Below are 72089 nucleotides of genomic sequence, written 5' to 3' on the forward strand. Positions count from 1 at the left end.
TATGTCATGTCAATACAAAACATGTACTTGCATACCCATGACACCATAATCATAACCATCGATGTACCTACACTCAACTATCACCCGCATGAAACTCCAAGTCTCAAACCACGTCCAACCATGTCCTCAAACCGAGAACTTGTGTACCTATCACCATTAAAGTCCAACTCCGAAAAACACCTGTAAACTCATACCAAGAAGCACCAAATCTAATAATCAACTATAGCATCATAAATATCTCATAAAAACATGTCGGGTTAGTGCAAGATCATGGGGGGCCAAAAAGTGACGATGTAAAAAAAATAGTCTTCTCCATTCGCCTAAAAACGCAAAAATCTATGTTGACTTTTTGCTTGGTTTGGGTGTCAGTACATCTTAGCATGATAAACACCTAAGCAAATTGGATATCGGATAAAATCGGATATTCGATTTTTATAGGTAATTTTAAATTAAAAAATAAAATTTATAATATATAATGTAATATAATAATATATTATATATTACATATTATATAATGCATAATATATAATATTATTAGATTATAAAATATTATATTATATTATATAATATAATAATATATTATTGTATACACCTAAAAATGGTCTAAAGATAGTTAATTAAATACGCAGTTATTTGATTAATTCCCCTCCCCAATTAATTGAATTCACAAGCAATTTAATTAATTTCTCTATTCATCTACTAGTAAATAAATCTACATGATTTATTTATATAGTTCATTTCATATCCCCCTTTGATTAATTAATTCTAAATTAATTAATGTCCCCCCATATAAATCAATTCTTCTAATCCCTAATTAAGATTAACAAACTCAAGTTTGTTAAGATTAATTACCATTTTCCAATTATTTGAATTTCTAAATTCAAATGAGCATATGGCTCCTAACTTTTAACCACCTAACCTAACCATCCCCTAACCTAACCTATTCCACCTAATCCTGGGTCTAACTAACCCTATCCTATCTTTCACATTCTAACCTCCTTATCCTAACCTCCCATGGTGTGGATATTCTCTCTTTGAGACACATGGCGCTTTTGCCACGTCTCCTCCCTTGGACACTTTCCCTCTCATGAGAAAGGCTCCTTGACACTTGTCACCATAGAGATGACAAGTGTCCCTTCCTCCAACCTCTTCTCCAACTTCCTCAATCTTGGCCCTTGATATCTTTAGATCAAATCTGGACCGTTGATTCCTGCCACCTCAGCTTTGGCCTTGGAATTCCTATAAATATCCCCTATTTTGGAGCAATAAGGATCCCATCTCATATCAATTTAGGCATTGTTACTATAGGCATATCCATCCCTTGCATTCATAGCTTTAGCATCATTACTATAGGCAATTTTCATTTCAATCATCTAGTAATTAGCATTTTGGATTAATCATAACATGTTAATCTAGTTTCTTAAATCATGCATTTCATATCATCTCCATAGTCAATCATGATCAAATAGCTACTCAACTCTTGAGTTGTCACTTTGGAGGTCATTGCTCTGCTGAGAGTCCATCAATCCAACACCTTCAAGGTCCTCAAGAATAGAGGAAAATGGGACATTTCAAGGAAGGCTTATAGTTTGCATCTTAAATGTAGTTTTCAATTAAGCTTTCCATTATGTTTTTATTGTCTCATTATATGTGTATACCTTCTATCATTTACCACATTTTTAGCATCACATTAATTATATTATATATTATATTATATATTATATTATTATATTATATTATAATATAATATAATATAATATTATATTATATATTATATAATACATATTATATAATATATTATTATATTATATATTATTATATTGTATATTATATATAATATATAATATATAATATAATAATATATTATATAATATAATGTTATTTTAAAATAATTTAAGTATAAAAATCAGATATCCAATTTTCTGAGACAATATAATTAGATTGTGACAACCCGTGAGTTATTTTTAACCCATAGGCTGCGCAATATTTTTGGAATCCGATATCCGGTTATTAGACCCAAATTTGCTAAAAAATACATTCAAAGGTAGGATTTTTATTGTTTTCAATCATTTTCATTCAATTTTTGTATTTTTTTTAATGTTTATTTGTTTTTCATTGAAAATATGGTTTTTTTCCATGAAAACTAGGTTTTTTAAAATCAAATACAAAATTTGTTCAAATTTGTTAACTAAATTTAATTGTTTACATTCAATTAGTTTTAAAATGGGGGATAATAGTGAAAACATTGATCAACCACAACTGCAACAACCAAACCCTCCTTTGCCAAACCCCCCCTCAATTCAGGATTTAATTGCACAAAATTTGAACTAATTGAGGGGGATTGTAGATGTCTATCATTTGATCCCCTCACGTCGATCATAAAGAGTATGGAAACCATCACTGAGGAGCACAATGCCGCTCTTTTGTGGCGAGATTCTATAAGGGAACAATATGTGAATGGCTTGTCCTATAAGGAGATCAAGGATCTCGAGATATCCAAAGCCTCTATCGCCGTATTGTTTGTGAATCCCCGCACTGGTCAACCCGTAGACCCCCAAAAAAAAAAACTTTCTATTAAATGGTGCACAAATGATGGTATTGTGAAAAAAATTTGGGATCTCTGGTGGATGGTTTTCGACAAACCACCCAACAAGAATCTTGATGTCCCCTTCTACTTCATAAAAAAATTGTATGCTGAGTTTGTTTTAGGAAACCATGTGAACTACTTTGACATCCAACCTTTCTAGGGTGTGGGTTTAGGTATGCCCCAAAATAGACCTCAGGCAATCAAAGTAGTCCAGAGCCCATATGTCCCCCCTCCTCCTGTTGATCCCCCACCTCCAGTGTAGCATCTAGATATCATTTGTGAGGTGGCATCATGGACCATATCGGCTATTCACTCTTTGAGTAGCCTTTTGGTTTCTCAGGCTGGGTCAGTAGCTCAGCCTACTTTTGATGGTAGCAGTGCATCCGGTGGTGTTGACACGTCCTCCTCGACTCCACACATTTGCGTGCCCCATAGTTGTGTCATGTGTGGGCATGTATGCTTGGGTCCAGTTGGAAAACCTATTGATCCTCCTGCACATAGTGTAGATTATGAGGTGCATGAGATGCACGATACACCATATGTTATGACACAGACTGGAGGATACCCTGGGGAGTCCTTGCATGCTAGAGGTGAGGAGGCACCTTCATCATACATTGATGATATAGTGGTAATATTTGTATTTTCATAGTTGATTCTATATTTTAAATGAATATTTATAATCTAGATAATATTAAGTACTAATTTTTATTTACATGGTCTATTTAACAGTTGATGACCAAGGAGGAGATGACACAGATCCAGGAGGGTACCTTGATGATCATTTCATTTGGCCTTGATAGCTTGATAGTACATATATTATTGCACCTAGTCGTTTGTATTTTATTGTACATACATGCTCATCATTTATATTGGTATTAATTAGATTATGTAGTAACTTGCATGTATATATTATTTTACTCTTGTAGGGCACAAGCAACATGAGTGTGGGGCTGTGTGATTTAGGATCTGGTAGTGCAGTTGGAGACAAGGGAAAGGTAATTGAATGCAAATATGATTGAATGAATAGTTTAAATAACTTATAGTGATTATACACGTCTGGACATAGATTGATAGTTTCATATACTTGTTGTGTATATGTACAAAGAATTCTTGGCTTCACATCCTTGTTGACTACACCCAGTATACCTAAAGATGATGAAGAAGAAGAGATGCCTCGAGTACATGCATGTTTATTTTATTTTGTGTTTAGTAGATATAATTTGTTATTACTAGTGACAATTATATGCTAACTTGTATTAATGTCATGTTCATGAACATATGTAGGTTGTGTATGAAAATATTGAAAACATACCTCCTTCAACGAAGACATACATCAAGAGTCCTACAAAGATGAAGAGAAAATGTGGAGATGAGGTAAACAAGAATAGTTCAATTATAGTTCATTTTTATGTTAACTTTTTGAATGTGTTATATAATATAACTAATCTTAATCGTGGTTTGTTTTTCTTGTTTAGGATCCTTCTAAGTCAAGTAGTGTGGTGAAGAGGATCGATTTTGATGATCCATCAGCAACTTAGGATGTTATAGATAGTTTTAGGATGCTTACATGTCTAGTTGGCATGCATATTTTGTATATGGACATACATTCATGTATATAGACATACATTTTGTTTGAGTTGGCGTTTATGCCATATTTGTGTATGGACATACACTTGTAATCATTTGACATTTTCATATATATATAATTTGATATTTGATCATATAAATTGTTGCTCATCTATTCATGGTGTTATCATGGAAATATTTAATCTTCATTTCAATAATTATCAATGGTTAATAATGGTTATTTAATGAACAATACAATTCATTTCATTTCATTGTAAGTGTTGTTTGTATAATGAACAATACAATTCATTATTACCCTATGCATGCTTCTATTCCCCCCCCCCAACTCCGTCGAACGCTCGGGGTCATACCCTACTAGCGTCATCCCTTGAGTACCCTAAGTGCTAAAAATTGTCAAATGTTGATGGGCCCTAACTTAGAATATGTGGCACCTGCAAATGATCTGTTTGAATCTACGGGGCCATGAGAGGGGTTCCTACAAAAGCCTATCTCAATTTTTCAAGTTTCCCTACAGTTTTATTAGGGCAGCATTTTTTCGGTTGGCAAAAAAATCATCAGTCTCATTCAATCGAATGTTGTCGCGTGGGCAATTTCTTGTTCTGCTTGTTGTGATAACGAACCGTTGGCTTTGACATGTCCAATTAGGCATTATTACCCTATGTATGCTCCTATTTTCCCCCCCACTTGGTCAAATGCTCAGGGTCATACCCTACCGGTGTTGTCCCTTGAGCACCCTAAATGCTAAAAATTGTCAAACTTTGACGGGCCCTAACTCGGAAAGTTTGATGACCACCTTGACTAGTAGGTGTTGATGTTGAAGGCCCAACATTAACCTATTCAACATCTAATATGAGCTATAATATTACCATTCACATAAGGTTAAACTACTCACATGTATTATATTTATAATTTCTTTACTAGTTACAAACTTGTGGATTTGACATCATCGTGCAATCAAAAGGCGGAGGGCCACTAGACTGAGGGTGAACACTCTGACCCTGAAATTTTATTATAATCACTCTAATAAGTTAGTTAATATTAGATTTCAAAATAAAATAATTCTAGTAATTTACTTAATATTATGTTTCAAAATAAAATTTAATAAATTGAATTTGAACTTGTTCAAATTTACCTAACTATCAATGTCAAATGTTTGATTCAATAGATCATTTGTCATGAAAATTTGATCTGCTGCAGATGTATCCTGGCCATGTGCATTTGAATCATCTTCATGATCATAACACAATGAGACCTACAATTTCGACATAAGTGAGTTGAACTCGATTCCCAGAAGACTCAACCACATCACCCTGTGCTAGAGGCCTAGTGTGATATATAACACTTTGAGTCAGTGAGCTAATAGACTCTAAGGTCTCTACCTCAACACCCTCCTTTACAATAGAAGGGATAGTGACATGTGCAATCTTTGGTTTACCTAGGGGTCTTGGTGCCAAATTTTGAGTACGTTGTGCCCCTACTCTATCATGTACGGAGCCCCCACCTCTACCCTGGAACTCAGACCCTATGTCAAAGTAATTAAGGATTTCATTGAGAACGAATTCGCAATAGAGTTTCCTCAAAAAGTATTGCGGGACCTCATTGTTACTACATGGAGGATATTTAAAAACCATCCACCACCTATCCCAAAAATTATCCCTTATCCCTTGGTGATGGCACCAATGGATAGATAACCTCCTGGAAGCACCTTGTAGGGGTTGATTGGTTCTTGGGTCAATAAACAGTGCATACAAATATGATTTCAATTTTTTTTTTGTTCACCCATGATTATCGACAGAAAACATAATGTGAAGATTGTGGGTCATTGGAATCCACAAAGTGGCCCACAAGGCTCTTTTTTATTTACAAAAATCAGATACCTAATTAAATAGGATATCGGATATCTGATTTTAATGTATAAATTTGTGGTCCCAATTTTTTTGCTCGTTGCCACCTTATTTTTTACTGTTGCCACATTAATGGCAATGAAAGAAATTAGATATCCGATAAAATATGATATCTGATTTTATTACTCATATTTTAAAGAGAGAGAGAGAGAGAGAGAGAGAGACCATAAGGGGTCGTATGTTGTCCTTAGGAGTCATATGGTGTTCCATGACCCCTTAGGACACCATATGACCCATAACGACACAATTTGGAGTCTTAAGGGTTCATATGGTGTCCTAAGGGGTCGTAGGACACAATATGACCCCTTAGGACACCATAGGACTGATAACAACCCAATATGGTGTCTTAAGGGGTCATATGGTGTCCTAAGGGGTCGTAGGACACAATATGACCCATATGGACACCATAGGACCCATAACAACCCAATGTGGTGTCATAAGAGGTCATATGTTGACCTTAGGGGTCATATGGTGCCCCATGACCTCTTAGGACACAATATGATCCATAATGACACAATTTGGTGTCTCAAGGGGTCATATGGTGTCATAAGGGATTGTAGGACACAATATAACCCCTATGGACACCATATGACTCATAATGACCCAATATGGTTTCATAAGGGGTCATATGTTGTCCTTAGGGGTCATATGGTGTCCCATGACCCCTTAGGACACCATATGAACCATAACGACACAATTTGGCATCTTAAGGGGTCATATGGTCTCCTAAGGGGTCATAGGACACAATATGATTCCTTATGACAATATAGGACCCATAACAACCCAATATGGTGTTTTAAGGGGTCGTAGGACACAATATGACCCATAACGACCCGATATGGTGTCATAAGGGGTTGTATGTTGACCTTAGGGGTCATATGGTGTCCCACAACCCCTTGGGACACAATATGACCCATAATGACACAATTTGGTGTCTTAAGGGGTCATATGGTGTCCTACGACCCCTTATGACACAATATGACCCATAACAACACAATTTGGTGTCTTAAGGGGTCATATGGTGTCCTAAGGGGTCGTAGGACACAATATGACCCCTATGGACACCATATGACTCATAACAACCCAATATAGTGTAATAAGGGGTCGTATGTTGTCCTTAGGGGTCATATGGTGTCCCATGACCCCTTAGGACACCATATGACCCATAACGACACAATTTAGAGTCTTAAGGGGTCATATGGTGTCCTAAAGAGTCGTAGGACACAATATGATCCCTTAAGACACTATAGGACCCATAATGATCCAATATTGTGTCTTAAGGGTTCATATGGTGTCCTAAGGGGTAGTAAGACACAATATGACCCCTTAGGACACCATATGACTCATAACAATGCAATATGGTGTCATAAGGGTTGTATGTTGTCCTTAGGGGTCATATGGTGTCCCATGATCCCTTAGGACACCATATGACCCATAACAACACAATTTGGTGTCTTAAGGGATCATATGGTGTCTTAAGGGGTTGTAGGACACAATATGACCCCTTAGGACACCATATGACCCATAACGACCCAATATGGTGTCTTAAGGGGTCATATGGTGTCCTAAGGGGTCATAGGACATAATATGACCCCTTAGGACACCATACGACCCATAAAGATCTAATATGGTGTCATAATGGGTCGTATGCTAACCTTAGGGATCATATGATGTCTCATGACCCCTTAGGAAACATTATGACCCATAACGACACAATTTGGCATCTTAAGGGGTCATATGGTGTTCTAAGTGGTCACAGGACACAATATGACCCTTATGGACACCATATGACTCATAACGACCCAATATGGTGTCATAAGGGGTAATATGTTGTCCTTAGGGGTCATATGGTGTCCCATGACCCCTTAGGACACCATATGACTGATAACGACACAATTTGGTGTCTTAAGGGGTCATATGGTGTCCTAAGGGGTTGTACGACATAATATGACCCCTTAGGACACCATAAGACCCATAATGGTCAAATATGGTGTCTTAAGGGGTCATATGGTGTCCTCAGGGGCCGTAGGACACAATATAACCCCTATGGACATTATATGACTCATAACAACCCAATATGGTGTCATAAGGGGTTGTATGTTGTCCGCAGGGGTCATATGGTTTCCCATGACCCCTTAGGACACAATATGAACCATAACGACACAATTTGGTGTCCTAAGGGGTCATATGGTGTCCTAACGGGTTGTACGACACAATATGACCCCTATAGACACCATATGACTCATAATGACCCAATATGGTGTCATAAGGGGTCATATGTTCTCCTTAGGGGTCATATGGTGTCCCATGACCCCTTAGCACACTATATGACCCATAAAGACACAATCTGGTGTCTTAAGGGGTCATATGGTGTCCTAAAGGGTCATAGGACACAATATGATCCCTTAGGACACAATATGACCAATAACGGTCCAATATGGTGTCTTAAGGGGTCATGTGGTGTCCTAAGGGGTTGTAGGACACAATATGACCCCTTGGGACACCATAGGAGCCATAATGAGTGTGCATGGTGTCATAAGGGGTTCTATGTTGACCTTAATGGTCATATGATGTCCCATGACCCCTTAGGACAAAATTTGACACATAACAAAACAATTTGGTGTCTTAAGGGGTCATATGGTGTCCTAAGGGATCGCAGGACACAATATGACCCGTTAAGACACCATAGATCCCATAACAACCCAATATGGTGTCTTAAGGGTTCATATGGTGTCCTAAGGAGTCGTAGGACATTATGATCCCTTAGGACACCATATGACCTATAACTACCCAATATGGTGTCATAAGGGGTCATATGTGTTGGCATTTCAATAGAAAGGAGACTGAGAAGGTTGTTGGAGATTATTTGATATAACTGAAGAAGGATGATAACAATCTTTATAATATTATTTTTTCATTGATGTCAAGAAATTGATTTTTTGATTCAATATGATGTTTCCATATCTTGAGAAGATTGATTTGAAGAGAATTAAGATGTCGGTAAAAGACACAGAAAGAATGTGATGAATAAGGGGAGAAATAAGTTATTCAATGGGCAACTATTACCTAGTTAGACAATGATGAGATCATGATGTTTATATTGTTTTGATATCCTACATATGTTGTTGATTGTAAGGTTAATACTATACTATGTCACCGAGCAAGGAACCTAGTCGGTAAACCCTAAGGAACCAAGTCGGTAAACCCTAAGGTTATCGATATCGGTTAATGAAGGAGGAATGTCTATGGAGTAAAGTTTAGTATTTACCAAATTTCAACTGAGTTATGACAGATCACATTGGATGGATAAAAGCATTATTTTATGAAGTATGCTGATGAGCTAGAGATGAATAAATGATTGATATGTCGCGCATGAAGTTTGTTAAGGATCTATAGCAATGGAAAATCAAGAGGAAGATCTACAACACAGATTGAACTGCAATAACCTAGCACAAGTTCCTAGGAAGGTATGCAAGTTCCAAGGTGAGGTAAAACGTTTTCAGATCTAAGGATACATTGAACCTAGACAAGATTGAAGATTTGATGGCTATGATTGATCATGGGAAATGTGATCAAGGAGATTAAGCGGTTAGCAAATTGTTTATAAATAAGGAATTATTGATGAACAATGAATGCAGGCAAGTGTAAGCACAAGGATGCTACATAGTGATTACCAAGCATAGAAGCTTGAAGACCTGTTTGAATAATAGAGTAGGGAGCCTAGTAGACGGACAGGATAAGTCCTATGAAAAGATTGTTCTGAGCAAATAGAATCTGCTTTAGCATTTAAGATGTGAAGTTGCAGATATATTTTTATTACTGTTATTTTGTAAGTGACAAAAAATCTCTTAACCGAGTGGACTTAACAGTCTTATTTGTAAACCTTCTAGCAAGGTAACATTCTAAATGAGTGTTTGAAATCCTTTGACAAGGTCACTTATAACAAAGTGAAGATCCTAATAGATCTGAGGGAAATCCCTTAACTGGGTCACATCTAGCAATGTGTTTGTAATCTTTAACAGGATTTGCTTTTAACCGAGCATACTCTAGAAGAGTATATTTCTTAGTGGGTCCGAAATCCCACAGTGGTTTTTCCCTATTTGGATTTCCATGTTAAATCTAGTGTTATATGTGTTATGATGATTATGTGTTCATGAGTTAGCATGTTTAGCAGTTTTTTTTTATATTGCTGAAGTATGAGTTGTCGAGGTTGAATCTGTTGATTTTATGGAAGATTAAGTTTGCATGATTCAACCCTTCCCTCTCATCTTGTTAGCTATTGACATTAGAACTTTACAATTGGTATTAGAGCTTTGAACTCCAGAAGAAAAGTTTTAAGGTACTTGAGGCAAAGATCTGAAGATGTATAAAAGGGATGCACCAAAGTTGAACAAGTCAAGTTTCTCCACATGGCAGAAAAGGATGAAGCTGCATTTATCAGGAATTGGAGAATATGCAACATATTATTTGGAGAATGATTACATACCACCAAGCACCAACCCGATGACCTTGGAAGAGATAAAGGCAAAGCAAGAACATATTCAAGCTATGATTGAAATAACATCAGCATTGACAGACTCAGAGTTTAATGATCTAGAAGGTTGTAATGATGCAAAAACAATGTGGACCAAGCTCATATCTATATATGGTGGTGATGAACATGTTCAAAGAGAAAAAGTAGATAGTCTAACAAGGACAACTTGAATCCATGAGAATGAATGAAGGTGAGAACATAACCCAATATAGTACAAGGTTAAAGGAGACTGTCAATCAAATTAAAGAAGCAGGAGGAACAATTGAAAAAAATGATGTAACAAGTAAGTTGCTTATAAAACTTCTACCTGTTTATGCCATTCGAGTCTTTGCAATCAATGAACTAAGGTCTGTACCAAATATGTCAGTTTATTTGGATGCTACTATTGGTAAGCTACATGCATTTGAGTTAAGTAATTTTGATAACAGTGGGTCTTCGGTAAATAAAGTAGAATCTGCATTTAGTTCTTTTCATATTGGTGAATTTGATGATTACAATGATAGAATGAGTAAGTACTCTGAAGGGAATCATAGTGGAGCAAGTGAAAGATTTCATAAAAACATGCAAGAAGTGCACAAACTGTATGAGGAAATCAAAAAGCAAGAAGAGTTTGAAGCATTATTAGCCAGAAGGTTACCAAGAGGAAAAGGTAAGTATAAAGGAAAGCTACCTTTAAAATGTTTCAAATGTGATAAAATAGGACATATGGCTTCTAACTGCCCTGACAAAGAATCTAATGAAAAAAGAGAATACCGAGATAACAGGCAGAAAGACAACCAATACAGAGGACACCAAGACTTCAGAAGGAGAGACAGAAAGACATGCCTACTAGCTGATGAGGAATCCAACGATGATAAATCCAATGAAACAAATATAGAGGAAGTTGTTTATGTGGCTATTAAAGATGGATCACATGAAGAAAGGTATGAAGAAAAAGCCTTAATATCTCACGTAAATAATAATGATTCTTGATCATAGACAGTGGATGCTCACATCACATGACAGGTGATAAACACAAGTTTGTTAAATTAGAAGACTATGATGGAGGCTATGTAAGATTTGGTAATGATGCACCATGTTCGGTGAAAGGTAAAGGATCTATAACACTTCTTGAAAATGCTAAATGTGATGATGTATACTGGGTTGAAGGTTTGAAATACAATTTGTTGAGTGTAGCACAACTAAACAACACAGGTTACCAAATAGAATTTCAGAAAGGAATTGTCAAAGTTCATGACAAACATGGAAAGTTGGCTACTACCGGGACACAAACAAAGGGTAATACATTTCATCTTGACTCAACTCGGAACAAGTATCTTTATGCAAAGATAGATGATACTTGGTTATGGCATAAAAGGTTTTGTCATGTAAATTTTGATAATCTGATAAAAATAAGTAAGAAGCACCGAGTAAGAGGTCTACCGAGTCTAGAAAAACCTGTGAATGCTATGTGCCGAGGATTCCAGATGGGTAAGATGACAAGATCAAGCTTTACAAGTAAGTCCTACACCTCTAAAGGAATTTTAGATCTTGTGCACACTAATCTATGTGGTCCCATGAAAGTTCAAAGTTATTATGGTGACAAATATTTCATATTATTTGTGGATGATTACTCAAAGATGATGTCAATAATGTTTTTAAAAGAAAAATCAGAAGCTTTTCAAATATTTAAATGGTACAAGGCAAGAGTTGAAAATGAAACAAGAAGACAACTGAAATGTCTTAGATCTAATAGAGGAGGAGAGTTCACTTCTGATGAATTTAACTTATTCTGCAATGATCATGGTATAACAAGGCAAGTGTCTGCATCGAGAACACCTCAGCAAAATGGGATAGCTGAGAGAAGAAATAGATCAATTGTAGATTGTGCTAGAACCTTGCTGATAGAAAAGAGGGTACCTCAAACATTTTGGAAAGAAACAATCAGTACTGCAGTTTACACCCTGAATCGAGTACAATTGAAAAAAGGAACTATGAAGACACCATATGAGATCTGGTATGACAAGAAACCTAATGTAAGTTATTTTAAAATATTTGGAAGTAGATGCTGTGTTCACAAAGATGACAAAAATGGAAAGTTTGATCAGAAAAGTGAAGAAAGAACATTTCTTGGTTATTCTTCTAGAAGTAAAGCATTTAAATGTCTGATCAAATCATCTAACAAAATAGCAGAAAGTGCAAATGTGAAAATTGATGAATGTGTAGAAAGAAATGATGAAGGAAATTCCAAAGAACCAGAAAATTGTGAAGAATTTGTTTATGTTCAACCGAGAAACCCTACTGAGAAAGTTGCTGAAGAAAATGAAGATAATGTCCAGTTACCGAGTGATGAAGAAGATCATACAGAACCTATCGAGCCTATATTAGCCAAATATGTCAGAAGACATCATGCATCAATTTAGATTATAGGAGATAAGGATGATCTATTGATGACAAGGAACAAACTGAGACAAAACACATGTCTGATATCTGAATTTGAACCAAGAATAGTAAAAGAGACATTTAACAGTGAAGATTGGGTAAATACTATGACAGAAGAGATTGATCAAATCAAGAAGAATGACACATGGACACTGATCCCAAGATCGAAGGACAAAAATGTAATCGGTACAAAGTGGATTTTTAGAAACAAGCTAAATGAAAAAGGTGAGGTCATTCGCAACAAAGCAAGACTAGTTTGCAAAGGTTATGCTCGAGAAGAAGGAATAGATTATGGTGAGACTTTTGCACCCATGGCTAGACTTGAGGGAGTAAGAACATTGTTGGCATATGTTGCTTTCAAAAATTTCAAGGTATATCAAATGGATGTTAAATCTGCATTTTTGAATGGTATACTAGAAGAAGAAGTTTATATTGAACAACCTGAAGGATTTGTTGAAGACAAGAGTAAAGATCAGGTATGTAAATTAAACAAAGCTTTATATGGTCTGAAACAAGCACCTAGAGCATAGTATGAAAGATTGCACTCTTATTTGATCAAGATTGGTTTTATAAGGACAAGTTAAAACAACAATATGTACATGAAGAATGATAAGGACAATGGAATACTGATCTCAGCCATATTTGTTGATGATATTATTTTTTGTGATAATGACTCCTTATGCAAGAACTTTGGAAATGAAATGTGCAAAGAATTTGAGATGTCATTAATCGGTGAGATAAAGTATTTTATAGGTTTACAGATACTGCAAATAAAAGATGAGATTTTCATCACTCAATCTAAGTACATAAAGGAAATCTTGAAGAAATTTGGAATGGAGGATTCTAAACCTGTAAGTACTCCTATGACTACTAACTATAAACTATCAAAGAATGGTGAATCTGCATCTGTTGATGAGACACCTTACTGATCTATGATTGGAAAGTTACAATATGTTATGCACAGTAGACCGGATATAGCACATGTAGTAGGTATTGTTGCAATATTTTCTGCAGATCCTAAAGAAACCCATATGAAAGCAATTAAGAGAATTTTCAGATACCTGAGAGGCACTAAAGATTATGGCTTAGTATATGAAAAGAGAAATAATTTTGATTTAAAAGTTTATACTGATGCTGATTGGGCAAGCAACATTGATGACAGGAAAAGCACAAGTGGTGGAGCTTTCTTTTTTGGAGAAAGGCTAGTGAGTTGGCTTAGCAAGAAACAAGGATGTATTTCACAGTCAATAGCTGAAGCTGAATATGTTGCAGCAGCATTGAATTGTACCAATACAGCATGGATCAAGCAACTATTGGAAGGTATAAATGAGAAAGCTACTTAGCCAGTAACTATATTCTGTGATAATACGAGTGCCATTAACATTTGAAATAATTTGGTAATGCACTCTAAGACAGAACATATCTCTATAAAGTATCATTATCTCAGAGAAGAAGCTCAAGATAAAGTTGTGCTGGAATATATCAATTCAAATGAGCAAATAGCAAACAGCTTCACAAAGCCACTACCAAGGGACACTTTTGAGTATCTCAGAAGCAAGTTAGGGGTCCTACTCCTATCTTTTACTCACTGACAGAGCTCGGTGAAAGCATCAATTTGATGAATCTATCAAATATTATTTGTGTATTGATGCTGTTTTACGCACTTTAGAAGGTTTTCTAAAGATGTGCAGGAAATAGTGAATAGAGACAAGTTGCTCTGACCGAGACTGAAATGATACATGTGTTACACAACAAAAGAAAGCAACTTACAGTAGAAGAGTTCATGAATTAGTTTTTAATTTTTGGCATTGTTGTCAAAGGGGGAGAAGACTAAATGCAAGACAACAGCTCAAAAGACTAATGACAGGAGGAGAAGATTACTGAAAAAGGGAGAAGACTTCAGAAGATTTTAATAGCTCAAGGATAACATGAGAAGTCTAACAACAATCTGAATCCGAATTAATTTGAATATCAAGTTGGTATTGCCATTTAATTGTTGGTTTTGCCATCAATATCAAAGGGGGAGATTGTTGGCATTTCAATAGAAAGGAGATTGTTGACATTTCAATAGAAAGTAGATTGTTGGTATTTCATAAGGATATTGAGAAGGTTGTTGGAGATTATTTGATATAACTGAAGAAGGATGATAACTATCTTTATAATATTATTTTGTCATTGATGTCAAGAAATTGATTTTCTGATTCAGTATGATGTTGCCATATCTTGAGAAGATTGATTTGAAGAGAATTAAGATGTCAGTAAAAGACACAGAAAGAATGTGATGAATAAGGGGAGAAATAAGTTTCTTCAATGGGCAACTATTACCGAGTTAGACAATGATGAGATCATGATGTTTAGATTGTTTTGATATCCTACATATGTTGTTGATTATAAGGTTAATACTATACTATGTCACCAAGCAAGGAACCTAGTCGGTAAACCCTAAGGAACCAAGTCAGTAAACCCTAAGGTTATCGATATCAGTTAATGAAGGCGGAATGTCTACTGAGTAAAGTTTAGTATTTACCGAGTTTCAACCGAGTTATGACATATTGCAGTGGATGGATAAAAGCATTATTTAATGAAGGATGCTGATGAGCTGGAGATGAATAAATGATTGATATGTCATGCATGAAGTTTGTTAAGTATCCACGGCAATGGAAAATCAAGAGGAATATCTACAACACAGATTGAACCGCAATAACCTAGCACAAGTGCCTAGGAAGGTATGCAAGTTCCAAGGCAAGATAAAATGTTTTTAGATCTAATGATACATTGAACCTAGACAAGATTGAAGATCTGATGGCTATGATTGATTATGGGAAATGTGATCAAGGAGATCAAGCGGTTACCAAATTGTTTATAAATAAGGAATTATTGATGAACAATGAATGCGGGCAAGTGTAAGCACAGGGATGCTACATAGTGATTACCGAGCACAAAAGCTTGAAGACCTATTTGAATAATAGAGTAGGGAGCCCAGTAGAGGGACAAGATAAGTCCTATGAAAAGATTGTTTTGAGCAAATAGAATCTGCTTTAGCATTTTAGATGTGAAGTTGCAGATATATTTTTATTACTGTTTTTTGTTAAGTGACAGAAAATCTCTTAACCGAGTGGACTTAATAGTCTTATTTGTAAACCCTCTAACAAAGTAACATTCTAAATAAGTGTTTGAAATCCTTTGACAAGGTCACTTCTAACAAAGTGAAGATCTTAAGAGATCTGAGGGAAATCCCTTAACCGGGTCACATCTAGCAATGTGTTTGTAATCTTTAATAGGATTTGCTTTTAACCGAGCATACTCTAGAAGAGTATATTTCTTAGTGGGTCCAAAATCCCACAGTGGTTTTTCCCTATTTGGGTTTCCACGTTAAATCTGGTGTTATATGGGTTATGATGATTATGTGTTCATGAGTTAGCATGTTTAGCAGTTTTTGTTTATATTGTTGAAGTATGAGTTATCGAGGTTGAATCTGTTGATTTTATGGAAGATTAAGTTTGCATGATTCACCCCCCCCTCTCATCTTGTTAGCTATTGGCATTATAACTTTACAATTGGTATCAGAGCTTTGGACTCTAGAAGAAAAGTTTTAAGGTACTTGAGGCAAAGATCTGAAGATGTATAAAAGGGATGCACCAAAGCTGAACAAGTCAAGTTTCTCCACATGGCAGAAAAGGATGAAGCTGCATTTATCAAGAATTGGAGAATATGCTTTGGAGAATGATTACATACCACTAAGCACCAACTCAGTGACCTTGGAAGAGATAAAGGCAAAGCAAGAACATATTCAAGCTATGATTGAAATAACATCAGCATTGACCGACTCAGAGTTTAATGGTCTAGATGTTTGTAATGATGCAAAAGTAATGTTGACCAAGCTCATATCTGTGTATGGCGGTGATGAACATGTTCAAAGAGAAAAAGTAGATAGTCTAAGAGGAAAAATTGAATCCATGAGAATGAATGAAGGTGAGAACATCATCAAATACAGTATAAGGTTAAAGGAGATTGTCAATCAAATTAAAGGAGCAGGAGGAAGTATTGAAGAAAAGGATGTAACAAGTAAGTTGCTTAGAACACTTCTAACTGCTTATGCCATTCAAGTTTTGCAATCAATGAACTAAGGTCTGTACCAAATATACTAGTTTCTTTGGATGCTACTATTGGTAAGCTACATGCATTTGAGTTAAGTAATTTTGATAACAGTGGGTCTTCGGTAAATAAAGTAGAATATGCATTCAGTTCTTTACATATTGGTGAATTTGATGATTACAATGATAGAATGAGTAAGTACTCTGAAGGGAATAACAGTGGAGCAAGTGAAAGATTTCATAAAAACATGGAAGAAGTGCACAAATTGTATGAAGAAATCAAAAAGCAAGAAGAGTTTGAAGCATTATTAGCCAGAAGGTTACTGACAGGAAAAGGTAAGTATAAAGGAAAGCTACCTTTAAAATGTTTCAATTGTGATAGAATAGGACATATGGCTTCTAACTACCCTGACAAAGAATCTAGTAAAAAGAGAGAATACTGAGATAATAGGCAAAAAGACAACCAATACAAAGGACACCGAGACTTCAGAAGGAGAGACAAAAAGACATGCCTAGTAGCTGATGAGGAATCCAACGATGATAAATCTAATGAAACAGATACATAGGAAGTTGTTTATGTGGCTATTAAAGATGGATCAGATGAAGAAAGGTATGAAGAAAAACCCCTAATATCTCAAATTAATAATAATGATTCTTGGATCATAGATAGTGAATGCTCACATCACATGACAGGTGATAAACACAAGTTTGTTAAATTAGAAGACTATGATAGAGGCTATGTAAGATTGGTAATGATGCACCATGTTCGGTGAAAGGTAAAGGATCTATAACACTTCTTGACAATGCTAAATGTGACGATGTATACTGGGTTGAAGGTTTGAAATACAATTTGTTGAGTGTAGCACAACTAAACAACACAGGTTACCGAATAGAATTTCAGAAAGGAATTGTCAAAGTTCATGACAAACATGGAAAGTTGGCTACTACCGGGACACAAACAAAAGGTAATACATTTCATCTTGACTCAACTCGGAACAAGTTTCTTTATGAAAAGATAGATGATACCTGGTTATGGCATAAAAGATTTTGTCATGTAAATTTTGATAATCTGATCAAAATAAGTAAGAAGCACCGAGTAAGAGGTCTACCGAGTCTAGAAAAACCTGTGAATTCTATGTGCCGAGGATGCCAGATGAGTAAGATGACAAGATCAAGCTTTACAAGTAAGTCCTACACCTCTAAAGGAATTTTAGATCTTGTGCACACTGATCTATGTGGTCCCATGAAAGTTCAAAGTTATTATGGTGACAAATATTTCATATTATTTGTGGATGATTACTCAAGGATGGTGTCAGTTATGTTTTTAAAAGAAAAATCAGAAGCTTTTCAAATATTTAAATGGTACAAGGAAAGAGTTGAAAATGAAATAGGAAGACAGCTGAAATGTCTTAGATCTAATAGAGGAGGAGAGTTCACTTTTGATGAATTTAACTTATTCTGCAATGATCATGGTATAAAAAGGCAAGTGTTTGCACTATGAACACCTCAACAAAATGAGATAGTTGAGAGAAGAAATAGATCAATTGTAGATTGTGCCAGAACCCTGATGATAGAAAAGAGGGTACCTCAAACATTTTGGAGAGAAGCAATCAACACTGTAGTTTACACCCTGAACCGAGTACAACTAAAAAAAGGAACTATGAAGACACCATATGAGATCTGGTATGACAAGAAACCTAATGTAAGTTATTTTAAAATCTTTGGAAGTAGATGCTATGCTCACAAAGATGACAAAAATGGAAAGTTTGATCAGAAAACTGAAGAAGGAACATTTCTTGGTTATTCTTCTAGAAGTAAAGCATTTAAAAGTCTGATCAAATCATCTAACAATATAGTAGAAAGTGTAAATGTGAAAATTGATGAATGTGCAGAAAGAAATGATGAAGGAAATTCCAAAGATCCAAAAAATTATGAAGAGTTTGTTTATGTTCAACCGAGAAAGCTGCTGAAGAAAATGAAGATAATGTCTAGTTATCGAGTGATGAAGAAGATCATACAAAACCTATCGAGCCTATATTAGCCAAATATGTTAGAAGACATCATGCATCAAATGATCCAGTGATGATAAGGAAAAAACTGAGACAAAACACATGTCTGATATCTGAATTTGAACCGAGAATAGTAAAAGAGGCATTTAACAGTGAAGATTGGGTAAATGCTATGACAAAAGAGATTGATCAAATCAAGAAGAATGACACATGGACACTGATCCCAAGACCGAAGGACAAAAATGTAATTGGTACAAAGTGGATTTTTAGAAACAAGCTAAATGAAAAAGGTGAGGTCATTCGCAACAAAGCAAGACTAGTTTGCAAAGGTTATGCTCAAGAAGAAGGAATAGATTATGGTGAGACTTTTGCACCTGTGGCTAGACTTGAGGGAGTAAGAACATTGTTGGCATATGTTGCTTTCAAAAATTTCAAGGTATATCAAATGGATGTTAAATCTGCATTTTTGAATGGTATACTAGAAGAAGAAGTTTATATTGAACAACGTGAAGGATTTTTTGAAGACAAGAGTAAAGATCAGGTATGTAAATTAAACAAAGCTTTATATGGTCTGAAACAAGCACCTAGAGCATGGTATGAAATACTGCACTCTTATTTGATCAAGATTGGTTTTATAAGGACAAGTGAAAACAACAATATGTACATGAAGAATGATGAGGACAATGGAATACTGATCTCAGCCATATTTGTTGATGATATTATTTTTTGTGGTAATGACTCCTTATGCAAGAACTTTGGAAATGAAATGTGCAAAGAATTTAAGATGTCATTAATCGGTGAGATAAACTATTTTATAGGTTTACAGATACTGTAAATGAAAGATGAGATTTTCATCACTCAATCCAAGTACATAAAGGAAATCTTGAAGAAATTTGGAATGGAGGATTCTAAACCTGTAAGTACTCCTATGACTACTAACTGTAAACTATCAAAGAATGATGAATTTGCATCTGTTGATGAGACACTTTAATGATCTATGATTGGAAAGTTACAATAAGTTGTGCACAGTAGACCGGATATAGCACATGCAGTAGGTATTGTTGCAAGATTTTCTGCAGATCCCAAAGAAACCCATATGACAGCAATTTAAGAGAATTTTCAGATACCTGAGAGGCAATGAAGATTATGGCTTAGTATATGAAAAGAGAAATAATTTTGATTTAAAAGTTTATACTGATGCTGATTGGGTAGGCCACATTGATGATAGGGAAAGCACAAGTGGTGGAGCTTTCTTTTTAGGAGAAAGACTAGTGAGTTGGCTTAGCAAGAAACAAGGATGTATTTCAAAGTCAACAGTTGAAGCTGAATATGTTGCTGCAGCATTGAATTGTACCAATATAGCATGGATCAAGCAACTATTAGAAGGTATAAATGAGACAGTTACCGAGCCAGTAACTATATTCTATGATAATACGAGTTCCATTAACATTTCAAAGAATCCGATAATGCACTCTAAGACAGAACATATCTCTATAAAGTAACATTATCTCAGAGAAGAAGTTCAAGAGAAGAAAGTTGTGCTGGAATATATCAGTTCAAAGGAGCAAATAGCAGACATCTTCACAAAGCCACTGCCAAGGGACACTTTTGAGTATCTCAGAAGCAAGTTAGGGGTCCTAACCCTATCTTCTACTCACTGACAGAGTTCGGTGAAAGTATCAATTCGATGAATCTATCGAATATTATTTGTGGATTGTTGCTTCTTTACGCACTTTAGAAGGTTTTCTAAAGGTGCAGGAAATAGTGAATAGAGACAAGTTGCTCTAACCGAGACTAAAATGATACATGTGTTACACAACAAAAGCAAGCACCTCATAGCAAAAGAGTTCATGAATTAGTTTTTACTTTTTGGCATTGTTGTCAAAGGGGGAGAAGACTAAATGCAAGACAACAGCTCAGAAGACTAATGACAAGGGAAGAAGATTACTGAAAAAAGGGAGAAGACTTCAGAAGATTTTAACAGCTCAAGGATAACATGAGAAGTCTAACGGCAATCTGAATCCGAATCAATTTGAATATCAAGTTGGTATTACCATTTAATTATTGGTTTTGCCATCAATGCCAAAGGGGGAGATTGTTGGCATTTCAATAGAAAGGAGATTGTTGGCATTTCATAAGGATATTGAGAAGGTTGTTGGAGATTATTTGATATAACTGAAGAAGGATGATAACTATCTTTATAATATTATTTTGTCATTGATGTCAAGAAATTAATTTTTTGATTCAGTATGATGTTGCCATATCTTGAGAAGATTGATTTGAAGAGAATTAAGATGTCGGTAAAAGACACAGAAAGAATGTGATGAATAAGGGGAGAAATAAGTTCTTCAATGGGCAACTATTACCGAGTCAGACAATGATGAGATCATGATGTTTAGATTGTTTTGATATCCTACATATGTTGTTGATTGTAAGGTTAATACTATACTATGTCACCGAGCAAGGAACCTAGTCGGTAAACCCTAAGGAACCAAGTCAGTAACCCTAAGGTTATCGACATCAGTTAATGAAGGTGGAATGTCTACCGAGTAAAGTTTAGTATTTACCGAGTTTCAACCGAGTTATGACATATTGCAGTGGATGGATAAAAGCATTATTTAATGAAGGATGCTGATGAGCTGGAGATGAATAAATGATTGATATGTCACGCATGAAGTTTGTTAAGTATCCATGGCAATGGAAAATCAAGAGGAAGATCTACAACACAGATTGAACTGCAATAACCTAGCACAAGTTCCTAGGAAGGTATGCAAGTTCCAAGGCGAGGTAAAATGTTTTTAGATTTAATGATACATTGAACCTAGACAAGATTGAAGATCTAATGGCTATGATTGATCATGGGAAATGTGATCAAGGAGATTAAGTGGTTAGCAAATTGTTTATAAATAAGGAATTATTGATGAACAATGAATGCGGGCAAGTGTAAGCACAGGGATGCTACATAGTGATTACCGAGCACAGAAGCTTGAAGACCTGTTTGAATAATAGAGTAGGGAGCCCAGTAGAGGGACAAGATAAGTCCTATGAAAAGATTGTTTTGAGCAAATAGAATCTGCTTTAGCATTTTAGATCTGAAGTTGCAGATATATTTTTATTACTATTATTTTGTAAGTGACAAAAAATCTCTTAACCGAGTGGACTTAATAGTCTTATTTGTAAACCCTCTATCAAGGTAACATTCTAAATGAGTGTTTGAAATCCTTTGACAAGGTCACTTCTAACAAAGTGAAGATCCTAACAGATCTGAGGGAATCCCTTAACCAGGTCACATCTAGCAATGTGTTTGTAATCTTTAACAGGATTTGCTTTTAACCGAGCATACTCTAGAAGAGTATATTTCTTAGTGGGTCAAAAATCTCATAGTGGTTTCTCCCTATTTGGGTTCCATGTTAAATCTGGTGTTATATGTGTTATGATTATTATGTGTTCATGAGTTAGCATGTTTAGCAGTTTTTGTTTATATTGCTGAATTATGAGTTACCGAGGTTGAATCTGTTGATTTTATGGAAGATTAAGTTTGCATGATTCACCCCCCCTCTCATCTTATTAGCTATTGGCATTATAACTTTATAGTATGTTGACCTTAGGGGTCATATAGTGTCCCATGACCCCTTAAGACATAATATGACCCATAACGATAGAATTTGGTGTCTTAATGGGTCATAGAGTGTCCTAATGGGTCGTAGGACACAATATGACCCGTATGGACACCATATGACTCATAACAACTCAATATGGTGTCATAATGGCTTGTATGTTATCCTTAGGGGTCATATGGTGTTGCATGACCCCTTAGGACACCATATGACCCATAATGACATAATTTGGTGTCTTAAGGGGTCATATGGTGTCCTAAGGGGTTGAGGGACATAATATGACCCCTTAGGACACCATATGACCCACAACAACCCAATATGGTGTCTTAAGGGGTCATATGGTGTATTAAGAGGTCGTAAGACACAATATGACACCTTAAGACACCACAGGATCCATAACGACCCAATATGGCGTCTTAAGGGTTCATATGGTGTCCTAAGGGGTCGTAGGATATAATATGACCCCTTAGGACACCATATGACTCATAACAACGCAATATGGTGTCATAAGGGGTCATATGTTGTCCTTAGGGGTCATATGATGTCCTAAGGGATGATCCCTTAGGACACCATATGACCCATAACGACATAGTTTGATGTCTTAAGGGGTCATATGGTGTCCTAAGGGGTAGTAGGACAAAATATGACCCCTTAGGACACCATATGACCCATAACGACCCAATATGGTGTCTTAAGGGCTCATATGGTGTCCTTAGGGGTTGTAGGACACAATATGACCCCTTAGGACACCATAAGACCCATAACGACTCAATATGGTGTCATAATGGGTCGTATGTTAACCTTAGGGGTCATATGGTGTCCCATGACCCCTTAGGACACAATATAACCCATAACAACACAATTTGGCGTTTTAAGGGGTCATATGGTGTCCTAAGGGGTCGTAGGACACAATATGACCCCTATGGACACCATATGACTCATAACGACTCAATATGGTGTCATAAGGGGTCATATGTTGTCCTTAGGGGTCATATGGTGTCCCATGACCCCTTAGGACACCATATGACCCATAATGACATAGGTTGGTGTCTTAAGGGGTCATATGGTGTCCTAAGGGGTCGTAGGATACAATATAATGCCTTAGGACACCATAGGACCCACAATGACCCAATTGATAAATAATGATGAACAAAAAATACCCTAACTGGTACTGAGAGGGGGGGGTGAATCATTATTTACAAAAACTTCTCTGCAACTTATCAAGTTAAAACAATGCTAACTGATTGTCTTCATTATTGAACTTAACCATGGCAATACTGGTTAAACATAGTAAGACTTCAAACAACATAAACCGATAAAACTGAACACTTCAAATACATTCAATACTTGATAACTACTTCACCCATAAACGTGTGCATGTGGTGTATCATCAATACCATAACCATTAGCTCTGCATGCATAATCACTCAAATAAAGAATGCTTAATCATCACATGAAAAATGCACAACTCATGACACACAGACTTTTCACATGGAAACCCAAATGGGAAAAACCACGATGGGGATGAATACCCACAAGCTTGTTTTGAACTCTTTTGAAGCTCACTCTGTTAGGAGCCTAGTCTGGTTAAATACTTTACAATAAGGTTCTACTAGGAACCGATCATGTTAAAGATCACTTGGCTAAGAGATGGCTATATACCCTATTAAAGGTTGAAACCCTATTAAAGGTTACCTCGCTAGAGGATTTAAAGAACTCAATGAACTTGAGTCACCTGGTTAGGGGATTTACAGTAAGCTTGTTAAAGCTACTCGGCAAAGGGATTTTCCTTCTGTTGAAATGGTTAGAAGACAATAGGTAGAACTCTGATCTGATAACAACACTATATGCTAAGGCAAATTATTTTTAGTTGCTCTACTCTGCAATCATACTTTGTAGTTTTCACTCACTGGTCTGGCAAGTATCTCATCACTCAGATACATACACAATTTTTGCCAACAACAACAATATCAAAACTCATCAACCTTATAGAAAAGAATTAGGTCAGTAACACAAACCCTAAACCCTAAGAATCTTAGGTTTACAATTACAAGTGGTCCAATCCTGACCGTCCAAACACTTTTCATAGAATGAAACAATCTCAAACATATCAAAAGTCATCCTGCATAGTCCATTCATGATTTCTTCTCATACCGCTAAGAAGAATGTTCATGCTCGAGGTAGACATTTAATGCAATCGATCTTCACATGCAAGATCCTCAAGGAAATCCTTCATGTGCACAAAACTGACATGGCATTTTGATCTCATCCTTATTTCTTAGCTAACTCATCACATAATATCATCGCACAAGCTAGATTGCCAAATCAAAAACCCTAAAATAGAGACTACCAACTGGTATTCACACTTAATGAAACCCAGACACAGGTTCACTACATCTCTTCATAACAGTTGACCTATACTGCTTCCAAGCTTCATACTGGTGTACCTACTAGAACACATATTGACATCAATGACAACATACTTTATCACCGCTTCATCATATGCCAACACCAATATGGTGTCTTAAGGGGTTGTATGGTGTCCTAAGGGTTTGTAGGACACAATATGACCCCTATGGACACCATAGGACCCATAACAACCCAATATGGTGTCACAATGGGTCGTATGTTGACCTTAGGGGTCATATGGTGCCCCATGACCCCTTAGGTCACAATATGACTCATAACAACATAATTTGGCATCTTAAGGGGTCATATGGTGTCCTAAGGTGTCATAGGACATAGTATGACCCCTATGGACACTATATGACTCATAACGACCCAATATGGTGTCATAAGGGGTCATATGTTGTCCTTAAGGGTCATATGGTGTCCCATGACCCCTTAAGACACCATATGACCCATAACAACACAATTTGGTGTCTTAAGGGGTAATATGGTGTCTTAAGGGGTTATAGGACACATTATGACCCCTTAGGACACCATAGGACCCATAACGATCCAATATGGTGTTTTAAGGAGCATATGGTGTGCTAAGGGGTTGTAGGACACAATATGACCCATATGGACACCATATTACTCATAACGACCTAATATGGTGTCATAAGGGCTTGTATGTTGTCCCCAGGGGTCATATGGTGTCCCATGACCCCTTAGGACATAATATGAACCATAACGACACAATATGGTGTCTTAAGGGGCCATATGGTGTCCTAAGGGGTTGTAGGATACAATATGACCCCTTAGGACACCATATGACTCATAACAACCCAATATGGTGTCATAAGGGGTCGTATGTTGTCCTTAGGGGTCATATGGTGTACCATGAACCCTTAGCAAACCATATGACCCATAAAAACACCATTTGGTGTCTTAATGGTGTCCTAAGGGGTCGTAGGACACAATATGACCCCTTAGGACACCATATGACCCATAACGACCCAATATGGTGTCTTAAGGGGTCATAGTGTGTCCTAAGGGGTTGTAGGACACTATAGGACCCATAACAACCCAATATGGTGTCATAAGGGGTTGTATGGTGGCCTTAGGGATCATATGGTGTCCCATGACCCCTTAGGACACAATATGATCCACAATGACACAATATGGTGTCTTAAGGGGTCATATGGTGTCTTAAGGGGTCATAGGACATAATATGACCGCTATGGACACCATATGATTCATAACGACCCAATATGGTGTCACAAGGGGTTGTATATTGTCCTTAGGGGTCATATGGTGTCCCATGACACCTTAGGACACCATATGACCCATAATGACACAATAGGGTGTCTTATGGGGTCATATGGTGTCCTAATGGGCTGTAGAACACAATATGACCCCTTAGGACACCATAGGACCCATAATGACCCAATATGGTGTCTTAAGGGGTCTTATGGAGTCCTAAAGGGTTGTAGGACACAATATGACCCATTATGGACACCATATGACTCATAACAATCCAATATGGTGTCATAAGGTGTCATATGTTGTCCCTAGGGGTCATATGGTGTCCCATGACCCCTTAGGACACATTATGAACCATAATGATATAATTTGGTGTCTTAAGGGGTCATATGGTGTCCTAAGGGGTCATAGGACACAATATGACCCCTTAGGATACCATATGACTCATAACGACCCAATATGGTTTCATAAGGGGCCGTATGTTGTCCTTAGGGGTCGTATGGTGTCCCATGACCCCTTAGGACACCGTATGAACCATAACGACACAATTTGATGTCTTAAGGGGTCATAGGACACAATATGATCCCTTAGGACACCATATGACCCACAACAACCCAATATGGTGTCTTAAGCGGTCATATGGTGTCCTAAGGGGTCATAGGACACAATATGACCTCTTAGGACACCATAGGACCCATAATGACCCAATATGGTGTCATAAGGGGACGTATGTTGACCTTAGGGATCATATGGTGTCCCATGACCCCTGAGGACACAATATGACCCATAACGACATAATTTGGTGTCTTAAGGGGTCATATGGTGTCCTAAGGGGTTGTAGGACATAATATGGCCCCTATGGATACCATATGACTCATAACGACCCAATATGGTGTCATAAGGGGTTGTATGTTGCCCTTAGGGGTCATATGGTGTCCCATGACCCCTTAGGACACTATATGACCCGTAATGACACAATTTGGTGTCTTAAGGGGTCATATGGTGTCCTAAGGGGTCGTAGGACACAATATGACCCCTTAGGATACCATAAGACCCATAACGACCAAATATGGTGTCTTAAGGGGTCATATGGTGTCCTAAGGGGTCGTAGGACACAACATGACCCCTTAGAACACCATAGGACCTATAATGACCCAATATGGTGTCATAAGGGATCATATGTTATCCTTAGGGCTCATATAGTGTCCCATGATCCATTAGGACACCATATGACCCCTAAGGACACAATGCTGGTGTCTTAAGGGGTCATATGGTGTCCTAAGGTGTTGTAGGACACAATATGACCCCTTAGGACACTATAGGACTCATAATGACCCAATATGGTGTCATAAGGGGTCGTATGTTGTCCCGAGGGGTCATATGGTGTCCCATGACCCCTTAGGACACAATATGACCAATAACAATACAATTTGGTGCCTTAAGGGGTCATATGGTGTCGTAACGGGTTGTAGGACACAATATGACCCCTATGGACACCATAGGACCCATAACGACCCAATATGGTGTCTTAAAGGGTCGTATGGTGTCCTAAGGGGTCGTAGGACACAATATGACCCCTTAGGACACCATATGACCCCTTACAACACCATATGGTGTCATAAGGGGTCATATGACCCATAACGACATCATATAGAGTCTTAAAGGGTCATATTGTGTCCTAAGGGGTCATATAGTGTCTTAAAGGGGTCATATGACACAATATGACCCCTTTGAATGCAATATGACCCATAACGACACAATTTGGTTTCTTAAGGGGTTATATGGTGTCCTAAGGGGTTGTAGGACACAATATGACCCCTTAGGACACCATAGAACCCATAATCTATCTCTCCCTCTCCCCTAATATCTCTATCTCTCTCTCTCCCTTCCCTCTCCCCATATCTCTCCCCCTTCACCCTCCCCATCTCTCTCTCTCTCTCTCTATCTCTCTATATCCCCTTATCTCTCTCCCCTAATCTCTCTCTCTCTCTCTCTCACTCACTCTCTCTCTCTCTAATCTCTTTATCTATCTCTCCCTCCCCCCTCCCCCCCCTTCTCTCTTTCTCTCTCCCCTAATCTCTCTATCTCTCTCCCGCCCACTCCCCCCTCTCCCTCTCCCTAATATCACATACTAATTTATTTACAAATTAATATATTAAAATATTATATATTAATATATTAATAAATAATAGATTAATTATGTGCAAATTAGTTAGTGAATTTACTTATTAAAATTGGATATCCGATATTGGATATCCGATTGTACCAGATATCCGATTTTTGTTGTACAAATTTCAAATTTCAAATTTTGGCTCGGGAATGCTTTGGGCCTTGGCTTGGAAGTGACAAGCCTGGAAAGTCAATTGAAAAAATGTGTTTTTCAGTATTCCTTGATTTTCCAAACTTTACACTAGTGGCTGATGACTTTTTTTGTAGCCAAAATTGATAAAACAAAAAGGGTTTTTTAAGGATGTTCTTAGCTTTCCAACAATATAAGACTTGTTTTATTCCGACTTTAATAAATAATTATTATTTATTTTCTAATTATATTATGACAATAGTCATGATTGATAGACTGATTGAAAAACACATAACTTTCAAACGGTATAACATTTTTTGAATCCGAAACATGCATCACATCTTATGCTTCATCTACTATAGGGAAAAATTTTAAAAAAATAAATTTCATAAGGTTTTGACCAAGTTAAGGTGGTCAGACGTAGGAGTTTCTGAATTTATGAAAAACTATAGTAAAAAAAATATAAATAATTATTTACTTTATAAAAAATTATAAAAAAATGTGTCACATCTGGACATGAGTCTAATACTTATATTATAAATATTATAAAAAAATATTATGATTTGATTGTAATTAGGGTGGTCAGACATACGTCTACTTCTTATCTTTTTCTTGAAATTTTTGTATCATTGCATTGAAATTTGAAATTTTCATCAAATAGGATTTATTTTTTCAAAAAACAACTAGTAGCTTAGAAACTACATTCAATTTTCTATAGATTCTCTTCTTACATATTTAAAAAAATAATGTTCACAACTTATTCAAATTTTCATGTCAAGTTGCATAACTCTGATTTTCTAAAATTTCATTGCCACTTAAGGGCCTATTTTGGCACACCATGACCCTGCACATACCCTGTAATCCCTCAATATTTCACCTCATGACTCATCCGGATGCACTCACACTTACACCCCGAATCTCAAGCACCTACAAATGATCAAACAACTACACACCTCTCTATACCCATCAAAATGATAAAATAAGAACACCACACTATAGTCAATTGAACATGCTCTCCACCGTCTATTTGAAATCCAAAATCCGATTCCGTATACAAAAGTTATGACCAAAATCGTGAAAAGGAGAACATCTAGCTTCCAGGATCCAAAAACTTGTTAAAATTACAAAATCAGATAACCAAACTATTACCAAATTGTAGTGCTCAGAATCAGCTTTCCAACGAGTATAAGAAGTTGAAAATCTGACATCTTGGGTGAAAGTTACGCTCCATTGAATAAAATCAGCCAATTTCCTTTTATGGAAATAATTTGTGAATTTTCAAAAATTTTAAATTCTCAATAATCTAGACTTGAAATTGTTATATATTCTGGTTTAATTTTTCAAAACCAAAATTCAGTTTAAAAACTATTTGAAATAAACATTTGTGGTGAGTTTAATTAAATGACATTTTAATTTATTAACTGGCGGTTTATATTTTTATTTGTTTTAAAACAAGCAGACAAAAGCACAAAACTATGTCACGTTTTAGGCCAACTTATTAGCACAAGTGAATTTAAGTAATTCTAAGTAAAAATTAATTTTAGTCAAACATATGGTCTATATAGATTCATTATAGCTAAGTTACATATGGGCCACAACTTTTCCAATTGGGATTCATTATAGCGAAGTGTCTTCTAAATGTATATTTTATACCACTTTGGATCTAATTACCAAAACAAAAAATAAAAAATAAAAACATCGATGTTTCAACAACTCCTACTCTTATAAATAATATTTTTTTTGAAATCTAAAAATACCCTTTTATAGATCTATAAGTGAATTTTCCATAATATGTACTTATAAATATTTTAATTAGTTTTTATATTTTATATTTTATTTTTATTGAAAGTAGTTCATCAACACTAAAATGTAAGGTTGAATATCTTGTCATAGAAAAATACTAAAATTCATTTAAATTTTTTGAAAAAAATATGATGCAGTAGAGAAAAGAATCTATGTCAAGATGATATAATTCTTTTCTAATTTGGATAAATAATTAAGAAAAAAGGAGGTGGGATCTGGAAAGAGTTATATTTCAGCAAATGCAACTTTTCAAATTTATTGAAAGATAAACATTTATAAAAAATAGTAAAAAATAAATCCATGCACTAAAGTTTCAAGTTATCAATATACACAAAAACATTGAAGAAAAAATATAAAATTTACTAAATAAAGTGTGGTGGCTTGTGTGATTTCAATTTCAACATTTTATCAACAACTAAATTATAGTATTTACTTTATAAAAAACTACATTAAAATAATTTTTTAAAATTTTTGTTAAAATTACAAACATAAAATAGACAAAAGAATATAAATTTTATTAGTTTACATCATTTCAAAATTCAAAACATATATTTCACTTTCTTTGGATTTAATTTAAGAAGTTGAGTCAACATTGACCATTTCCTTTATAAAAGTGTGACATAACTTTGTTCTTTTACCTTGTTGGTATATTTTTTTTCACGCCCAATGGGTAGGGCCTCGGTGGTGGGGCCACTGACGGGGACCCAACTTGCTGGTGCCCATCATCGGTGGTACCCCCTGACCAACAAGGTATTGCGAGTCTTGTGGGCTTGTAGTACTGCAGGCACCCACATGTACCATAGTAACTGCTGTGATCTGCAGGGGTCGTGGGGGGTGTGGGGTCATCCCCCCCTCCCACGTAAAACATTATATTTTTTAATTTTTTTTCTAAGACTTTTTCAAAGCACCCCAACATCAATTTTTTTTTTTTTTTAATTTCTGCAAGTTGGAAAAATTTGCTGACGAGATATTAATTTAATTTATATTTTCTACAGACAGTGAGATCAAATTTGACGGGAGTTGCAACCATCATACAACAAAATTTTGCAATATTTTCAACTGTGATCAAACTGGGGCGGGTAAAAGAACAAAGCCGTGTCACACTTTTATAAAGGAAATGGCCAATGTTGATTCAACTTTTTAAATTAAATTTATAGAAAGTAAAATATATGTTTTGAATTTTGAAATTATGTAAACTAATCAAATTTATATTCTTATGTCTAATTAAAGTTTGTAATTTTAACAAATATTTTAAAACTTATTTGAATATTATTTTTTATAAATTAAACACTATAATTTAGTTGCTGAAAAAATGCTGAAATTGAAGTTATACAAGCCACCACACTTTATTTAGTAAAATTTACTTTTTTTTCTTTAATTTTTTTAAAAATATTGATAACTTAAAACTTTAGTGCATGGATGTATTGTTTACTATTTTATATAAATATATATTTTTCATTAAATTTGAAAAGTTGTGTGTGCTGAAATATAACTGTTTCCAATTCTCACCACCTTTTTTCTTAATTATTTATCCAAATCATAAAAGAATTTATCATCTTGACATAGATTCTTTTCTCTACTGCATCATAGTTTTTCAATTTTTTTTAATAAATTTTAGTATTTTTCCTTGACATGATAATCAACCTTATATTTTAGTGTTGATGACCTACTTTTAATAAAAATAAAATATAAAACATAAAAACTAATTAAAATATTAAAAGATGTATATTTTGAAAAATTCACTTATAGATCTATAAAAGAGTATTTTTACATTTCAAAAAAAAAAAAAATTATAAGACTAGGAGTTGTTGAAACATCGAGTTTTTTTTTTTTTTTTTGTAATTAGACCAAAAGTAGTATAAAATATACATTTAGTAGACACTTCCAATTGGAAAAGCTGTGGCCCATATATAACTTAGCTATAATGAATCTATATAGACCATATGTTTGACTAAAATTATTTTTTTGTTAGAATTACTTAAATTCACTTGTGTTGATAAGTTAGCCTGAAACGTGACACAACTTTGTGTTTTTACCCAGGCATATTTTATATCAATTTTCATTTCTTGGCCAATCTGAATCCATCCATGAGGTCCATTTTGTGCCACGAGACCAAATCTGAAAGCTCACCCCCAAAACCCTCATTTAAAACAAAATTTCAATGATGCCCTAGATTGACCAAATTTATCAAACCCCAAATCTGTAAACAACCCATTATAACAACAAACTCAAATAACATAGATCTGCAACAACAACATGCAAAACCATATTTCTTGCCTTGTATTTTCATTGTTTCATGCATTCATGGATTCCAACTAGAGTTATAAACACCATTAAACTAGTAGCTCTGATACCACTTGTAAGGAAACTTGCAACCATCTTTATGACATTTTTCATATAACCCACTTAAGATTTCAATGAAATCAACACATAGAATCCATATGCAAATAATAACAACATACCCATGAAAATATGACACAAGATATATCTTGGGAAAAACCTCATAAAGGAAAAACCCATCCTCCAAGTATTATCAGCAATGCGTCCATTACAATACAAATATGGAAAGCCTTTGAAAACCTAGCCATAACCAAGCACTCCATGTGACCAAGTATTAATCCATACACGCCATGCCATGCTTCCTCCTTCACAAATGCTAACCTGACTTACCCAAACAACTACCCTTGTGGTGCTTTTATAGAAGTTCAAGCAACCACAAAACCACCAAGTGGTATTACATCAAAACCAAGTGCCCAAAACCATGTGACAATAAAACATAATATTTTTACTACCTACCCTTGACCCACATTTAATATTGGGTACTTCATCACAATTACATTCTCCATATTAAATAAATACAATATAATAATACCAATGTGTCAATACAACTCATCAAGTGGTTACAAGAATATTCTAAGGGAATCTCTATATGTTGCACGCCCATCTAAGTGCCCCTAGGTACAACAATACAATATGATATTACAATATAATATCATGTCCACCTCACAAAATAATAAATTAATACAACAATGAAACATTATTATGCAAGGTGTACAACACCATTTTCCCAACACATTTTGGCAAATAACATAAAATTAAGAGAGCCCTAACCTCTTCATGAAAGTTAACTTTTACAGAAGACAGTTGGCCGATAACTGTATTAAATTCATTTAAATGATCTGCTATAGATCCTCCCTCACTCATTTTCATATTAAACAAACGCTTCATAAGAAATACCTTCTTCGAAGCTGAGGGTTTCTCATACAATTTAGCCAATGCCAACATCAAATCTACAGTTGTTGTTGCTTTTGATATATTGAATGCTACAGACGGTGCAAGGCACAATCAAATGGTTCTCAGTGCCTTTCTGTCCAGAATATCCCAATCTTTGTCTGACATCGTGGTTGGTTTCTTTGCCTTTCCTTCTAATGACCGCCACAAATCATTTTGATATACGTAATCCTCCATCTACATTTTTCATTACTGATAATTCTGGTCATTGAAATTCTGGACCTTGAATTTGGTTTCTTCCATTGCTCCCACTCAAATTTGAAATTCCCTGCCAATTTACAGAAATACATGGCTCTGATACCAATTGTTAGGGTTTAGGCAAATCTGGAAAAAATACAAATTAACAATTATATGTAGATACAAACATAAAAGATGAAGAAAAATGCATAACACAGATAATACAAAGATTTAATGTGGTTCACCCAAGATGGGCTACATCCACATAACAAAGTCGTCCAATCTTTTCTTATTATCTAGTAAGTGAGGACAACACCATTACAATGCCTTTTTACATTCCAACTGCTTATAACAAGCAATTTTAGGGCAACACTCAAAGTCGATTATTTTTAGGATTTTTTTCAATGATTTTTTTCAACAAAAACGACAAAAAAAAATTCCTCTTTCTCAAGGGTTGCGCCCCCGAACCCCTACTCTCAGGGGTTGCTATCCCCAAACCCTCACTCATGGCCTAGCCCGGCACCGAACCCTGACGAGGATACATAACGAGTGTACAATACTTACATGATCAGTCACCACATATCAACAAGACAATATATAGATAAGTAGAGAGAGAGAAGGATAGAGATAAGTGGGGAGGAGGAAAGAGAGGTGAGATAGAGAGGACAGATTATGTGTGAGGTAGATAAAGAAGAGAGGGAAGATAAATAGTAGAGTGAAGGATGAGACAGATAAGTTTAAAAGTTGGAGAGAGAGGAGAGAGTGAGATAGAGGGGGAGAGCTAGAGTGATATGGAGAGAGATAGGTGTAGAAATTGTGGGAGATAAAGAGAGTGAAATAGAGATAGAGAGAATGATGATAGGAGCTTCGTGATTATTCAAATTTGACTAAAAATTATAAGATCTAGAGCTTGGGGAGAGAGGAGAGAGTGAGATAGAGAAAGGTAGAGAGGGGGGAGAAGGAGAGTGATAGAGAAATAGACAGGTCTAGAGTTTAGGGGAGAAAAAGAGAGTGAGATAGAGAGATAGCTAGAGAATGATGGTAGGAGCCTGTTGATTATTAAAATTTGACTAAGTCCAAAAAATTATAAGATCTCCTAAAATATAAAATCTGCATTATGACTCCTAGAGATATGAAACCATATCAAACATCCTACCAATATATACATAAAATATAAATTAAAGTATAAGAAATGTAAAAGACAAAGGTAAAATATAACATATACTTAGGCGAAGACAAAGGAAGTGGCATTCAAAATTTGTACTTGCTTTCTAGACCTAAAAACCTGAGCATGAGCATGTTTTTTTTTGTAACTTAATATCAACATAACACGTATGTGTTATGCTTATTGACAAAAAACACATACGTTTTTTTCTCTATTAAAACCATACCTGTTTTTTTATTCAAATTGCACCTAATGTGTTTTGGCTTAGGCTTGGATGACAAGCATTAGGCTTGGGAGCTTCATTCCCTCATTTTGATGTGACTTTTTTCTTTCATTCTCATTTCTCAACTTGCTAATCATTAGGTTTACACACTATAAACTAAGTTTTATTAAAATTACCACCATAATTTCAGTAATCTTCTAAGTCTTCTAACCATATTTTTTATAGATTTGAGCAACATTAGCATATTTATTTTTATCTTTTTTTACTAATGCTTCCACAGTTATCAGAGACACGTGTACCATTTTTTTAATAACTTTGACCTACTTGTCCAAGTTTGAAATAAACTATATAATATTTTTCTACACTCCGTTCTTTACACATTTAATCTTTTTTTTTTCAAATTTTTAATTATTTTTGAGCAATTTTATGTGACGTGCATGCTCGATGATTAGATTTTTAGGATGCATCCGCTTTGAAAAAGCAATACAAAATACTCAACAAAATATTAATAAAAAAATGCAACTTCTTGTGCTCACTCTTAACTATATTCCCACCAATGGGTTTTTCAAAATTCAAAATGTAACTAAAAAAATTGGGGGGTGCACACCTGACACTACACTACTTTTTGCTAAAAAATAAGAACTTTTTTGTGTGCACAAAGCATTTGACCCTATTAACTTATCCATTTTTCAAAAAATTTAGTAGTTTAGAAACTAGAATAAGAGCATTACAATTCTTGTTCTTTTTGTATCTTCAAATTTTGAGTGCACGAGTCTCAAATAACAAAAATGTTGTTTCCTATGAGGGATTTAGGAAAAAATTACAAGGCTTAGATTAATAGGAGGATAATAGATGATGGCAAAATGATGATGATTACTTGTGTTATAAGTGATGGATTTTGGATGGACAAAAGGATATGTAGTATGAATTAAGAAGATGAGGTTTAGGTAAATGGGTTAGGTGTTTGGAATCTAAGAACTATGATATTATGGGCTATGTATTTTGGAATTAGATTATGAACAAGGTGAAAATGGATTTCAACACTAAGGTTGTGGATGATGGTCATCCTAAACTTGGCTTCAAATTTTTGTTTCAAGGATACTATTTTAGAATGTGTTTTCAAACAAGTAGAGTTTTAAAAAATTGGAGTTAATTGACTTGGCGTGAAGTTTTGCAAACAAACACTTAATATACATAACATCAAATCTAGAAGATAAAATAACAAGCCTAAAATATTCAATAAAGGTGTATCAATCCTTGTTACCACAAATATATTATCTATTGAGTGATAGATAGATAAGGAATGCAAGGTCATATACCACTTATGCTTTCATTACCTTGGAGGAAAAAGCCTTACCCAAAGTTAGTTCTATCTTCCCAGTTTAAAAGTGTGATGTAAATTCTTAGGCCTAATCAGTGTCTAATGCACCCCAAGGAAGGATGGATAGTGGTCATGTACCACATATGCACCACTTGCCTTGGAGGCCAAATCCTTGCCTAAAGTTATTTCTATCTCTCCATTTTGAAAGTACTGTGTAACTTCTCAAGCCTAATCAATATTTGACGCACCACAAGGAAGAATGACTATTGCTCTTAAACTAGCCAACAAAAATATTTCTAAGGGCAACCTCAAAATACCACAAGAGTATGTAAGACCTAATCTATGTATATGATAATGAAAAATACCAAATATCCTAGAAGAGAGGGTAATCAATTTTTATCCTTCACTTCCCCAAGCTATGAATTTTGTAATAAAATCTCCTTTCATGAGGCGAGTCTTTCAATTAACCTCTCACTTTTTATACTCTATTAGAATGATAGACTTGAGGAAATTCCCTTGTTGAAGAAAAATCTAAGGTAGTCCCCATAAAAATAAATTTAAAACATGGCATTTAGTCAAAATCCTTAATTTTTTCCAAAAGTGAGAGAAAGACGTGCAATATACTATGCTTTAAGATTAAAAGGCATTTTAACCTAAAATCCAAATGTGAGAGTGAATTTTTACCTTAGTTTTAATGCGATAATAAATAATGTATCAACCAAAAATAGAAAGTTGTTGCAACCATAAGGAATATGGGGGGACAAGTGCATTTAGGGAGCCTTTTATTCTTGGATTTCGATGGATAAAATATCGGCTCAATTAAAAAATTTAATTAATTTAGCCACGTGGTGTAGAAAATAGGGTATTTAAATAATACACTTATTTAATTTTGCATGATAGGAAAAATGAATAAATAAGGGAAGTGTTGATTATCTAAATAATGCAATTATTTAGTCTATTTGGGACTAAATTACTTAGGGAAGTAGTAAGTGTCTTTTGTAGACGCCTAAAATTGTCCTAGCCTAATTAAATAAATATTTTATTTATTTATTTATTTCCCTTTCTTCTATTAATTAAATGAATTTTTATTTATATAATTAAATCACAAATCTGTTTCTAATCCTTTTTCTAATTCTAATTTAAATAAATATTTTTATTTATTTAAATTGTTCTTTTCCTAAATTAAATAAATATTTTATCTAATTTAGGAAAAGAATGATTTAAAGAAAGATTTTTTTTATTTAAATTAGGATTAGTAAAAGTCTTAAAAAAGGATTTGTGATTTAATTAAATAAATATAAATTTATTTAATTAATAGAAGAAAGGAGAATAATTAAATATTTATTTAATTAGGCTAGGACAATTTCAAGTGTCTACATCTTTAATAACAATTCATTTAAAGAAAAATAATATTATAACTATGTTTAATTTTTGGTTATCAAGGGCTTCTTCCCATAATGTGTTGATTAAGTAGTGGTGTTGTTGTTGTGATCATCAAGGTTCAAGCCCCTACTAGCCCATTGTGATCACCAAGGGTCAAGCCCCCACTAATCCAATGTGCTTGCATCATAGGTTTGAGCCTTAGCATTGTTATATGGGCATGTGGTCCCTTGTTTGTTAACCTTACTGGTTCATAGCTTCAAGTCAAAAGCATTTCACAAGGAGTTGGAGGGCGTGTCATGCTTGCGTCACTAGTCATCAGAGGGTGTGTCATGCCAACATCACTAGTCAACATTAAAAAGTTTACCTAGTCAATGTTAAAAAGTTTACTTGACACTTATATAAAAAAAATGTTTATCATGACATGTTATTAGACGAAGTTTTTTCCTCTAAATTTAAATAATTGAAAATAAAATAGTTCTCTTAGAAAGAAGTCTTGATTCAATTGAAAATATAAAAAAGATGGAATCTTTTGAACCCACAAGAATATTAATCATGCCTTAAATATATCATATCTACACCACTTTAGAGGAGAAAAAAGACACCCAATTTAACTTTTGTTACTACTAAATTTTTACAAAACTAGAACAATTAAAAAATAAAAATTCTATTAAAAAATCTAAAAAATAAGACATTAACTATGTTTTGAGTCTTAACCACTACACAATCATATATTCAAAGACTCATTATGCACAACCAATACATATATATCTTTTAGGGGAATTAAAAATATAATATTTAATCCAACATTTCATATATTTATTTACATTCACAAAAAATACTATTTTTAACAATGGAATTAGTGACTTATATATGGCAATAGAATCTCTCTAAATCCATGATATTAGGCAACCTAATTGAATCTAGGAATAATTTATATCATATGAAAATTTTCTTACTCTATTCATAAGAGACACCAAAATAACTTTAACTTATATATCTCTTAATATTAATATCATTGAAACACTTAAAAAACTGTTTTATTTTGTTGTGACATTCCACTTGACTCTCTCTGAAAATGGCCACAATCCATGTAATAAGGAGGCAGCCTTACAAGGAAACAACTCTTTTAAAATAAAATTCAAAAAATGCACCTTATCAATGTATCTTTATGTTGTTTGGTTACCCACACAATTACAGTTATGAAAAGTTTAGAAAGAATATATGTAGACTATAATTTATTTTTTTAATTGACCTATACTTAAAAGTAAATAGTAGGTGGTCAACATTTCTATAATACATCAAAAACAAATTGCAATTGATAAAGTCTGCTAAACTTTTCTTAACAACATCAATTTAGTAATAAATTATGACCCATGTTCTTTGATCTTATCTTAATTTATTTTTTAAAACACTTTAATTTGTCATTATCACTGTTAGCTTTACAATTATTCAACAAATCACTCCTCCATTTATTTAAAAAACCAACTAACAATACTATTTTTTTTGTTTTTGTTTTGTTTTACTAACAGTAGATAGAGACGAATTGGTTTCTTTTGCAATAAGCAACCAAGTTAACTGATGAACCACTCAGCCTGAATAACAGATTTTGCTTGTTGCATGCATTTGGTTTTTTGCCCTTTAATCCTTTTGTACGTAGCCTACAAGTTGCATGCATTACTCAAGTTAGTGATCTTTTTAAGATTCTTGAGGAATTCTGTTAAATAAAGAAGGAAAATTAGTCCAAGGCTGAGAGCTCTTGAAGACTATATTATTTGAAACTCAATGGGGATGATGACCAAGGTAGTGAAAAGTGTCCTACTCTTTCACTCATTATTCTTCTGTTTCTTATAATGAATAAGTACTGAAAGAAAACGTTTTTGCAGATTGGGTTTCTCTTGGGTGTTACTCTCATTGTTTTCCTCGTGGATTTGTGCTGGGCTGCCCACAGAATTTATGATGCAAATGCAGCAAACACACCAAAGTTAGTAGACGTCATGGCATTTGGTGCAGTTGGTGATGGCTCCAAAGATGATAGCCTGGTAAATTCTTATTATCACTTGTGTCCACCTTAATTTCAACATTCAAATAGAAGAATTTAGCATTCACCAGGTCAAAAATAGTTTATAGAATAGTAGGTTTCGTTACGAATTTATGATTGATGTTTAACATTTACGAAATAAAAAATAGTCTATAAAATAACAGACTCCATCATTCTAACTTTCAAACTTGTGATTGATGTTTAATGTTCACTAGATTGAAAATAGTCTACAGAATAGCAGACTTAATCATTCTAACTCTCTGACTTTAACCTATAAAAAAACTAACCCCATCATTTTAGCTTTCAGACTTGCTAACTTGTGATTGATGTTTAGGCTTTCATAAAAGCTTGGAAGGCAGCATGCAAGTCGTCATCGAATGGAAAGATGGTGGTGACAAGTGGAAAGAAATTCCTAGTCAATCCTACCACATTTTCTGGGCCTTGCCAGTGGCCTGTTTCAGTCCATGTAAGGAGATGCAGCTACTATATTCTGTTTAGTATCTCACCCATTGGTTGCTTATGTTGTGAGTGCATTTTTTCTACAGATTCAAGGAACAATAATTGCTCCAGCCAAAAAATCCGCTTGGAAAATGGCAGATACAAGTAAGTGGCTTGAATTCTCAGGAATCTCTGGCCTCAGTATAGGTGGTGGTGGAATCATTAATGGACAAGGTCAGATTTGGTGGCAAAAATCTTGCAAAGTTGATAAGAAAAATGTAAGGCTTTTCTTTTCAGGTCAATTATTCTTCTATTTGTATAGAAAAGATTTCAATAATTAAGATGTTTAGTGGTAATCAAGGTAGGGTTTAAACAGCATATTATAGACTTTAATTTGTTCCAATGATTCATTAAAAAATTACATTCTTTTCTTTAATACAACTTATCTATTAGTGTGATTTAAGCTGAACCATCTAACCAAATCAAAACTTAGAATGTCTTATTAAATCTAAAATAAAATTAATAACATGACCTTCCTAAACAAAAAGTATATTCTACAACACGGGTACTGTTTAGTGTCAAACATTTGTCAAGTCATTTAGGTTGTCTTCAATCTAATTGTGTTTTTATGATGTGCAGCCTTGCAGGAAGGCGCCCACGGTGTGTTTCCTGACTTGAGAACAATTAGTTTTCTGCTTAGTTGAAATCCATAAACATTTATGTCATGAGATTCAATTCTAAGTTTGGGTTGCTTTGTTCTTCCATTCAGGCAATCCATATTAGCAGTTGCAGGAACGTTGTGGTGACAAATCTGCAATTTGTGAATAGCCAACAAATACATCTGGGCATCTTCTACTCCTCTGCACTCCATGTGAGTGGACTTATGATAAAAGCTCCAAAAGACAGCCCAAACACTGATGGTATTCATCTACAGGGGGTTACAAATGCTAAAGTTTATAATTGTGACATTGGAACAGGTAATCTATCTCAATTAAGGGAAAAAATAATGATTATGGATATTTATTATATTTTATTTTGAATGCTGGATTGTCAATATCATTAATTTTATTTTCAGCTAATTCTTAGCTGATATAGAAAGTGGAAAAAAATTGTTTAATTTAAATAAATAGTATGGATTTTAAAGAAATATCATTAATTTATTTCATTTTTATGAATATCAATTTATATGTAATGAATTCAAGTCCACAATTCATTTTCTTGAGCTATGAATTCTTGTGAACTACTAATCATAAAATCTAGATCAATAAATTTGACACTTTTTTTAGCCCCATATTTAAAAGAGCCTTGTTTATTTGTTGATTCCTATCATGCAGGGGACGATTGCATTTCCATTACATCTGGAACGTCCAATTTTGATATTCAAAACATCAGATGTGGACCAGGACATGGCATCAGGTAGCTGTTTATCATTTTAATCTGTTTGAATTTCATCACAGTGATGACTACTGGTTGGTATGATAGTTTGTTTTGAATTTGCAGCATTGGAAGCCTGGGATACGGTGGAGAGAAAGCAAGCGTGGAAAACATCAGAGTAAAAAACGTTGTGTTTGATGGAACAGAGACTGGAGCCAGAATCAAGACCTGGCAGGTGAATTCATTCCCAATAATCCTCTTCCCAGATCTCATATGTTAGATATATGTGAATTTTTTGGGGGGCCTGTGGGAGAGTTTTATATATGGATTAGGGTGTCTATTTAGTAGAAGTCTGATTGAAATTAAGAATTAGGGTATTTATTTTTGTTGAATTTTAAAAATTAAGAATTTAGGATTGAGGGGTATTCAATCCATCAAAATTATCCATTATCCAGTTTCCTTTCTTATGACATCAGTCTAATAAAATAATTCAAATTCATTCAACTTCATAAAAAAAAAAAAAAACCCTAAAATTCCATTTACTCTTTATATAAAATTTCAATACATATTAAATTATGACATGCTCAACTTGTACCTGCAGGGCGGTTCTGGGTATGCAAGACAGATCACATTTTCAGACATCAAGGTTAATGATGTTGCTTATCCAATTATTATAGATCAGAATTACTGTGACTCTTCTAAAATTTGCAAAATGAAGGTAAAAGTCACAATTCTTTATATTGTTAATATTTTAAAATCTTGAAATCATACTAATAGATAAATTCTTCATATGATTTAAGATTAATCATCTAAAATAATTCAAAATCCCAAACTAAAATTTATCTATATATTTAATGTGATTTTATGTACAGAAATCCGCAGTGCAAATCCAAAATGTTTCCTTTCAAAACTTCAGAGGAACATCGACAGAGGAGCAGGCAGTGAAATTTGTATGTAGTAAGAGTATGCCATGCAGAGAAATTGTTGTAAGAGATATAGATATAAAATCAGTGGTGTCATCAGCAACAGAATCTGTGTGTGTGAATGCTTATGGCTTAGCTTTTGGGCATGTTTATCCACCCAGCTGCCTTCGGAGAATGTGATTCTCTATTGTATAGCATCTCAATAATATCTGTAAAACCAAAAGGTTTGGGATACAGTAGGCTATATAGAGTTATCTCAGAAATAATGTTCACCAGCCTACCAGTAGTTAGCTGAGTTAGCTTTCATTCTCTGTTAAAATTTATCTTCCACCATTTTTGTTCATTTTTTTTTGTACTCTTAATCGAGAAGTGCTTTTAGTTCTGGACTATGACATCATATGTATGGCAAGCAAACAATTGGGAAATGGATATTGTGGATTGTGGAAGACACTGAAAGATGGCATGGTGAGTGGATCATAGCAGTTTATGAAAAAAAAAAAAACCAGTAAGTACTTTGGTGTACAAAAGTAAAGCAGCTCCACTGACATTTTGGTGATCAACTGAATGCAAAGAGGATAAGGTAGTTGTGAAAAGCTTCGAAAAGCTTTCTATTCTAGCTTACAAATTTGGACTTGATTAGGATTTAGTATACATCAAATTGGACGCATCTATTCTGGTTCCAAAAAGTGGTACGGTACGATTAGTGGTAAATGTCAACTATGGATTTTTTATCCGACGATGGAGAATGCATAACACATCTTGTTAATCTGACAGATTCGTCTTTTTTGAAGCCAAAATAGACACACCCCACCAAATTTAATATCCAACATTAATTAAATTAGATTTCACATCAGATTTATTTGTTGTTTTTGATTAAAGTAAAAGCAGGTTTTGAAGGGGTCTCGAAACCTTTTACAAAATGACCTTACAAGATAAAAACATAAGAAACCAGGAGGAACAAACATTTGGAAAACCAACAAAATTACTAGTTCTATTTGTTGTTAATAAATATATTTGTGACATTTTGTCCATTTTCAATATGTTATTAACTTAACATTGATATGTAAGATAAAAGAGAAGAGTAACATTCAAAGGAGACTATAATTATTGTGTGAGAAATTGGTGAGAATTTTTTAAATTGTAAAAGTCATAATGTCAGAAAGAATTTTTATTTTTCTAATTTTATTTTGTATAAAATTAAATAAAAATAAATAAAAAATTATGATTATCATATTGGAAGATGTTTCTAATTATCAATGTGGAACAAAGACACTCAAGCCTTTCAAAGAGTAAGAAAATTGGGACATTAGGGATAAAATGGCATTAGCATAGATAGAAGTTATTATCTTTGAATAATTTCTACTAGAAGTTTGAATGAGAGAAGTAGTGATCCAATGCCCAAAGTTAATTCTTGGTGGACAAATCTCTAGATGAAGAATTAAGCGAGTTTTGGTATCTATAAAAGCTTAGGAATGAGTATGCAAAATAGAGACAAAGAGATATAGAGCTAAAATAGCGAGTGTATTTTATTTAGCTATTTATTCTAAACATGGCATATCATTGAGAAGAGTGTATGGATTGTTATCTTCTATTTCCTATTGACTACCTAAACTATGTTAAATAAATTCTAACTATTGTTGATCTAGGCCAATTGCTAGCGTGTCCTTGATGAGCTGGTGGATGACTTGGCATAACAAGAGCCTCATAGGTTCCTATATTGGCTGCAACATTGACTATATTGTCTAAAGGATACAAAGTGATGCTCATGATGATGTAGTATGAAAAATTTGTGAATTGAATTTTTCACTTTGGCCTATAAGTGTATTGGGCTTTGCTAAAGAAATGGTCAAAATTGTAGAGTGTTTGGATGAACTATGATTATCAAAGGTATGCTTGCCTTTATACAAAGTATTATGTGCTATCTTGAAGTATGCGAGGCATTTGTTGGACAATGTAGGTTGGTATTTTATGGTTATATGAATACCTAAGCTAGTGCATCACAAACTAGAGAAGTATCCATCAAAATAGGCATGGCGTCACTATAAGGACTTGGTTTGGTAAATCCTCTTGTATTAGTTTCCCTCTCTTGAAACAATACTCCTAATTATGTTGATTTTAGGAAGAAAGCATAGAACATTTACTTCTAGCTACTATCCAATGAAGCATTTATCTTGATGTGAAAGTTAATTCTTCTAACAAAATTCTATACATAGGTATAGAATAAGTCTATGTAAACATTGTTCTGATAAGTAATTTTGTTAGAAAGTGGTGTCTCAACTTTGCATATACATAAGGTTACTAGTTTTAGTAAGTTTTCATTTGAGCACAAATTGGTTTGAAATTTTCCCCAAAGGTTTGAATTGGCTAGATAAGCATGTTGGTAAATTTTCATTGCAATATCATGTCTCGATTTGTAGATATTAAAGATTATGTTTTTTAAAGTTGCAAATGAAAGTTTCAGAGTCAATTTTGAGGGTCTTGGAGGCTCCAAAATGCCTTGAAAGTGTTTATAATTGACATAGCTAACTATATAGCTTGATAGAGCATGTCATGAGATTTTCAACACTTCAAATGGTTTGTCAATCAGACACCATGTTCAAAATTTATGGTCACCAAAAGTTTGGTCTCCTAAATAGGAAGTATTTAAATATGTTGGACACATAAATGAGATGTAAAAGGGAGTTACACGTGTTGGTGTACTGTGTATTGACACATCATAGGTCATCTTATATTTGAGAGAAGATGGGTGCCACTCTTGACTAGTTTTAGCCCATGGTTTTGTAATACTATTTGATGGTTTCATGTATTGTACTCCTATATATTAGGTGTATGAGATGGAGGTTGTGTGTAAGAGTTTGATAGTTGTTGAGTTGCCTTTGTATGTATGTGGGTGATACTCCCATGAGAAGCTTGCTCTGCAAGTATACTCTAATATGTTGATGTCTAAATAATATATTGGGTGGCATTTGGAACTTGTGGGGTTTTTCTCCCAAAGGCTTTTCCCCCACGTAAATCATCGTGTTGTGGTATGCATGCTATTCATATTTATTTTTGTTAATTTTTTGTAACTATTGTAAAGATTTGTAAATTTTTTGCATTACCCTCCTCTCAAGGTTAGTGTAGGAAGTTGGTTAACTACTTAACTTCCTTACAAGTGGTACTAGAGCCTAATCACCTTTAGTTTTAGTTGTGGATTGTTGGGTTTTTTGAACTAATACATATTTGAGTGGGAGCTTGTGTAGAAGATAAATTTTTGATCTTGTTGCAAGAATTTTCAAATGGCAAGTTTGCTAGGGAGAATAGAGGTGGAGAAATTTTGTGAAAATAATTTGAGATGTGGAAGCCAAAGATTGAGGATTTACTAATAGATTGAGATCTATGGGATGTTGTTGTGAATGTCTCAAGACCTTTAGATCCTACTATGATTACTTAGTGATGTTATGGACCATAAAGTTAAGGGCCTAATCAAATTTTGTTTGGAAGACTCTTTTCTAATCAATGTCCGTAAAAAGACCTATGCAAAGAAGTTATACAATAAGCTTGGTGAGATGTATTGAGGCAAATCTTTAGCGAATCAGATTTTATTGAGAAAGAAATTGTATTTCTTGAAAATGGAAGAGGGTGTACGAATTACAAACCACTGAGAAACATTCAATATGTTGGTGGCTCAATTGGCATTTGTTGGTGTCAATATGGATGAGGAGGAGAAATAGAAACATCCTGAGTTGATGCATCTGAGTATTTGAGCAAGCTAAAAGACAAGGAGCTTACTGCAAAAATGATAGAAGAGGTACAAAAAGCTCTAGCTATTGGAAAAGTCAAACTTGTCAAATTCATTGTTGAGTTGTCCCTTCAACTCAAGCACATTCTTTATTTATTTCAGAAACTTTGTACATTTTCTATATTCATTAAAGATATCAAAAATAAAACTGATGCAATTGAGAAAGAGATCACTGATCTCTCAACTAAGTTGACTCTAGAGCCCAATTCAGTTCAGAATTTTTATACCAAGCTTCAACAGCTCATGGCTCAACAATTGGAACTAAGAAATGAAGAACATAAGATCGGGATGGATATAATGATACTCTAGACATTATTCCTTCCTCATTTTTCATCAATTCAAGAACAAATTAACCAAGCCACATGCCTATCTACTACACAAGAGGGAAGCACTCTTGATGGCTTAATATCACTATTGGCTGATATTCAAGCACAAAATTCTTTAATGGAAAGTGTAAAGGATGCACTCTCTGTCGCTCTCACCGACGCTTGGAAAAAGTATAAATCTATTTTTGACCAGTTACCACCCTCAAATGGAAATTAAGTTTTTGATGTTTGTCAAAAAGGGGGAGTAATATGATAGTCTTGAGAGTGATACTATATATTTGGGGAGTGATATAGTTTTGGTGATACAATTTTGATATAGTATTCGGATTATAGTATACAAGGGGAGTATACCGAGTAGAGTATGTAGAGTATCCAAGGATAGTAAGCAAAGCACACAAGCACAGAACCGAGCATGCAAAATTAGAGTTATGTACAGTATAATGATAAGGGGAGTATATCTGAATATACTATTTCATTGACTCTTGTATATACTGCCAAGTATAGTCATTTTGTAAAGTATATAGATTTTTAAGTTATGACTTTGAAAGTAGCTTTTGTCAAACATCTCAACTAATGTCAAAAGGGGAGATTGTTACCACTTATCAAGTTGCCATTAGTTTTTATATTCAAAGTCATACTATATACTCTAGTCAGTTAACACTATCGAATCATGCAGTCGGTATACACAAAGAAGTCGGTATGCACAGTCTAGTCGATTACAAAGGAAAACAGTCACAGAACGCAGTATACACCGAGTTGTCTACTAAGTGTCTTTTTATGTCTACCGAGCACCAAAGATGACACACTGAGTTGATATACACCGAGTGAAACGTGTTACCAGATTCATTGAACCTGGACATGCATATGAAAACGTGTTACAAGATCGAGGCACATCTAACCATTATCACATTGGAAATTGCACCAGAAGATTGTGTATGATTTTGAGATCAATCTAACCAATAAAATATTTTGTATAGTTATTCATTCGATTAATTATGTTTGTAAGATCGAAGCAATGAATTAGATCACCATCTTAAGAGATCTATTTATACAAAATGAGTTAAGGGTGTATACATGAGAATAAGAAGACTGTTACAGAGACACAGAGGTCACCGAGAAGGTTTTCAGAGAACAGTCAAAGAATAGAGTAAACAGGAGGGTTTACCGAGTTACTATATGGGTTACCGAGGTATGCTATAAGCAAGGTAATCTATTTTGAGCACATAGAATCTGCTATAACATTTCAGATGTAAAGTTGCAGATATTTGTAATGATTTTATTTTAATATTGTGAAGTTGTAAGAGAAACCTTTAACAGGGTAAAATACTCTAATGAAGTCCATAAATTGTAAAGCCTCTAACCAGGTGCAACATTTAGAATAAATGTTGTAAAATCCTTTAGCAAGGTAGATCTAACAGATCTTGTTACTCCTAAAAGGGTAAGCTATCAGAAATAGCTAACATGTAGCTCTAACCGAGCACTCTTTATTATTGCAGTAGTGAAGTTGTGGGTGCCATCCCCACCGTAGTTTTTCTCTCTAACCAAGAGTTTCTGCGTGACCAAAATACATGTGTTATGGAGTGAATCATATATGATTGTTATCTATTTGTTTTAACTTTATTTTATGTTACTGCACTATTCTGTTTATGCATAACAGTAAAGTTATTATTCAAGAAAAGTTTTGAAGTACTGATTCACCCCTCCCCTCTCAGTACATTAGCTTTCCATATTGGGCCTAACAATTGGTATCAGAGCTTGAATCTTGGAAAAGGGTTTAACTATCTAAAGAGAAAGATCTTATCCATGGAAGGCTACAAACAATCTCGGAGGATTGTATAGCTGCAAGAAGAGTTGGATCATGCTAATCAAGTGATTGCAGACATGCAAAGGCAAATGCAAAAATCTCTGAAAGTAAGAAGAAGATTATCTGATGACTTACAGGATTCTCAAGAGTTAGTGGAACAAATTGAGACATCATCTGAGAACAGTATATCTGAAGAGACTAAAGAAATGATTGGAGTATTGAAAGAAAAGAACAAAGCACTGGCTGATCAACTAAAAGGAATGAAAAGAGAACATGAACATTTCAGCACACAAATGACTGAAAATATAGATGCATTAAGGATAGCTAAGGATAAAGCAAGAGATCTAGAAAGAAAGAAACAACAACTTGAAGTCTTGGTATCTGATAAAAATGATGAAATCATAAGATTGACTGGGATTCAACAAAATATGACAGATCAACTAGGTTATGCACATCATGAAGCAATTCTGAAGAATGATGAAAGTCAAGCATTGAAACTTGAAGTATCAAGGTTGACCAATGAACTTGAAACAGAGAAGAAATCCAAAGAAACACTGAAAAAGAGTTATGAAGCATCAAAGATGTTGGATAAGCAACTAAATACAAGAAGACCCAACAAAGATGCAATACTCGGTTACAAAGGAAAAGACTCTACCGAGAAAGGAATTCATACTACCTAGAGAGGAGAATCATCAAAGCAAGCTAAAAAAAAGAATAACATCAAAAGAAAGAAGCCTATTTGCTGCTACTGTGGAAATCAAGGTCACACTGCCAACATATGCCAAATCGGAAAAGGTAAGCAACCGAATATCACTAAGTCCAATGGTTATTGTTACAATTGCAATAAATATGGTCACACATTTAACCAATGTAGGACAAAGTCTATTAACAACTATCAGAAGGCAAAATACAAAGGGTTTTGTAGAAACTGCAATAGATATGGACACAATACTGAGAAGTGTTGGCTTAAGAAAAAGAACTACTTGTGGTCTACACACCAAGCAAACACTAGAGGTTACCGAACTCACACAGATCCTTACCGACAATATGCAGCGGTACCATGGGATTACAACACAAGGATATGGTGTGAATGTTGTGGAAGATATGGACATATTAGTGCTAATTGTTTTATAAGGTTTGGAATGAACAACCGAAGATCATGGAGAAATCTTGGTATGGCATGTTTTCATTGTCACAAAGTTGGACATTTAGCTGGAGATTGCAGAGATCAACCTAGAAAAGACACTGAAGAAATAAAAGGCAAATTACAGATGATTTGGAAAAAGAAGGAAATTGTGTCAAATGAAGAAAGCACCTTACCTACCAAGTTAGGTGCACCTATTCCAAATTAATCAGTTAAGGTATGAAGGGACTGCATTCTCTAAAGGTTAAAATCATAACAATTCCTATTCTATTATGTACTAAATTCAAAATCTGCATAGTTAAGATGCATTAGTAAGTTTGAAATTCTATCAAAAGTACTTTACAGGAAACCTGTCAAGTCGGTGAATACAGGAAGCCTATCAAGTCAGTAAATGAAGGAAATTTGGTTACTCGGTTAAAACAAAAAGGAGAGTAAATCGGTTAAAGAGGAACCGAGTGCATTTAATATTTTTAACCTAACCCGCACGGAGCCCGATAAGGTATTTTGTGTACTTAAAAGCATTTTTGCAGTCATTTACACTTACCAAGTTTTCGAAAGAGCAGAGCAGAGGGAATCAAGGCGATCAAACCTCCTACCAAGCGAATTCAAGGTATTTACATCAAATCTCATCGCACTGTTAAGCTAGCTTACCGATCTTATCAAATTATTATTTTTTGCTGAGTGTGAAGCGTCTGCCATTTGAAACTCTGAAACCCTAAGGATTATTTACTAGTTTTTACCTGAAATCTTTAATGGTGCCCAAGATCCAAGATCCCATAGTTGTCAAGAACGTAGAGAAGCCCTCATTGAAATACTCTTTGACTCCTAAAGTTGCCTCCAAACCGGATGAAAAAACCACCTTTTCACTCATCCCGGATCCAGTCTTGTTAGTTGAAGATATGAGATTCTTCACCAAATGTCGTGTTGAAGAACTCGGTCATGTTGAAATAAGAGACACCTATGATGAACTATGTACTGATGGTGTATTAAACAACAAGTATGAACACATCAGAATCAAAGGATTGACTGAAGCCCTAACCTATCCTCATGTGTTCAAACCCCAATGGGTCAAGTTTGTTCTAAGTAGCATTCATGATGACTTCATGTGGCTAGAAGAGCAACCATTCAAAATAACCAAGGAAATCATTCATGTTATCACTGGTTATCCTATCTATGATCATGCACGAGCTCAAAAGATGATATCACAGAAGGAATTGATCAGTTTAACCGAAGTTGAATCTAATTACAGAGGACTGAAACTGAACAATGTCACTGATGCAGAACTTAAGTTTGCTATTAGAGTAATCGGTTACTGTTTCTTCCAATCAGTAAGGGAAAACAGTGTACCCTATGCATCAGTTGACATAGCTTATAAAATTGTGAAAAAGGGAATGAAAGTTGATTTATTTGAAGTGTTACTAAAGAACCTGTTTGAGAATTTGAACACAATAAGGAAGCCAAAGAAGAACAACTTGGCAAATACTCTAAAGTTTGGTTCACTTCTTGTATGCATGTTTTTATACTTTGAAAAATTATTTCCATTAGTCAGTAAAGTAGTTTGGGAGCTACACCGACCAATCACCCATCAGATTAATGACTTTATCAAGAAGCTAGGAGATAATTTCAATGACATAATGGATGATTATTTTAGTAAATTTCAAGAGAAGATGCACAACAAGTACCGGATTCCACCCCAGCTAGTGGAGAAATCTAAAGATGATATGTGCTTTGAGGTAGACACTGATTACTGTTATGTGAATGTTGTGGATCCGAGGACTCAATCTTTGCCACCAATGGGTTAAAAGATTGACTTTGACATCACACAACAACAAATTGATGCATTTCTTACATTACCAAGGCATGCTACCGAGCTGAGGTATGGAACCTATGAAGAAGTGAAGGGAAAAGTAAAAATGAGCATTGTAATACCCAAAGCTACAAGGAAAGCAACAAAGATGATAAAGGTTTTAACGGAGAAATTCAAAGAAGATTCTTCCTCCACACCTGTCAAAGGCACTCTTGCCATCACTGAAGAAGAATCAGAAGCTCAAGAGGCAGCTATATCACTGAGCACTGAATTGCCTAAGGGTAAAGTGTTAAAAAGAAAGAAACAGGAAACTTTAAAGGCCCTACTGACTCCTCAAACAAAGAGACCTAACACAAGAGCATCAGCTGCATCACCGAGTAAGAAACAAAAGTGTTACTGCTCCCAAGATAACAAAGACCTACAAGAAATCTACTCGAAGACTCATTTTGGCAAAAGAGTCTAATGATACAAAATCTGAGGATGTCAACAAATTCCAAATTGTCAAGAGCAAGAAGGTAAATATACATAATGTTGAAAACTTCTGTGCCAATCTGAAAGTATATGGCAGATTTGGTTCATTTAGATATGTCAAGTATGAAACTAGAAATAATGATGAGAAGAGACAAATTGAAGAAGCTGTCATCTTTACACTTCTAAAGTTTCGGCTAGCTCCATTGGAACTAGTAAAGTCACTTCCAAATGAACTTTACTTGCATATTGATAATAGGTGGAAGTATGCAATGGGCTCAGAGAAACAAATCAGAGAAAGAAGTCTAGTCCATCTATTTCCTAATATGTCAGTAGCAGAAATAAAGGAACATTTGACAACCTACAATTCAAAATTTCTTATCAAATAGAGAGCCTTAAAACTGATGAATGGGCTATATATTGATGTAGAGAATGAGACAAAAGCAAAATGGCAGGAAATCTTCAAAATCAAAGATGTCGGTGAACAATCTAGAGTTGAAATCGTTGATGTCACCGAGCAAGATCCTGATGTCACCGAGGAAGGTCCTGATTCTACTGAGCAAGACCCGGCTGACACTATTCAAATTGATGAAGATGTCTTGGATACAGAGGAACAGGAGCAGGAAATGATAGAAGGCACTACATATGCAAAACTTGTATCTAGTGAATCTGTTTTAGAACAAGTTCAGCCTTATTCACTGATCAATCAACCTGTCTCTACCGAAGCTCCTCAAGATACAGCACAAGGCACCAAAGGTCACAAGTCTACAACAGGAGAAGATACTACTCTAGAATAGACCTCTCAAGCACCTTCGAGCACTGAAAATGTAGCAACTGAGACACCCAGTACCGAGACACCAAAAGACACCACAGCGGCTACAAGAACCAACCAAAGTGTTGCCTCTACCGAGCAACCAACCGAGGGTCAGCAAGCCTCTCAAGCTATTGTCTTGGTCCAACCAACCAAAGATAAAGAGAAGAAGGTGAAAAAGCATAGTTTCAAAGTTGATTTATCTAAACCAATAGTGTTGCCCAATGTGGATATATCAAAATTAAAGCGGCAAACACTCATTGATTTTGGTGAACTATGCAAAGCAAAAGGCCGAACAAGAAAAACAGATGGCCATACAAAAGAAGAATAAAGTACTTCAGAAGGTGAAGACACTGCTATCAGATATGCTACCTACAGCTACAGTGTTAACCAATGCAGCCATCCATATTCAACTGGATGAACTCCTTAATCAAATAGAAACATCCGGAGTTGATGCATCTGAGTATTTGAGCAAGCTAAAAGACAAGGAGCTTACTACAAAAATGATAGAAGAGGTACAAAAAGCTCTAGCTATTGGAAAAGTCAAACTTGTCAAATTCATTGCTGAGTTATCTCCTCAACTGAAGCACATTGTTTATTTATTTCAGAAACTCTATACATTTTCTATATTCATTAAAGATATCAAGATTAAAACTAATGCAATTGAGAAAGAGATCACTGATCTCTCAAATAAGTTGACTCTAGAGCCCAATTCAATTCAGAATTTTTATACAAAGCTTCAACAGCTCATGGCTCAACAACTGGAACTAAGAAATGAAGAACATAAGATCAAGATGGATATAATGACACTCCAGACATTATTCCTTCCTCATCTTTCATCAGTTCAAGAACAGATTAACCGAGCCACACGCCTATCTACTACACAAGAGGGAAGCACTCTTGATGGCTTAATATCACTATTGGTTGATATTCAAGCACAAAATTCTTTAATGGAAAGTGTAAAGGATGCACTCTCTGTCGCTCTCACCGATGCCCAAAAAAAGTATAAATCTATTTTTGACCAGTTACCACCCCCGGATGGAAATTAAATTTTTGATGTTTGTCAAAAAGGGGGAGTAATATGATAGTCTTGAGAGTGATACAGTTTTGGTGATATAGTTTTGATATAGTATTCGAAGTATAGTATACAGGGGGAGTATACCGAGCAGAGTATCCAAGGATAGTAAGCAGAGCACACAAGCACAGAACCGAGCATGCCAAATCAGAGTTATGTATAGTATAATGATAAAGGGAGTATATCTGAATATACTATTTCATTGACTCTTGTATATACTGAAAAGTATAGTCATTTTGCAAAGTATATAGATTTTTAAGTTATGACTTTGAAAGTAGTTTTTGTCAAACATCTCAACTAATGTCAAAAGGGGAGATTGTTACTACTTATCAAGTTGCCATTAGTTTTTATATTCAAAGTCATACTATATACTCCAGTCGGTTAACACTATCGAATCATGCAGTCGATATACACAGAGAAGTCGGCATGCACAATCTAGTCGGTTACAAAGGAAAACAGTCACAGAACGCACTATACACCGAGCTGTCTACCGAGTATCTTTTTATGTCTACCGAGCAGCAAAGATGACACACTGAGTTGATATACACCAAGTGAAACGTGTTACCAGATTCATTGAACCTGGACATGCATATGAAAATGTGTTACAAGATCGAGTCACATCTAACCGTTATCACATTGGAAATTGCACCAGAAGATTGTGTATGATTTTGAGATCAATCTAACCAGTAAAATATTTTGTATAATTATTCATTCGATTAATCATGTTTGTAAGATCAAAGTAATGAATTAGATCATCATCTTAAGAGATCTATTTATACAGCATGGGTTAAGGGTGTATACATGAGAATAAGAAGACTGTTACAGAGAGATAGAGGTCATGGAGAAGGTTTTCAGAGAACAGTCAAAGAACAAAGTAAACAGAAGGGTTTACTGAGTTACTATATGGGTTACCGAGGTATGCTATAAGCAAGGTAATCTATTATGAGCACATAGAATTTTCTATAACATTTTAGATGTAAAGTTGTAGATATTTGTAATGATTTTATTGTAATATTGTGAAGTTGTAAGAGAAACCTTTAACAGGGTAAAAGACTCTAATGAAGTCTATAAATTGTAAAGCCTCTAACCAGGTGCAGCATTCAGATTAATTGTTGTAAAATATTTTAGCAAGGTAGATCTAACAGATCTTGTTACCCCTAACAGGGTAAGCTATCAAAAATAGCTAACATGTAGCTCTAACCGAGCACTCTTTATTATTGCAGTAGTGAAGTTGTGGGTGCCATCCCCACCGTAGTTTTTCTCTCTAACCAAGAGTTTTTGCATGACCAAAATATATGTGTTATGGAGTGAATCATGTATGATTGTTATCTATTTGTTTTAACTTTTTTTTATGTTACTGCACTATTCTATTTATGCATAACAGTAAAGTTATTATTCAAGAAAAGTTTTGGAATACTGATTCAGCCCTCCCCTCTCAGTATATTAGCTTTCCATATTGGGCCTACAGTTACTTTATCTACTATTGAAGAAAAGTATATGGTAGCTACTCATGCTTATAAATGAGCCAACTGGTTTAAGAGATTGTGTTTAGATATTGGAATAAAACAAGGCACAATGATGGTTTATTGTGACAGTCAAAATGTGATTTGCCTAGCTAAGAACCTGACATTTCATGCCCAAACCAAACACATTGATGTTTAGTTCTATTTTGTCAAAGATATGGTTGAGGATGCGAAGGTGAACCTGGTTAAGGTAGAGAATTTGACGAATGTTGTAGATTCGTTAATTAAGGTTGTGAGCACACATAAGTTCAAATGGTATTCAAAGTCTATGGGCCTCATGGCTAGAAATTAAATTATTGTGTATATATTCCCTTTTATCTTGCAAGGTGTTCGACAAGAGGGAGAATGTTAGGAAAGTGGTGTCTCAACCTTTCATATATACATAAGGTTACTATTTTTAGTAAGTTTTCATTTGAGCATAGGTTGGTCTAAAATTTTCACCAAAGCTTCGAATTGGCTAGATAAACATGCCAGTAAATTTTCATTGTAATTTCATGACTAGATTTGAAAATATTAACATTTTTATTTTTTAAAGTTGCAAACAAAAATTTTAGTGTTAATTTTGAGGGTATTAGAAGCTTTAAAATGGCTTAAAAGTGTCTTTAAATGACGTAGAAAGTTATATTTTGATAGTGTTGGTTCTGAAATCAACATATTGTGAAACCCTAATAGTATGCCAATTTCTATAATCAGGTTATGCAACTGACTTGGCCAATGAAAAGAATCTTCTAATGGAAGATGTCTTATGAGTGCGAGCATACCTTCTGATAACTTAAGTATATTCTCAATTTCTTATGTTAATTGTGGTGAAACCCTTATTCAAATTCACTTCAGCATGACATTAATTTTTGAAATGAATATATTACTCCTTACTGCTTCTACTTCTACTACTTCTTAAAATGAAAAGAGAAAAATTGAATCTTTAATGGAAATTATCTTGAAAATAAAGGTTGGTGCCTTCCTACAAGGCTAGAGAGTCTACATACACCCAATTTCTGATTAGAATTCAAATTACTTAACACTCAAATCTATTTATACCTTATATAAACGTGCACTAAAGTAATGTTAACATGTTCTTTTTAATCTAGTTAATTCTTTCTAATTTGTTCTAATTTTATTAAATGGAATTTAATTCCACCTTATAGAAACTAATTAACCAAATCGTACACAGAGTGAGGAAGTTGCTTTGATAAATCAGAAATATCTTTGATAATATGAACTAAACAAATAGGAAAACATTGAATTGGAGATAACCATATAACATATGTCATTCTCACAACCAAACAAGTAATGTAGAGCAGAAATTCAAACTTTTTGTTATTGTATATTCACCACTGCAAGTAGAGTACAAAAGTCTTTTTATATCACCCTTATATTTCTATTATCTATCTATGTCCATTTCTCAGTCTTGGTTTCTCCCTTATATGAAAATGGGAGAAGCTACAAGCTTTAAACCGTTTACAAAATAACTATCCATAACTAAAGGACATAACCTTTCATAACTTAAACAAATCTTAATTAAAACATTAGGAGATCTATTGTTTAGAAAAAAGTTTTTTGAAACAAACATTGAAAATAAAACATAACATAAGAATAGCCGATGAATATAAGTGAGCCCTTTATCATCATATTGTGAGTAGAAACCCATGACCAATGGGTCTGACAATGTTCTACTTTAACTAAGAGAACCCTTTATATTCACCAGCTCGCTTTCCACTTCATCAATCTTCTGAGGGCTTTATATAGGTGCTCTGTCATGGATAAATGTCATAATCCCTTGGCCATTTAAGGTTCTAGACGACAAGAACATTCTTTAAGTGGTCTCTCCACCTCTTGTTTGTCATGACTTGAACTTTTGTAATAAACCTGGTGTATCTAACATCTAGTGTCACAATTCTATCCAAAAACAAATTGAAACTTTGAACATTGATTTCCCTCTTCTCCTTCATATGTGATGTGATCTTAGGTACTATCTGGTAGAAGTCACTTCTCCAATTACCGAAGTCTCTAATATGTTTATCTTTATCAATGATCTAGGGTATGGTCTAGTGCTTGAATTTGTGAAAAGATTCTATTTTGGCCTTTACCTTACGTTCCTCACCATAAATATAATTCAATTCTTCAATGATCATGTTCACCATTTTTTCAATTCCTCTAATAGTAGGAGGGGTAGTTGGATCCCTATGCATAACTTTACATAAAGTGATGAGAGTGTGGTGAAGTGGTTGCCATCTTTTTGATAGTGCTTCTATTACAATTTTATTCTCTTTGAAAGTATCTAACATCTTTAACAAGGATTCATAACTCTTATAAACATCATCCAACTTGTCAATGACATATTTTAACCCGTGTGCCGATATCTGCTCAAAATTGTCCAGGATAAAATGTGATATATCCTGTAGAATTCCTTCATTGGCTCTCTTTAATTCATTAATTTCCTTTTCATATATTTGTTTTCTCTCAAACCATCTAGATTGTCTATGATGCTCTCAATTGGCTAGGGTGTAGTATTTTTATGAAGAAAAATGGCTTTGTTCTGATTGACTAATTGCTCCTTTATCTAATCTTTCAATGTGACATTTTCAACATATAATCTATTTATTTCATCATACATTTCAATTTGTGCCTGTATGCTCAAATTGTGGCACCTACAAAAGAGACACAAACAACACAAACACACCAATGAAACATTATGTTAGAGGTTAGCAAATCACAAGACAAGCAAATGAAACAAAATCTCTAAGTACATCTCATTGTACTCTATCTCCAATGATCCTTTAGATTCAAGGTGGCTCCTAGCTTGGAAAAGCACTTGATCTTGGGATGACTACTCAAAGAATGAGAGATAGTGTATAAAATAAGATCTAAATGAATGCAACTAAGATCCTAGTGGTGATTTTGATATGGATATGAAACTATGATATTGAGATGGTGCAAGATGATGAGATTGATATGAAACTAAACTAGCACGAAAATGATATATTAAGATGATATTAGGCTAGCATAAAAAATCAAACTAACATGATATATTACTAACATGATATGCAAAACATGATAAATCTAGGCTATGATGCTACTAAATTATCTAATTACTCCTTTCAAAGAGAGGCTAAAATGCTAAATTTTATGTGACTATAGTGTAGATGCATAAAACTTGGATGATGTGTAATGGAGGAAATGGGCTCTATTTATAGAAGAATTGGTCAAATGGATGGTCAAGATTGAGTTGTCTTAAGAAGGGTCAAGATTGAAATTTATCAATCCATGTGAGATTTTCAACCCAATCTCATGTTGACAAGCATGTTACTACTTATCAAATTGCCATTAGTTTTTATATTCAAAGTCATACTATATACTTTAGTCGGTACACACAGAGAAGTCAGTATACACAGTCTAGTCAGTTACAGAGGAAAGCAATCTCAGAATGCAATATACACCAAGTTGTCTACCGAGTATCTTTTTATGACTACTGAGCAACAAAGATGACACACCGAGTTGATATACACCGAGTGAAATGTGTTACCAGATACATTGAACCTGGACATGCATATGAAAATGTGTTACAAGATTGAGGCACATCTAACCGTTATTACATTGGAAATTGCACCAGAAGATTGTGTATGATTTTGTGACCAATCTAACCAATGAAATATTTTGTACAGTTGTTCATTCGATAAATCTTGTTTGTAAGATTGAAGCAATGAATTAGATCACCGTCTTAAGAGATCTATTTATACAACATGAGTTAAGGGTGTATACATGTGTGTAAGAAGATTGTTACAGAGACACAGAGGTCACCGAGAAGGTTTTCAGAGAACAGTCGAAGAACAGAGTAAATAGAAGGGTTTACCGAGTTACTATATGGGTTATCGAGGTATGCTATAAGCAAGGTAATCTATTCTAAGCACATAGAATCTGCTACAACATTTCAGATGTAAAGTTGCAGATATTTGTAATGATTTTATTGTAATATTGTGAAGTAGAAAGAGAAACCTTTAACAGGGTAAAAGACTCTAATCAAGTCTATAAATTGTAAAGCCTCTAACCAGGTGCAACATTTAGAATAAATGTTGTAAAATCCTTTAGCAAGGTAGATCTAACAGATCTTGTTACTCCTAACAGGGTAAGCTATCAGAAATAGCTAAAATGTAGCTCTAACCGAGCACTCTTTATTATTGCAGTAGTGAAGTTGTGTGTGCCATCCCCACCCCAGTTTTTCTCTCTAACCAAGAGTTTCTACGTAACCAAAATATATGTGTTATGGAGTGAATCATGTATGATTGTTATCTATTAGTTTTAACTTTATTTTATGTTACTGCACTATTCTGTTTATGCATAACAGTAAAGTTATTATTCAAGAAAAGTTTTGAAGTACTGATTCACCCCTCCCCTCTCAGTACATTAGCTTTCCATATTGGGCCTAACAATTGGTATCAGAGCTTGAATCTTGGAAAAGGGTTTAACTATCTAAAGAGAAAGATCTTATCCATGGAAGGCTACAAACAATCTCGGAGGATTGTATATCTGCAAGAAGAGTTGGATCATGCTAATCAAGTGATTGCAGACATGCAAAGGCAAATGCAAAAATCTCTGAAAGTAAGAAGAAGATTATCTGATGACTTACAGGATTCTCAAGAGTTAGTGGAACAAATTGAGACATCATCTGAGAACAGTATATCTGAAGAGACTAAAGAAATGATTGGAGTATTGAAAGAAAAGAACAAAGCACTGGCTGATCAACTAAAAGGAATGAAAAGAGAACATGAACATTTCAGCACACAAATGACTGAAAATATAGATGCATTAAGGATAGCTAAGGATAAAGCAAGAGATCTAGAAAGAAAGAAACAACAACTTGAAGTCTTGGTATCTGATAAAAATGATGAAATCATAAGATTGACTGGGATTCAACAAAATATGACAGATCAACTAGGTTATGCACATCATGAAGCAATTCTGAAGAATGATGAAAGTCAAGCATTGAAACTTGAAGTATCAAGGTTGACCAATGAACTTGAAACAGAGAAGAAATCCAAAGAAACACTGAAAAAGAGTTATGAAGCATCAAAGATGTTGGATAAGCAACTAAATACAAGAAGACCCAACAAAGATGCAATACTCGGTTACAAAGGAAAAGACTCTACCGAGAAAGGAATTCATACTACCTAGAGAGGAGAATCATCAAAGCAAGCTAAAAAAAGGAATAACATCAAAAGAAAGAAGCCTATTTGCTATACCGTGGAAATCAAGGTCATACTACCAACATATGCCAAATCAGAAAAGGTAAGCAACAGAATATCACTAAGTCCAATGATTATTGTTACAATTACAATAAATATGGTCACACATCTAATCAATGTAGGACAAAGTCTATTAACAACTATCAGAAGGCAAAATTCAAAGGGTTTTGTAGAAACTGCAATAGATATGGACATAGTACTGAGAAGTGTTGGCTTAAGCAAAAGAACTACATGTGGTCTGCACACTGAGCAAACACTAGAGGTTACCGAACTCACACAGATCCTTACCGACAATATGCAGCAATATCATGGGATTACAATACAAGGATATGGTGTGAATGTTGTGGAAGATATGGACATATTAGTGCCAACTGTTTTATCAGGTTTGGAATGAACAACCGAAGATCATGGAGAAATCCTAGTATGGCATGTTTTCATTGTCACAAAGTTGGACACTTGGCTGGAGATTGCAGAGATCAACCTAGAGGAGACACTGAAGAAATAAAAGATAAATTAAAGATGATTTAGAAAAAGATGGAAATTGTGTCAAATGAAGAAAGCACCTTACCTACCGAGTTAGGTGCACCTATTCCAAATTAATCAGTAAAGGTATGAAGGGACTGCATTCTCTGAAGGTTAAAATCATAACAGTTTCTATTATGTACAAATTCAAAATCTGCATAGTTAAGATGCATTAGTGAGTTTGAAATTCTATCAAAAGTACTTTATAGGAAACCTATCAAGTCGGTGAATATAGGAAGCCTATCAAGTCAATAAATGAAGGAAATTTGGTTACTCGGTTAAAACGAAAAAAAAGAGTAAATCGGTTAAAGGTGAACCGAGTGCATTTAATGTTTTGACCTAACCCGCACGGAACCCGATAAGGTATTTTGTGTACTTAAAAGCATTTTCGCAGTCATTTACATTCACGAAGTTTTGGAAAGAGTAGAGCAGAGAGAATCAAGGTGATCAAACCTCATTCAAAGTGAATCCAAGGTATTTACATCAAATCTCATTGCATTGTTAAGCTGGTTTCCTATCTTATCAAATTGTTTTTATCTGTTGAGTGTGAAGTGTTTGTCGTTTGTAAACCATCAAACCCTAAGGATAGTTTGCTAAGTTTTTACCTGAAATCTACAATGGTGCCCAAGATCCAAGATCCCATAGTTGTCAAGAAAGTAGAGAAGCCCTCACTGAAATACACTTTGACTCCTAAAGTTGCCTCTGAACCAGATGACAAAACCGCCTTTTCACTAATCCCGGATCGAGTCTTGTTAGTCGAAGATGTTATATTCCTCACCAAATGTCGTGTTGAAGAACTCGGTCATGTTGAGATAAGAGACACCTATGATGAACTATGTATCGATGGTGTATTAAATAGCAAGTATGAACACATCAAAATCAAAGAATTGATTGAAGCCCTGACCTATCCTCGTGTGTTCAAGCCCCAATGGATCAAGTTTGTTCTAAGTAGAGTTCATGATGATTTCATGTGGCTAGAAGAGAAGCCATTCAAAATCACCAAGGAAATCATTCATGTGATCACCGGTTATCCTATCTATGATCATGCACAAGCTCAAAAGATGATATCACAAAAGGAATTAATCAGTTTAACTGGAGTTGAATCTAATTACAGAGGACTGAAATTGAACAATGTCACTAATGCAGAACTTAAGTTTGCCATTAGAGTAATTGGTTACTGTTTTTTCCAATCTACAAGGGAAAACAATGTACTCTGTACCGCAATTGACATAGCTTATAAAATTGTGAAAAAGGGAATGAAAATTGATTTCTATGAAGTGTTACTGAAGAACCTATTTGAGAACCTAAACACAATAAGGAAGCCAAAGAAGAACAACTTAGAAAATACACTAAAGTTTGGTTCACTTCTTGTATGCATGTTTTTCTACTTTGAAAAATTCTTTCCATCAGTCGGTAAAGTAGTTTGGGAGCTACACCGACCAATCACCCATCAGATTAATGACTTTATCAAGATGCTAGGTGATAATTTCAATGATATAATGGATGATTATTTCAGCAAATTTCAAGAGAAGATGCACAACAGGTACCGGATTCCACCCCAGCTAGTGGAGAAATATAAAGATGATATATGCTTTGAGGTAGATACTGATTACTGTTATGTGAATGTTGTGGAACCAAGAACTCAATCTTTGCCACCTATGGGTTACAAGATTGACTTTGATATCACACAACAAAAAATTGATGCATATCTTTCATTACCAAGGCATGCCACTGAACTAAGGTATGGAACCTATGAAGAGTTGAAGGGAAAAGTAAAAATTAGCATTGTAGTACCCAAAGCTACAAGAAAAGCAACAAAGATGATAAAGGTTTTAATGGAGAAATTCGGAGAAGAATCTTCCTCCACACCTGTCAAAGGAACTCTTGCCATCACTGAAGAGGAATCAGAAGCTCAAGAGGCAGCAATAACATTGAGCACCAGACTGCCTAAGGGTAAAGTGTTGAAAAGAAAGAAACAAGACACTTCAAAGGCCCTACCGACTCCTCCAACAAAGAGACCTAATACAAGAGCATCAGCTACATCACCGAGTAAGAAAAAAAAGAGTGTTATTGCTCCCAAGGTAACCAAGACCTACAAGAAATCCACTCAGAGACTAATTTGGCAAAAGAGTCTAGTGATACAGAATCTGAAGATGCAAACAAATTCCAGATTGTCAAGAGCAAGAAGGTAAATATACATAGTGTTGAAAACTTCTGTGCCAATCTAAAAGAATATGACGGATTTGGTTCTTTTAGATATGTCAAGTATGAAACAAGAAATAATGATGAGAAGAGACAAATTGAAGAAGCTGTCATCTTTACACTTCTAAAGTTTCGGCTAGCTCCATTGGAACTAGTAAAGTCACTTCCAAATGAACTTTACTTGCATATTGATAATAGGTGGAAATATGCAATAGACTCAGAGAAACAAATCAGAGAAAGAAGTCTAGTCCATCTATTTCCTGATATATCTATAGCAGAAATAAAGGAACATTTGACAGCCTACAATTCAAACTTTCATGTCAAACAGAGAGCCTTAAAACTGATGAATGGGCTATATATTGATGTAGAGAATGAGACAAAAGCAAAATGGCAGGAAATCTTCAAAATCAAAGATGCCGGTGAACAATCTAAAGTTGAAATCGTTGATGTCACCGAGCACGATCCTGATGTCACCAAGCACGATCCTGATGCTACCGAGCAAGACCCGACTGACACTATTCAAATTGATGAAGATGTCATGGATACATAGGAACAGGAACAGGAGATGGTAGAAGGCACTACATATGCAAAACTTGTATCTAGTGAATCCGTTTTAGAACAAGTTCAGCCTTATCCACTGATCAATCAACCTATCTCTACCGAAGCTCCTCAGGATATAGAACAAGGCACCGAAGGTCACAACTTTGCAACAGGAGAAGAGACTACTCAAGACCAGACCTCTGAAGCACCCTCGAGCATCGAAAATGTAGCAGCTGAGACACCCAGTACCGAGACACCAAAAGACACCATAGTAGCTATAAGTACCGACCAAAGTGTTGTCTCAACCGAGCAACCTACCAAGGGTCAGCAAGCCTCTCAAGCTATTATCTATTTTTGATTAGTTACCACCCCTAGATGGGAATTAAGTTTTTGATGTTTGTCAAAAAGGGGGTGTAATACAATATATGGAGTGATACTATATATTTGGGGAGTGATACAGTTTTGATATAGTATTCGGAGTATTGTATACAGGGGGAGTATACCGAGCAGAGTATGCAGAGTATCCAAGGATAGTAAGAAGAGCACACAAGCACAGAACCGAGCATGCAAAATCAGAGTTATGTATAGTATAATGATAAGGGGAGTATATCTAAATATACTATTTCATTGACTATTGTATATACTGTCAAGTATAGTCATTTTGCAAAGTATATAGATTTTTGAGTTATGACTTTGAAAGTAGTTTTTGTCAAACATCTCAACTAATGTCAAAAGGGGAGATTGTTACTACTTATCAAATTGCCATTAGTTTTTATATTCAAAGTCATACTATATACTCTAGTCGGTTAACACTACCGAATCATGCAGTCGATACACACAAAGAAGTCGGTATGGACAGTCTAGTCAGTTACAGAGGAAAGCAATCTCAGAACGCAGTATACACTGAGTTGTCTAGCGAGTATCTTTTTATGACTACCGAGCAGCAAAGATGACACCCCAAGTTGATATACACCGAGTGAAACGTGTTGCCAGATACATTGAACCTGGACATTCATATGAAAACATGTTACAAGATCGAGGTACATCTAACCATTATTACATTGGAAATTGCACCAAAAGATTGTGTATGATTTTGAGATCAATCTAACCAATGAAATATTTTGTACAGTTATTCATTCAATAAATCTTGTTTGTAAGATCAAAGCAATGAATTAGATCACCGTCTTAAGAGATCTATTTATACAACATGAGTTAAGGGTGTATACATGTGTGTAATAAGACTATTACAGAGATATAGAGGTCACCGAGAAGGTTTTCAGAGAATAGTCAAAGAACAGAGTAAACAGAAGGGTTTACCGAGTTACTATATGGGTTACTGAGGTATGCTATAAGAAAGGTAATCTATTCTGAGCACATAGAATCTGCTATAACATTTCAGATGTAAAGTTGCAGATATTTGTAATGATTTTATTATAATATTGTGAAGTAGAAAGAGAAACCTTTAACAGGGTAAAAGACTCTAATCAAGTCTATAAATTGTAAAGCCTCTAACTAGGTGCAACATTCAGAATAAATGTTGTAAAACCTTTAGCAAGGTAGTGTTGAGCACTATTTTTTAAAAAAAGAAAAAATATAATAAAAATAAAAAATAATACTATATGTTTCCATAAGCATGAAGACTAATGGATATTTCGGCCAGTAAGCTGTGTCGAGCACTGCAGGAGAGGTTTCATCGAAAGAGCGTTTTCATCGACACAGGGCATATAAAGCGCTAAGCAAAGGTGTTTCGGTAAGAAGTTACCTTTGATGAACGCAAGAAACCGCTCATCGATACCCCATGTTTCATCGAAAAGGATAAAAGCAAAAAGACAAAAGGTGATTTCGAAGAAACATCGTTACCGAGGAAACTCAAGAGGCATTCATCGAAAAGCAAGTCTCATCGATGAACGTGGTGTCGAACAAAAGAAAGGCTGTTTCATCGATAAAAAGGGATATCGATGAAAAGGGGGATATCGATGAACACTCATAAGCCTTCATCGAAGAAAGAAACTCATCGAAAGTATGGCATCGATGAAACTCACGAGCAATTTGTCGAAAAGGGAGACCATCGATGAAAAAGTAATTTCGATGAGTCTTAAAAGCGGCTTCTCGACGTAAGTTTTTCACCGAAACAGTATTATCGAAGAAAGTGAGCTTTCGATGGAAGATTCGAACACTCGGCCGAAGGCAAGGGTTTCATCGATAATTTGAAACGCGCGCACTTTGAGCGGACTGTACTCCCCGCGAAGGAATTAAAAGCCCAGTTGAAAAGTGTCACATCTGCAATTAAATTTAAAACACTTGAGTAGCCGTTACAGATCCAGAACATTAACTATACGCAAGTTGCCCATTCAATTACAGTTAAGCTGAGTGAATTTTCGTAAGAATCAAATTGATGCCAAGAGATTGAAGGCTGTGAAGAACTTGCAGAGATTTGCAAACGATAACCAGAAGAGTTGAGCATTTTACCAAGTAAGTATTGTCTCTCTTATTTGCTGTAACTATGGAACCTTCGTCTTCTTCTTCTAAAAAGAGTAGGAAAGGAAAAGAGTTAAACCCTGAAGAGAAGCCCAAGAGACAGAAGAAAGAAGGGAGAGCTTTGACTCAGGACTTATTAGACCAGTGTCCATCGTCTAGTGTAAGGTCCAAAAAGATTAAAAGTGAAGAAGAAGGATTAGAGGATAAATTTGAAAATCTAGGAGACATCTGGACTGAGATACGAGGGCATGAGTTATTTTTGTTTGGTTACAAAAGAAGGGATGCACCCGAACCCATTAGTAATCTGTGGAAGAGGAACTTGGGCAAGTTAGCAGTTCCGAATGTATTTGTAGACATAGAATTAATGAAAGCTCTGGTAAATTGCTACAACCCGAGAACTAAAACCATATGTGATTACAGAGGGAATACATTAGTAGTAATCAACAAGCAGACTATTGATATGGTCTTTGATCTAGACTGGGAAGTCGAGGAAAGCATTGATATGAAGAAACTCTCACAGGAATTCTTTAGTTTGGAGAATATCTACAGGACTTGGAGGCTACCTGTTCATAGGCCAAAAGTGGGTGGGTCATTTGTTCAGTTTGGCAAAAGTGACAAAGTGCCATTTGATGTCAACCACTTCCATCCATATTTCAAATATACATATTACACTGCAGCCCAAGTACTAGGCATAGAGGCTCATCCACTCATGGATGTTGGGGTTATGGTTCTGTGTGCTGATATTCAATCAAAAGACCCTAGGTCATTTGATTTTGCTACTTATGTTGCGGATACCTTGAATCATGGGCTGGAAAAGATGAAAGGAGACCTTGTGAATGTTCACTTTTCATTATACTCCATGTTAATGCATATTCTTCTTTATTGTGGACAAGAAATTAACTTCTGGCCAGATGAGTTCAGCATCAGGTCTTATGATAAGAATGGTCTAAAGAAGCCGGTTCAGCTGTGGGTATCAGCATGGGACCAGAGGTTTATAAACAACCAATATTGGCATTTTCAAGAATACTTTGTGAAACCTCTCAGTGCAGCTTTTGGACAACGCAGGGATTATACTTTGTCCCCTGAAATTAAGAAGTTCCTCAGGCCAAAGGATTTCTCTCCAGAATCACAGATTGAACACAATTGGGGTGATTGGTATTGCCATGATAATCACACGGAGATAAGGGTATTTGGATATGAAGGGCAACCACACATGCTTCCAATTACGGTGCCAGACAGAGTGGCTAGCTTGGAGATTATAAGGCAATTGTCTATTGCCAGTGCTAAACATTTAACTGATTTTGGTAAACAATCTATTGTTCCAGGTCTATTAGTTTTCTCTGATTTCATTATCAAAAGTTCAAAGAGTTATCATTTATTACAGAATAAATTAAATTACTATGGCATGACTCTGGGTGAGCCTAGGGAGAATTTTGATCCCGAAGGATATATAAAAACTGCCAGAGCCTCACAGAAACTCAAAGCTGGGATACATATGGCCAAAATGCCAGACGACTTAATTAAGAACCTTGAGCGAGAGGAGGCCAAAGTTTTGAAAGGAAAGAGTGAATTAGTCTGGGAGGCCTACAAATGGAAAAGGGCAAGGGGAATGATAGACGGAGACCTAATTGGAAATATCCAAGATCCTCTGGAGGTGGCTAAAAGGCTACTTCAACATGAGGCTGAAATTATGTACAGAGTTCCTTCACAATTCCTTCGCTTCATTAATACTGAAAGAGACAGTCAGCCCCTAGCTCACATGTCACCAAAATCAACCGCCAGTAGTATCCCACCTGATTCTCCTCGAGAGGATTATCCTCCAGGTTTCGAAACAGAAATGAACATGGACACAGGAGAAATCAACATCAAAGATGTTGTTGACATAAGGATGACTGAGCATGAGGACTTTATTGCTGATGATGGATTCGCCTCCTCTAGGGAATTTCTCTCATTTCTATATCAATACAAAGGGGCTCATGTCAAACGAAGCATGGCTGGAAAACCAGAGGAAGAACAGATGAAGAGATTACAGGATGAAATTGATGTCCTCATGAAAGATATGACTCCTGAAAAGGGGAGGAAACTATTGAAAGAGGCCGGTGTGATCATCTTCTCTGGTTGGGATATCAATTCAGCACTCTTATTTGATGGTTTTTTGAAGAAGCAAGATTTGAATCAGCAGGTATTGCCCCAGGAGGTAGATAAACTGTTCCTAGGCTCTGGATATGATCCAGACAAGAAGGCTCTCCTACAGTGGGCACTATATCCAAAAGGGAAGAGGCCAATCATTGTGGATATAGAAGAAACCTTTGGGCACCTCATGGTTCATCAGGTTGGAAAGACCGACCCTAGGGTCACTGCGAAGCTCAATCTGGATGTTGCAAGATTGAACTTGGACCAGACAGAGTTTCTGGTCAGAGAAAACATTACATACAAGGGATTATATGAAAAGTCCAAGGAGGAAAACCAGAAGCTGCAAGCAAAGGTATTGCAATTAGAAACGGGGACTCCTATCAGCGAATACACCTCATACCCTGCAGGACGCAGCTTGGATGACGTCTCTGATGCCCTGTACTGGAAATATCAGGCGGAGAAGGCCAATAAACGCGCAGACAATATCCAGCAAAAAATGGACAAATTGGTCAATGACATCATAGGACATCGGTTTAACACCATGCTCTTACAGGTCGAACCATATTGGATAGTTTACAATGGAACCATGAAGGCGCTAATAGAGCATGAGCGGTTAAGAGCACGATTGCAGGGGGTGCTAAGCAATGGCGATTCCATGACGCCAGAAGAAAAGGCTGAGGGTAACGCGTATATGGATAGTCATGTCAAATTCGAAGATATGCTGAGAAGAGATCTAAAAGAATTAGATGATGAAAGACCCGTTGGAATGCCCTCTGTCTACAAGGAAGGAGAGGTAATAACCTTGGAGGATTTGCGAAAGGAGCTTGTCAGCGTCAAGGATTGGGCCTTGTCAGAAATTGATCGGAGTAAGGATATGGCCCCTACCGTCAACCAGATGATATTCAAGTACCTGACGCTAGGGGATGAATTAAAAAAGCAAACACTTCGAATCAAAACATTCAAAGATGATGATTACATTCATCATTTGGGACTTTTGAATCTCTTTTTGCTTAAGTTTAGAAACACTCGAGTTGATGACTAATATTTTGAAAAGACGTGTCTCTTCATGAAAAGCTTGCGTCCTCATATATATATGAGAATGTTTTTGTAATGTAAGGGAGAGACATTATTAGATAGGATTATGAGCGAAAGAACAACAGCCTGTAAGTCTTCGTGTATGAACTTCAATGGAATACAAATCTTGATCAATTGTTTCCCTGCATATGCGTTGTGGATTATTTCATTTTCTTTTGGCAATCATCTGTGATATTATCTGATAAAGATAGGGTTATTCATATTCTTAAGATCAAATCTATGCTTTATGTTATAATGTTGTAACAAAAGTTTTGCTTGCGGATTGTAATTGTTCCCTGCAAAGCTTAATTGACTGGTCCCTTAAGGGTAGGGTTAAATTCACTCAATCAGCACATAATGTAAGCATTCATTTGGTTTTGAAAGAAATAGTAACTGACAGGTTCATAAGGGATGAGTTAAAAAACTGTCTCACAGATTCGCACTATAAGCCCTGAAGAAAATTGTAATGACTCTGTAACCCATGCAATAAAGAAGGCACTGGCTTAAATCTCAAGTCATACTCATCGTTTATTTTCACAATTAGTTATTTTGATAGCTACAGGAGTAATTAAGAAACACAAAGCGAAATAACAACCTTGAACTCGTCTGCAATATCTCCATTCAAGGAATTCATGCCATTTCAAGGTCAGGAGATATCAGAATAGGATAACATATCTGCTATAAAAAGCACTGTTTATTGGAGACATTCAGTGAATAGGTATACCCGCCTAGGTCCTGCAGAGCCTAAAGAGAGAGAGTTAGTAACTAATAGGTTCACTCTATAAGTTGGCCAAGTCAATTGGAGGGTTTGATCATAGGAGTTGGCATTGCCTTAGAACCCATCCAATCTGTTGATTTGAGACCCAACAGATTGGCGACTCTGCTGGGGAAATTGTAAGAACTCTGCTGTGGGAAAGAGCTCAGAAGAAATAAAAACAATTCATGTCCTCTAGACAAGAGGTGGCGACTCTAAAATAAGAATTTCAATGCACGGGACAAGATCGGTTGCGAAAGGACAATCTTTATCCCAATTAGATTTCCCTCAACGAAGGAACAAAAATAAAGAACCCATGAATGATTCCATGAGAGAAAGATACAACCAGTATAAACATGAAAGTAGCCAACACTCGCCCTCGAAGGAACAAGATAGAACAACAACTTCAAGCCCGATGAACGAAGATTTGGTTGCGGCATATAAAGCTCAAAAGGGGCGATGCCAAATTCCCCCTGGTTTTGAAAATCATGAAGCACAGTCCAGACAACATACACCACCTCCATCAAGATCAGGTATGGCAGATCCTGCAGATAGATTTACAGATTTAACCAGACAAATGATGGAGGCAGCTGCTGAAATGAGAGATTCAGGAAGGACGCAGGAATGTTTGGAACTGTGTGCCAAGTTGGGCATAAATGTTGGTGAGGATGACTTTAATAAAGATGTAAACAACTACAAGAAAACATATGCTCAGGGAGTGGGTAGAACAAAGAGCAATGATTTCAAAGCTTATGAGAACCCTCTGTTTGGTAACAAAAGGGATGATCATGTGCAATCAAGTGCACCACCAGTCCAGCAAAACTCACATGCAAGCTTTATCCCTCACAATCAGTATCCACCTCCTGGTCAATTTTATAACCAACATCCACCCCCTAATCAGTTTCAGTATCAACACCAGAATCAATACCCTCCTCCTTATCAAAACCAAATGCCCTTGTATGGTAATATGAACCAGAACTTCGTGAATCCTCATGGAGGGCATGGACTAATAAATATGGAACAAATGAGGCAGTTTGATTTTTCAGGAATGATGGTGTATCCATATCCCATCCCAAATGAGATCAGGACAGCAATACCAAGGTTCACAGGAAGTAATGCAGTTTCAGGTGAGGCTCATTGCAAAGCATTTGATGCAGTAATTGAGGATTTTGGTTTGCCATATGAGGATGTCAAAATCAGGTTGTTTATGCAGTCATTAATAGAAGATGCGAGAGACTGGTTTAGAACGTTGCCTGATGCGTCCATCAGAAATCTTGCAGAATTCAAAGAAATGTTCCTGGAGCAATATGGAGACCATAATAGTCCTGAGTTTGCTTTACATGAAATCATCAGCATTAAGAAAGAGCAAAATGAATCAGTAATTGACTTTAACAAAAGATTCAATAGGGTTTTGAACAAAATCCCTAATAGGATGAAACCAGTACCTGAAGTGAGCATTCTGTACTATATCAATGCTTATGACAGCAAAACAAACTATGAGTTGAGAACCAGAAACCCAAGAGATCTCCGAGATGTTATGAAAGATGCCATTGTTATAGAGAACAATAGAA

The 72089-nt window shown here is 35.2% G+C and overlaps 1 protein-coding gene across 1 annotated transcript; it reads left to right on the plus strand.

The window, feature by feature from the left end:
* The first annotated feature begins 39854 nt into the window (after window positions 1-39854).
* On the plus strand, window positions 39855-43072 carry LOC131060426 (probable polygalacturonase At1g80170). Its single transcript, XM_059218691.1, has 9 exons — window positions 39855-40102; window positions 40436-40567; window positions 40647-40817; window positions 41179-41199; window positions 41309-41516; window positions 41874-41955; window positions 42040-42148; window positions 42515-42631; window positions 42786-43072. Exons 1-9 carry the CDS (start codon window positions 40058-40060, stop codon window positions 43014-43016), a joined length of 1116 nt encoding a protein of 371 aa, XP_059074674.1. The 5' UTR covers window positions 39855-40057; the 3' UTR covers window positions 43017-43072.
* Window positions 43073-72089: the final 29017 nt, after the last annotated feature.

This window comes from Cryptomeria japonica, chromosome 4 (assembly GCF_030272615.1).
Source record: "Cryptomeria japonica chromosome 4, Sugi_1.0, whole genome shotgun sequence".
Lineage (NCBI taxonomy): Eukaryota > Viridiplantae > Streptophyta > Pinopsida > Cupressales > Cupressaceae > Cryptomeria > Cryptomeria japonica.

Excerpts from the sequence above, each read along its gene's own strand:
- LOC131060426 (XM_059218691.1), top strand. The coding sequence starts at position 40,058 with ATGGCATTTGGTGCAGTTGGTGATGGCTCCAAAGATGATAGCCTG. Across the intron at positions 40,568-40,646 it reads AGTGGCCTGTTTCAGTCCAT|ATTCAAGGAACAATAATTGC; the intron begins GTAAGGAGATGC and ends TTTTTTCTACAG. Across the intron at positions 41,956-42,039 it reads GGACCAGGACATGGCATCAG|CATTGGAAGCCTGGGATACG; the intron begins GTAGCTGTTTAT and ends TTGAATTTGCAG.